Raw genomic sequence first — 72,089 nt, 5'->3', positions numbered from 1 at the left:
CGTGACGAAATTACCGAACCAGGAATAATGTATGCACTCCACAAGTGAACATTCTTCTATTTGGTTGTTACTTTTTTCGGCCTCTCTATCACCCGGCCCATTTTTCCGACCTTTTCCCCATCCACCGTTTGTCCCTCGCTGGGTGCATCGTTTTATTGCACAAAAATCGGATTTGTGATGTTGGGAAAAATGTTCACGCGCCTCACAACAGATTCGCACGCATCCCGTTATTTTTTCACACGCACTCACCCATCAACATTTTTGTGCATGTGGAATTTTGGGGTAATGTTAATTATTCCTCGGTCGAGTGACCCGATTTTCAACGTCGGCCGCACGGTTTGATGGATGGATTGTCGGATCGCACGTGCACGGAACCCCTTCCGAGGCGGGTTTTCCATCCCCTCCTCGGTGATTTCGTTAGTGAAAACAACATTTTCCGACCACGTCACTGCCATGTGACATGTTGTTGCGCTGAAAAATGGGTCCTCCGTTGGCAAAAAAGAAAAAAAACCGTTGCGTGTGCGTGCCTGTTCACGTGCTTGCCAATAGAATAGTGGACTTTATTTTCCCCTGTGAGGCTATCAAATTTATTAGCAATCCATTCACCGGCGTTCAGAAATTGGTTTTTAGAAAAATTGTGCGTTCAGTAAAAGCTAGACAAAGCATAGACGATACTCTGTTCTAAAACTATTATTATGTTCTCGTCCATCATAAATCATATTATCATTCGAATTGTTTAGAACACACGCGACTTAAAAGTTGACGAAACGTTCAATAACTTCACATTCCGCTCTGGACGAACGATGCAGCTAAAACGTTGACCTGCATTCTACGGCACTGTTGTGGCACAGCGAACCGGCCAATCATCCTGTCGTCCGTAATCTCTGCACCAAGCTGGCCACCGGAGACCTTCGCCTAGCAAACGTCATTATCGAACCGCAACGAACCGGCTCCCATTAGGTAACGAGGCACCACCCGAACTGCTTTATTGCTTCTCCACCCAGAAGGCATCATTGCACAACTTCGGCGCAGTGGAAGTCAAACGGTTCAGACACTTTCACCCGAGCAGCCGACGTTAAAAGCGATCGCTCGACCTCCCTGCAATGATGTGATCCTGATTACTGCCACTGCCGTCCGTTGCCTTTGGGTCATTCTTTCTATTTGCGGACAAGAAAGTCAGCTGAAAGTGCAGCTGGAAAAATGCGGCTGCCCTTTGGGAAGTAATCGAATATAGCGGCGAAATAAAAACGCGACTAGCGCACAATCACTAGGACGGTCGGAGGAAAAACCCCCCACGTTGCCCTGTCTCGGGAGGGTGCGGAAGAAAATCTCAGCAAATCGACATTTTGTTCGAAAGAACAACAAGCTGGGAAATATAAAGGAGGTAAAAACACTTGCAGCGCGCTGGTGTGCGATGGAAAAACTCATCCTGAAACGAGTCCTGCGGCAAAACCGCAGTCGATGTTGCGCCACGATTGCACCATGAGACTGGCATTTTCTTATCCGTTTTCCCTACCGTACGGCGAAGAGCAATTCCAATGAAAGCTAGTGATTGTTGTTGGTTATTTCTGCTCTTTTAATCTTCTGCCGGTGCGCTTAAATTTTCCACACCGCCGTAAAATACGGACATGGCTGATAATTGAAAATTTATTCCGCTACCAAGAATCGATTTCATTTAAGATTTAATCTCTCACATTTAAGACCTTTTTAATTTTTTCTCTCTTTATTAAAGAATTTGTTATTGTACTGTTTCAATCATGAAATGTTTCGAGAAATCGTGGTTATATTGTATTGGAATCTGAAGAGTGTAGCCTAACAAAGGAATTGTGTTCCGAAGGAAAAAGAAACATGGGCTTAAATGAATTACATAAGCAAGCATGTGATGCTACTCCGTTTAATACTTCGATAAAGCCCTCCGGAGCATAGTCCTTCAGCATCAAAAGGAAACCTTCGTTGAGATGTAAATATGGACAATGAGATGCAGACGTAACTAATCTTCCACATCAAAAACAACCTGAATACACCGACTGAATCTTAGGAAAATCTTCCAGTGTGCCAGGGGTCAATCAGAATAATCGAACTACTATGTCTACGTATGGCCATAGACATTGCTTTGATCAAGAGAATCACTTAACCCGTTCACAATAACAATATTGTTCCGTCCATTGGAACTACTTGCTTTGTTTACGAGGAACACATAGGCTACATTGTCGGATTTCTATGAAAGGCAACACTTGTTTAGCTAATACTATTCTCTAATAGTTTAATGATATGCTATGAGGTCAAAACAGTAGAACAAGAGACTTTCCTGTTTCGTGTCCGTTTTGGAAGTTCCAAGCCCTCTTCTTTTATGACAGATTTTTTTAAAGTATCTCTACATATCTTTGCTACATTTTCATATTGCGAACATTAGCCGAAATTGATTCCATGCTCTTTAATAACGAAAATCAATGCAAAGCTATACGGCTTTCATCAACAAGTTCAAAGTTGTCCACCACCAAAAACAATTTCTTCCTACCATTTATCCTATCCTAACTTGCTGCTTGTTTATCATTTAACTTCAATCGTGTTCCACGAATTTCGCAGTATAAATTCTTTAGCATTGTACCTGCAATACTGGGAAATTTATTATCTACGGCTGCATAATGAACTATAGTTTTTCCTTTTCTTGCTACGCTGCTACTATTTAGCTACACCTCAATGAACTTCATTGAGCGTTTTGATTGACTTTATAAGTTTGAACTTGTCTACCTTCACGAGCATTAATCGGTAGAAAAACTTTGCACTGATTAATTAAACAGTTCAATCGTTTTCTTTACAAGTTTTTAGTCGTTTTTTATTGCAATCCATAGAAAAAATTACGATACCAAATTATTTCAGAACATTGCTTGAGTAAGTTTGGTTTTATGATTGATTTTAGGTGAAATTTTGTCTTATAAATGAATTTTTTGTTTTACTTAAATATATCTGTTGAACACAACAGACAAGCACAGGAATACTGTAGTTGAATAGAACAGACAAATCACAGCATTCACACAAAGACTCACACTGTTACTTTGAGGACATTTCTAACAGAAAATAAAACAGCGCATGTAAGGAACGGGCCAGCATCATTCGAACATATGTTCGGTGGTTTTTGAGGCGGAAAATTGGCAGCCAGTTTTACCTTACTTTGGTCATTATGTTCGCTGCATTTATAGTCAGTGGAGACAGCGCCAAGTTGCCACGATTTGTAGCAATGAAAGTGCAATAAACTGTTTCGCATCAGTGGAGAAACATTTTTCTCATGGAATGAAAGCATTTCACGAACAGAAGCTGTGAAAATAAAATCCCCTTTTTGACTAGTTTTACCTTAAACAAACTTTAAAGAAATTAAATTCTTACAACAAAACCTTTCATTCTTTCAACTTTAAATTGTAGAGAGGTTGTTGATCACCGTACCTAGGCATCTGTTTTACCGCTCCAGACCAGATGCGGTTTCGCCTTTCATTATCGCAGAGCACACTCAGGCCAACGCATTTGTCACCAAACTTTCCGCCAAGAAAGTAAATTGCTAATTCCAGTGACTCTAGTGGCATAAAAGTCAGTGGAGTTTAAACTAACTTCCCATTGTGCAGCGGCTGAAGAGTGGGTGGTCCGCGAAAAAGTGTGCGAAAACGAACTCAACCGTGGTTCATCGCGGTCGATAAGGAAACTCGGTGCGGAGGAGAACAAATATCGCACCATCGCCCCAAAACGGCTCGTACGAAAAAAGGGAGAATGGCCATAAAAACCCCATTCGATAGATAAAACGTACGAACACCGGATTGCGAGTGTAATGTTTCACCGCCTCCGGGGTCTCGGGAAACCGGGATACCCACGGATGCGGTTTTGTTGCCACAAAAGCGCTCCCTGATCAAGTACGGACCGCCGGTAATGCGACAAACTCATATATTTCCACCTTTCGAATCCTTTTCGGGTGTTCGGTAGCAATTCTTCTCAGTTTTCACATTTGCTCACCTCCGGGGGCATTGGAAAAGAAAAGATAATGCAAAAAAAACAACGATTGAGCGAAAACCGAGAAGCTTAGCGCCAGTAGAAAAATAGTAAGGAAAATGCTCGTGTCGCCAACTGCAGGGGATTTTTCCTGAAAATGATATTGGATTAGAGCTGAGCCGTTCGAAATAATAGTTTTATTCCGGCGGAGGCACTATCGGTGGTGGACGGTGGACGGAGGGCGGCTGGGTATGAAATGGTCCGCCAGATAGTTTCACGTAATATCGGTGTCCCATTTCGAACGAGTCCTTTCGTCCCCAACTGGCAAGAATCCTTTGCCGCAGGGAAGCACCAGAGCGAGTACCGGTTTCGACAAAAACGATCCACATTACGATCTCGATATCACTCAAGGAAAAAAAAGTGCTAAACAGCACCAGAGAAAGAGAGAGAGACAGAAAACACAAGATGGTTCATGGAAACCATCTCGCTGAGAACGGAAAATAAGGAAGCGGTCATTCACCGGATGTGCAAGGAAAATAAAATGGACCAGCAAAAAGCAACACTCTCTTCTATGGCACACTTCTGCTTTGCGACTGGTGGGACGCCAGTAGAGATGAAAATTGAAATGAGGAAACTTTTGTAATGACAGACGAACCGGTGGCCGAAGCACTAGGTAAACAAGGTGTGATCATTGGCGGGTTTCGTAGGTCAACGCCGACCGGCAGCAACTTTCTTTCCGTCTGCAAAAAGAGACAATTGCAGGAACGCCATGAACTGGTAGGAAAGTTTCACACCGGACTTTTCCCACACTTCCAACGAAAGACGGTCGCAACCGTTCGTTGGAATGTGCCGGGCGTGTTGTGTTGGAAGTCGACGGTAGAAAATAAAGGAAAGTAGGTGAAAAGCGCTCAAATAAGTTGCCACTCGCAATGATCAGTTCATTAAACTGTCACATTATGGAAACTTTGAAGCTATTCCTAGCGGAAATAAAAGAATTTCACTCGGGAGGATGTTTTTACATGAGAAGGCAATTAATGCAGAATGTATATTTTAAAATTAATCACGATCAAAGATTCGTGGAAAAGGAGTATACAAAAGCAGAAAATAAATCCAAACCACTTTTATTGCGTAAAGAAAGGTGCAATTTCCAGACTTTGTTCCATTTGAATTCATTATATCCTACGGTATTAATTTTGTTGATTGACATAGTTCTTGAAATTGTTTATTTAAAGAAGAAACTTTAATCTTCTTAAAGAAGTTTTTGTTATGCTTTACAACTAATTGATAACATTTTAATAAACATTTCTTATGCTTTAAAACTAATTGATCGTTAATAGAATTGACTTTTCAGAATTAAATTTAAGTCTGAATTCTCCATAATCAAAATAAAATACAGACCACCGTAAGAGATACGTAACGTTTAAGAAAAAGAAGCTCACCAACACCCTTCCTAAATTATATTAGACTGCTCAATTGCTTTGCAAATAAAACATCGGCAAAACGGCATCAGACGATCGCTCCTAAGTGGGGCCCAAAGTGATACAATTATTTGCCTACGACACCCTAGCCTTTTCCTGCCGTCAATGGTGGAGCTCGCACAAGAACCATTTGGAACGTGTTTTCAAATGTGCGCTAAGGACCTTTTAGCTGCCATTTCAGTGGCTTTTCAATGTGAACTCTGCCAGTACAACTCCATCCGATGTAATTCTCCGTAGCCTACAGCCTCAACAGAGCGCACGTGGTGCAGTTTTCGGTGAATCGATAAATTAGGCACCGGCTGAAGGGAACGGAAACCGACTGCACTTGACCCCCTTGGGGCTTGGAAAACTTCCTCTCGGGGCCATGGGGGAAAAAGTGGGTTACGCGTCCGAAGGTCAGAGGTTCCGTTCGGTGAAGTGAAACGGCGCACAGGGAGATGGTTTCGGGCAAATGGCATTGCAATCGGTCGATGGCCATCAGCTATAACTTTTCCCTTACGATGGCGGCTCGAAGGGCTGATCGGTGGCGCTACTTCAAAGTTGTTTCGCTGCTCGATTGGAAGTCATTGAAAATGTAAATTAAATTCGTTCGAACTTCAACGATGCCGCCGAAGTCCGTTCGGGCGACAGACGTCGCTCTGGTGAGCAAATATTTCGCACCGTGCGCTGATGGGAAGGGTTGAGCAAATTGCAACACGTTCACGGTCCCCTGGGACGAAAATGGGGCGCAAGGTGCGAGACCGTTTTGTGTGCCCAAAATTTGATCAAAATTCCATCCCAGCAGTTTGACAAGTGCTTGATGGATGAAGAAAGCGACATCGACGAGCTGCCGACATGATGAACTGGTGGACTGTCGTTCCATTACGGGGAATGTCGCTGCGAGTCGCTCGTTTGGTGGCGACATTTTACCTCCGTTACATGCTCGAGCAGACCTGCCGAAGGCGATGCAGATGGCGGGCTTCTATCACCGTGCGACCGGCGAGAGGACGGGGAAAGTTTAGTTAATCAAACGTGGAAGCTTAGCATCCCGTAGCGATGCGAGCTCGGTTGAACCATGGCAAAATGTGTGCCATTTTATCAATCAATTATTTCACCCTCACCCTCATACCGTACGAGGTGAAGTGCGACGAATTGTAATGCCATCATAGTGCTGCCAACCAAGCGCTGTGCTGCGCTAAATAATCGAGACGGCTTCGGGTACGCCCTCGGGGGGACGATGATGAGTGCGAAAGTTTGCCTTCCAACGTGTACAGTGTCAACAAATATTTGACTACATAACTCGACCCTTCAACGGCATTCAAACATTCAGCTTTCAATGATGTAGTAGTGTACAAGTACACATCGACCTTAAGTGACGAGAATGGTAGTGAGATAATGGTAATTTTCGGCGTGGAGATATTCAATCAATTTAATTATCATCAATTATCAATTTGATTTTTTCCCTTTTTTGTTCTTTTCGTTACCATTTCAGCAGCTTCACATATATATGAGTTATAGTTTGAAAAACTAACGAGTTTCTTTTCTTTTTGATTGATTTATTTTTTCCCTTTTTGCTTAAAAGACGAATTATTCATTTCGTTTTTATATTTTATTTTTTCTCCTGTCGATAGAATTTATTTTTCATTCGTGATTAAATTAAGATTCATTTTATAAAATATTTTCTTTTTTGTATCTTATACGAGAAATTTGTCTTACTTCCACATGCAAAAAATTTTCTACTTTACAGAGATAACGAAGTTCCGTTTTTCTTTAACGTTTCCACTCCTTGCGCTAAAACTGCATCAAAAAAGAAATTGCATTATTCAAGGTGCTGTCCGAAATTTTGCGATGCAATGAATTCATTGCATTACAGATCACTCAATAACTGTCACGTGGGCGAGCTCTCCAGCGGCGAAGTAGAATTATTCAAAAGATTAAGGAAATTGATATCTCGCTGTTCCGTGTGCGGCCACCGGTGAAAAACGGAAAACTCCGCCCGAAAAGTTACATCAAATGAAGTTTAATAGTTTCCGCGCTCGGAATCCATCAATTTCGTTCACCACATCCGAACCGGAGCAAGGCGCAAGAAAGTCTTTCATTTTGCGCTAGCATTTCGCATCTTTTTGCGCCCGTTTTCCACCGCCGTTCCTTCCCCGTACCACTTCCAGGAAATTTATTCCCCCACCACCACGGTTCCACGCGTTCGCCAGTGGCCTTTATCTTTTCAGCTGGCGATGGCACGATGAGTGATTACACACCATCGCCCGTACCGGCCCGTCCCTTCCGACGCCCGGTCGAAGAAAAACGGGCCGATTGTGGCCGGATCAAAAGTGAAATGAAAAAAGTTTGCCTCCTTGGTGAACATTTTTTTGCGCTCGGTAATCCACGGGAATGTCTTTGGTAAGCGTAAGCAAAGAAGAGGAAAAAACGTTCGCCATGGACAAAAACCGAAGCTTTTCTCGGGAGAGTCCATTTTTTTGTGCATCCCTGTTTTATTTCCACTAACCTGCGCTTCGGTACGGGCGCTTCTTTCGCTGTAAGATAATTTTTATTTTCTCCAACCGAACAGGGAGTGGGTATGGGTAGAGGGGCACGGGAGCGTTGCTAAGGAATTTAACTTTTTCACACAAACGCTCGCCAAGTTCGGTATGCAAAGGAAGTAAGTGGCAAACTTTGTTGCAGAAAACACCACCTGGACGGGAGGGGCAAGGAGTACCCAGATGCCTGGCGCGGGGGAGCTATTTTCTCGGAAATGAATTGTTATTTTGCTGAAATTGATTATAATGTTTGGAGTTCTAGCAACATTTGCGGACCGCAGGTTTTATCTGGTTTCTCTTACACGAGAACCTCATCCCTTATTCGTAGCATCTATTATGATAATGTTCAGATCAAAAGCGCAACGACTTTCAAGGAAAAACATTTATAATTCATTCTTAAATAAAACAAGTTTTCGGTAAACAATCCTTTTCTCATATTAAAACATGCCAACAAGTATGATCAAGAGAATGTCAAACCGTCTCGATGAAATCCTAAATTGAGGTATCCTATATTCCACATCCAGAGTTTCTTTTTTCTCCCATGTTGTTAGGCAACCCACTAAATGTGTTGTCCTTGCACCCTTCTTTGCCTTCGTCGTTCGAAACTACAATGGAGCTGATTCGACGAGCAATAAGCAATTTGTCCCCGAAACCGGTGCCCGAGCAACAGTACGAACGATCGAACGAATAATTCGTTATTGTGCTGATGTTGGTCGACTTGTGCCGTCCCACATTTTACTATGATTTTTCTTCGCCGGATCTTCTGCCGGATAAGAAATGCTTCACCTTCACCGAAATCGACACACGGCACGGACGTGATGGGCATAATGCAGCGTCTCAGGAGTCAGAAGGAGGAAAACAAGGACACACGAGAGCACACGATGAATATAGCAGGGACACTAGGCTGGCAGAGTTTTCGCCTTCACCTTCCTTACGAAATCGTCCCGGTTACGTTGGCTGCTGACCGGAATGAAGCCTTTTTTCCCGGCACTCCACGTTTCCAGCGTTCTCCTTTTTTTCCAAACATTGACCTTTCATGAGAAGAATCCAGTTCATAAACCCTTTCCCCGAGCACGGCCCGTTCGTGTCCGCCTTTTCTGCACGGTACGCTCTAATGAAGCGTCTTCAATTTTATTCCTGTACTTTTTACTTTCCTGCTTTCCTCCGTTTGTTTTATCATCGTCTGACAATGGTTTAGCTTGTGATTGGGGAAAAAAACGAAATACGGAAACTTGTGGCTCTAAACCAAGCAAATGGATGTTGGGGGCGGCTGGATGGAAATCACGCCAACCCCCGGTAGCACGAGCCATTCTTTTTCCCCCTCTTATGTGGCGTGTTTCGATTTCCTATAGGATCCTCGAGCGTGAGCTTTCATAAAACTCGCATCAAGGGAAATGCCATGTGGCACCATAAAGCTCATGTGCTCTTACCCTACGCCGAACGGTGGGTGTTTGTGAGGTTGGTGTAAAATTCATTCCACTTACCCACCTTCCCGATGTCATCCCCCGCACGACAGGTTTCGCTGTCATTGTGCCGCTTTTGTATGCCGGAAGAGAGGAGATCGCTAGTGCCGATTGATGGAGTGTCGGCCGCACCGAGACGAGAAACTCATTTTCCAAACCCGTGTTGATTGCCACGTACGTAGGGGCAACACAACACGAGCGCGTGGTTGGGGATGAGGTTTTATTAGATGGAGTTTTTTTGTTCCGTCCTCTCAACGCTGCCGTTTATTTCCTTTGATGAGAAAGTGTGAATGGTGCAGGGTATTGCAGAAAATCACCAAACAGATTATTGCGTTGAGTTTGTTATCTGACAGTTCTTTAAAAATCAGGCGAGGGGTTCAGGCAATTCAGGGAAGAAGTACAAGCATACTCAAGGAATCAGCAAATTATAGTGGATAACAATACACTCCCATTTGCGCTGAAAAAGTGAACAATAGCGAAATAAGGAAAAGAAATGTAAGACCTTTATGCTCTCTTCGTGAAGAACTTGCTACAAGAAACCAAAAGAAGGTTCCAGATAAAACAACACGAAGCACTTGAATAGCTGTTTGTGCTCCGCCATGAAGTTAGGCCTCAAGATGAATGCTTCTTGCAGTGGGTGAGCGAAAAAATAAACTCCCGAACGACCGGTTCTTGAACATCCTTCAACCGACCGAACCATTTTCTTCAACAAGTTTTAATCCTTTACATCTCATTAAAAGTTTACAATCTGCCGTTCAATCTTCCGTCGAGATCGTGTTACATCGATAACGAACCCTTTGGCAGTCTTGCGGTTCCGGTAGCCGTGAAGGGTGGCCTAAGTTTTTCCGGTCCGCACCGAACTTGCGTTGAGCCCCATTAGCAGTGCGTTTCTGTTCCGGTGTGGCATGAAGGAAGTTCGATTTGGGGCTCGATAATACTTAAAATCGACCGTAATCCATTGAGGGAGCGCCCGGAACAGGTCGCCTCGGAAGTAGGAAGTTTACGAGTGTCAACCGTAATCCACACTATCGGGTTGGGTTCAGGGGCACGATCCTGTTTCGATGCTTCCTGCCGTTCGTCGTCGTCGTCGTCGTCATCAACGGCCTGTCGGTTGCCTTTCGTCGGGTACAACCGTTCGGAACGATACCACACCACGGTTTTTGCCTCTGGAATAGAAGCGGCTTGCTGAAGGCACACGATTGTGATTCCACTTCCGTCCCGGTCCAAAATCGGTACCGGGATACGTTTGGTGACAATTTTAAAAGCCACCATCGAAGCTCTCGCTCAAATCCTTCCCTCGTTTGGGTTCTGGTGTACCGAGAGGCCTCTGGTAAAATCCCACCCGGATCGTGGGCCCTGTAATCGCTCGTATAAATTCGACACGGCACAACACACGCGGCAGTCGGATAATACGACAGTTATAAATGTAAACTTTATTTTGTCCCCTTTCCCCGCTTTATCCTTTGGGTTTTGGAGTTGCCTGGCTGGAGTACGGCCAGGGACAAAGCGTTCGTTTGACGGTGGCTGCCGAAAGTGGTTCGAGCTTCAGATATAACCCGGGAACATGCCCGGAAGCTTTGCCAAGCGAGCAAGACGAGATGCCGAAATAAATCCAACGGTATTCTTTCCTCTGCTGCGAATCGCGATTATCTTAGGTGCATTCTCTTTCAGGCGAGCCTTCACAGGAGCCATCAGGTTCGGAAGACACCGGGAGGAATGTAAATACCATCAGGAAGCAGCTTTCAATTCCCAACTACTCTCGGCGGAAAACTCTTCTAAACAAAGGATCAATCGTTGGTTGTTGAAGGGTGCAACATTCAACTCTTGGAGTCTTTTTGCCCTTTTTAACAAACAACATTTAAGTTTCAAAATAAAATCTTCCTCAATTTTGTGCAAATAACTTATCAAAGTCAAAACAAAAATTTTTAACTGACGTATTCCATTGAAATATTTCTTAAATTAAAAGCATTTGTAATTAAAATTCCTCCTACCTGAAGGGTTAAATGTGGTTTCACCATAACGGAATGCCCGAAATGCTACGGTACGGAAACGCGGGTAAGTGGCACTGCTATTGCACCATAATTTCATATTATTCCTGACATGGCACTAAATCCATCGTGGTTTACATTTTGAAACCCGGGTGCTTTGCTGCAACACTGAAGCACGAGCTGCATGGTAGCTCGAAACAAGCACCCCTAGGCACCGTTTTGCATCGGGCAAGGGTTCATGGCAGGTCGGTGGCTTTATCATTCCCCTTATTGAGTTTTCCGAATGAAGAATTTGGGCTCGGGAGCGATCCACTTTCTAGCAGGCAAATTCCGACGGAAAACTCACTGTCGAAAAAGGGGAGAAGAATTGATTCAAAATTGTTCACCGTTCAACACCGAAATACGAATTGTTTTGGAACGAAATTTAAGGTTCAATGGTAACCGTTAACTATGGACGTGCAATCAGTAGAAATGCATGTTACCACAAATACTCATAATTACACCTTTTTAAATTCGTCTGTATTCGTTATTTTATTCTCAAAATGCTTTCCAATAATGGTAATGATATGATTTGAATCAACATTGGCAGGTGTTGGAAAGAAAAACAGGAAGTAATGACGTTTTTCCAATTATAGTGGTATGATAATCCTTTCCATGCAAGTATATCCCATACAATGTTGTGACTTGCGAGGCATAAAATGTTATAAGTAAGCAAGTAAATGCATTTTTGTTGCATGCTTAATTGATGGTAAACTTTCGCTTTGTATTTTTAATGTACATTTACAAACTGAACTAACAAAGTCTTTATTATCATTTGATTAAAAAAAAATCAAACTTAGTTCTACCTAACCTTAAAAAAACTTAAAGCCTATTACATTTTTTAGTTTAGTTTTGAACTTAAATACCGCTATTGAAAGCATTTAATTGAATGATAATACCCAAGTAACATTTCCAAGACCTAATAAACTTTAACAAGTTTTATCAATGTTTTAACATGGGTGTACCAAGTCCAATTGGTTTTATAGAGGTTTCTCAGCAGGCAAAATAGTTTTAATAATTTTGACGTCCTTGAAACCTTTTTAGGATAGCTATAAAACCGCTCATTAAGTCTTAAATCTTAGTAGACTTGAAGAGTCTGTAAATACGCTGTTAAGTCCTTCTTAAAACCTTCTCTTAAAACCAATCAGTGATTTTTGGTCTAGAAAAGGTTTTAAAGGATGGTTTTGACAACGTTCTGTAGAGTGGGCCCTCTTACACTTAAAACGGGTTTATGAAGGTTTTATCACAGCCTTTAAGATATTTTACTCTTAAGATGAGACTTATTGATGAGCATGAACAACATTGTTAGAACCATGATAAAACTTAAAATGTTACTTGGGTAACTACGTAATTACTGACTTGCTTCATGTGAAATACCAAAATTCATTATCGTTGTCGAACATGCAGACGACTTCGCGAGGCGAAGAGCAGAATTGTTCTATTCAGTACATCCTCCAACCGACCCGCGTCGAAATACCGCTTCATAGAACAAATGATTCATTACACAAAATTCTGGAATGTAACAGGGTCGGTTTTGGTATTTCAACTTATTTTACTTCGTATCTTTTTGTTTTCGGTTTTAAAAACATCCTCGCCTTTCATACGGTTGTAACTCAAACGTAGTTCCCAACGTGTACGACAACTAGCTGGCAGCTAGTTCATATCGTTACTTCCCGCCACATGGTTCCACATGGACATCCACACCATTACGTCGGCATCCATGCCCGGCTTGCAGTTGGCAAAACGCTAGCTGTCACGGTGCGCTGACTGATAAAAAGTCAGACAGAGCGCAGTAAAGTGAAAACATCGCCGTGGAAACAAAGTTGGGAAAATGGACGAAGCCCGATGGCTTTTAGCTTTAGCTTTCGAGACTAGACTTTTGACATCGGTGTCGTTGAGCCGGTTGGGGTTCAAGGGGTGGCTGGGAAACATGTCAAACACAGGCTGCCCACTGGTCGTTCTCGGTTTCCAAGGACCGTCAAACACAGCTACACGCGTGCACACATTTACTCGAATGTTTCATCCTGCCGAAAAGGGGTGAAAACTTTCGTCCGCCTGTTTTTTCCTAGTGGTTTACCACGAACGCTTTCCCTGGGTGGGACGTATCTTTATGCGTATCTTGCGTTCGGTTGTTTCCAGCTAGAACCTAAGACCAGAGCAAACGAAGAAAGGATGCAGGGATGGGGCAACCCTGCAAGGGGAGGGGAAAATTCTGTTAGAGCAAGTTATTTTCACAATCATAACTCTTACACCGCTCCACAACCCGTTGGCATCCGATTTTCTTTCCACCACAACTTCTTTCATCTGCTCCTCACTCGATTGTGATAACGTTTTGGGCCCTCTGGCAACGGTTAGTTTTTCCTTCCCCCCATCCACTGCTTTCCACTACAGGCAAAACCGGATGCCATCGCTTATGATCTGTACGGTAATTAAACTTATGGTTTCTCACAAACACCGCTACCCCATCCCGTGCCTTTGGAATCCGGTCCAGAGCGGACGTTCCTCTGCACGAGCTCATAGTTATAGACCTCTGTTCTCAGTCGGATGACATTTTTGCCCTGCTGATTATTTGTCAAACCCATCACAACCCAAACCTGCCGCAAGACACGCACCCCAAGCGTTCCAGCGTCCGTTATGGGAATGTTTCTGTTTGAAGAATTCCACAGTGGACTCGGGCAAGGTCTCGGTCGCTTCACCATCTTTTTTCCGGTGCTAGAATCTCCCCCCTATGTCTATCCTCCAACCGCATCGCCTCAGTTCGTCGGTCTCGAAGTCGGTGGTGAATTCTTCAACAACCATCCAATCCATCCCAGCGCCACGAAGAAACGCATGCAAATCGTTTCTTTCCTTCCTAGAACTGCCCACTTCCGCTTGGGTGCCATAATGAGTAGTTATTCGTTTCAATTAACTTGTGACTTGTGGCAGAAACACACCTTGGGCCCGGCGTGTTCTGTGCTCAGGTCAGGAGACACTTATGAACCGTCAGCTAGCATTTTACGTTCCTGTGCTTGATGGCTCGTTAGTGCACATCATTGACCACGTCCTTTTTGGACTTGTGGAACGAACCCGAGGGTTGTTATTTCTTATAGGTTTTTAGATGACCGGTTGTCTTTTTTTTTTCTTCGCACACGAGCATCGTTCATCACGAAACATAAAAGTTAAAAGATAATCAATAAGTTAAAAGATAATCAACAATTGGTTCAGTCTCAATAGATTATTTCTTCGAACCGGGAATTATCAACATTCATGAAATCCCTTAAAGTTTTTGGAATATTTCCAAAGCTTTTGCAAACAAGACAATCTCGTCGCTAACGTTTCTTAGCAGCCCAACCATAGACTGTAAATAAATTGTTTAACACTAAAGTAGGCTAATCGGTAAACCAGCTCAAATCCTATTCGGGCAAGAAACCCCGGCCTACTGCCAGCCGTTGGATTGCAGTGGAAACCGATGGTGTAATTTCTTCCGTACCACCATTGGTCATGGTATGGTTTTAACGATCGTACAACTCTCCGGTCCCGATCCCGATGGCTTATTTTGAATAGTCCGGCTTTTCCCAGGGCTTGCACTCAAGAGCACAGCTACTGCCAGTCCGGCATTTTATTGTACGCAGAGTAGCTCAAAGCTTTGCGGGACCAACGGTTTACCCATCGGGGAGGTTTGTATTTAGTCGTTTTTGGCAGCTTCTAGAAGGGGAGAACCCACCCCTAAACCCAGCGACCGCATGGGGTTGCGCACGCTGCCGGAAAGGTGGCCAACGATACGCTGCGGCAGCCAAACGCTAAAGGGCGTAGCTGGGAGCGCATCAGGAATCCCCTCCCAGTGGGGAAATTAGTTTGATAACTTATCTCATTAAAACACGCTCTACTTGGTCGTAACTGGGCCAAAGGTTGCCTCGGTCTCCAACGCTATGTCTAAGATACAAAGTTCTAACCGACGGGCGGTCTTTCAGTGGACAGCAAGTTTTACTCGGCTCGGCCTATGCCTGCGATCGGACTGAATTGGAGTTTGGTGCGTTAGTAAATGACGCTAGACGTGGTGAGGCATTCTTTTTAACGACTATGGACCATTTAAAGAGAAGTAAGATTTGTTCACCCTTGTTTTTGAGTAGTCTATTAATAACAAAACAAAACGTTCAATATACAAAAGATAGTTTTTAATGAGCAAATAACCTGATATCCATCTATTCTTCATGTGTTGAACCATATTTTTAATATTTTAATTCATGATATAGAAAATGGAAACAAGTTACGCTTTCTTACTTACCTACAACCTCTACAACCGCTGAACGGACTTGGCTTAACAATAACTTATAGCTTCAACAAAGAAGTAGAAGACATTAAAGACATAAGTATGTCACATAATTGATTCTAAACCTTTTTTAATGAATAGCAAATTGTACGAGTAAAATGTATACATGTACATTCCTTTTCTAGTTTAAGAAAATTTTTTTAAATTTGTATAAAAGACTCAGGACTGGAGGCTGCATACCTCACCAATAGAGTTATCTCCTTTTTCGTCCAGATTAAAACTGAGATCCGATCTTGTGACGGGAAGCCCAAAGTATAGGAACATCACATAATCTGGTTTTGTATAGAAAACTGTAAAAAAATAGACATTCAGTACCTGTAGTTACAAAAGGTTTTGCAAACGTGTTGTGTTCATTCAGAGCTTAAAACAAGGTATAGACCAACAACCGAGTCGCGATTGTTACAATCTTTCAATGTTCTGAAGGATCGTACTCGTATTCGTAACAAAATATTGGTCAAGAGAAAAGTGCCCTAGCTGCACTGGAAACGAACGCTGTCCACGTCATCGGAGATGCTGTGGCTATAAAGTAAGAGCGTCATAAAAATGTGTGCGCATCAAAATATCGATTTCGTTCAAGCGAACCATGATGGCAAAATGACGTACCTGAAATCCGGAAGAGGAACAGCAACATAAAAAAACGATTCGTTGTCAAAGGGATGATATCCATCACGCTCGAACAAAAAAACAATGTTCTACCGACACCGTTCCCATACGTTCGTAGTTCTTCGGTATGTTTTGTGTTTGAATTTCACTCGAGTACCCACACCAAGGGGTAAATCTTTTTTCCCATCATCCGCGCGGTCAGTAGGCAAGTTTTGCCACGCAGACCAGCGCAACATACTACCAAACTCATCAGAAACTTGCAATGTCCACGTTGCAGCATTCGGGAATCAGGGAGCAACAAATCGGGCCAGGTTTCCAGTGAAGCGGAATGTGGCTCAGACTGATATAAATAAATAAATAAATAAATGAACGGACAAATAAACGAAAGTAAATGCTTGCTCCGGACGTGCCGTTAGGGCAACCGAGGATCGGTCACGGCGAACAAAGACCAAGGGTTCCGACCCCAACGTCAGGCGCGCGTGCAGCATGGCGATTTTATGGCACGAGCACGTATCATAAGCTCGTCACAATGACAATGCAACCGATTTGTTGTGACGATCGAACTAAACTCACTATGGAGCGAGAGAAAGAGGGGCAGGAGAAGGGGCCACCGAAAAGATACTCAAAATGGGACAAACAATGAACGAGATTGCGAGCGGAGCGTACTTTGAATCAAAAAGCTTCACCACCACCGCACACTAATGCCCAAACAATATGAGCCCTTGTTTATTATGTATGGAAATGGAAGGATGACGGTGTAACAATGGCCGCTGTTACCGAGGATTATGCTTTTGGGCCATCGTTGCGTGCAATGAAGGGCCTTGCGTGTCCAGTGGATCAACTCAGTATGACAATAGTAAAGACACTCTGTTTTGCTCCGCAAAATTAACGAATTAAAAAGTTTTCTAACAAGAAATGGGCAAAACAAAATTCATTGAACTTCTTTACAAAACTCATGGAATTTCATTCTCTCCATACTCTTTTAAGCTGTCGGCTATAATATAAATAAACAACAGCATTGCTGATTTGAAAGTAAAACTGCGTTAGTTCAAACACCATGAGTTGACACCATCTTTAACATAATTAACATTAAAAATTCAATTCCAGATTTTAGCATACCTTTTACCTTTTTAACCAATAACCAAAAAGCCAAACCAAAAGCAAAACACAATACAAAACATGATCAAACAAAGAACAATCGCGTATCGGGAGCAAGTTCGAACCCAGTCCGATTTTACCGATCGGAACTTTTAAAAATCCTACGACATAAGCGAATTTTGATTTGAAATGATTATATTTATTAGTGGCGTGAAAATGAGCAACTCATGCTTGAAAACGATACACACATTTCAAGCATTTATTTCAATTAACGATTTAAACACTTAAAAAGTCGACTACAAATTACTTTTCATCCAATCGACATACGACTCAATGCGAGTAAGAATTGTATAATTCCTGAAGCTTTCGCTTGCGATGCCGACCAGATAAGTCACAACTGTCCCATCTTCATCGAGTAGCTCCTGCCAGAAGATTGGTGCACCGGATTCCGTTGTTGCACCCCAAAGACTATGATGGAGATCCGCACAGAAACGCGTTGGTCCGACTGGTTTCCCCAAGTCGTCACAATCCGAATTATACTTCGAAAAGCTAGGCACGGTCTTCAGGACTGAAATGACAATCAGAATAAGCGTTACTTATTCTTACTTTAATATTCTGTCAGCCCAATAGCTACTTTTCTCGGACAGCCTAACTTGCTGCAAATACAATGGAGTGTGTGTTTGATTCTGCCAGAGACACGCCGGTATCGTTGATTCAAGAATTTCACCAATCTTCACCAATCCAATGTCATTGCGCAACGTACTTGCGTTGTATCTAGGATGAATGATGATCTTTTCGATTCGCGGTATTTTCGTTTCCCAGTTCGATATGACCTTAGCCGATTCGTTGCCGATGCTCGAAAGGCAGCTTGCTGACGAAACCGCCACACTTTGACTGATTAACGTCCCAATGCACGATTTATTTAGTCCGCGGCCTGGGGTCCAATGAATTTCAACCTAAGTGAAACGAGAGCAATATAGCTAAAAAAGCAAGGTTTGGTTTAAAAGAGTTATAATACCACATGAGGGAACCGTTGATCGATATCACGCTCGGCATAGGATAAATGGTGTTGTCGATTGACAAATCTGAACTGGGATGAACACGTGTCCAATTCGCTGCCAGCCCCCTCCGTGGCATTGAGGACGTTATGAAACGGACAACATGTAATGGAACCAGTGCTGCAGAAGGTCACCTTTTTCTGGATGTTAAGATCGTACTGCACCTTAGGACATCTCCGTATATCAGTGCACATTCCAACCGTTCCATCGGGTAATCTGCAATGGTCTCCCAGCTCGAGGTCTGTATCGAAGAACAACGCCGATTCGTCGCCCCGTCGTTTATTCTTCAGGATGACTTGGCTCAACCATTGCGCATGACTGCTGATCTTCACTCCAAGAGCTGATTCTCCGAATCCACAATCCCTTCCGAGGAGATTGAGTGCGTAAACGGTATGTTTTGCACCGTTTGCTACAAATGTACTCTGAATTCCACCTCCAAAAGTTTGCTCACAAGCTTCCGGCACTAGGAAGACGTCACTGCCGAAGCACAGATGCTCCTCTGCGAGTCCCTTTGTCAAAAGTGGTTGATACTGCTTCGGTAGCGTACAATTCACGGCCGCATGTGGGGTTACCTTTGCCAGCAGGTCCGTGAAATTTCCGTCTAAAAAGTCAATAATACGAAAATACCCCATGTAATTCAGGGATTGCTCAATTAAGGATATTCGTTGTAATTTACAAACCGAGATCATTTTGTTCTAAAATATCTCCGTTTCTGTTTCCGCGAATATTAAGGTCAACTCTTCCTCTTCCAATCTCCAACAAGGCTTGTGAGGGAGCATCTGAAAACGTTAAACAGGCTGGTACGAATTTTTCTGCAAATGAATACGCGTCTGCAAGTTTCAGTACCGCAATGTTATTGTATACAGTTTTCTGTGCATAATTCGGGTGGATAAAGATATCAGCAATTTTATTTCCACCATGCCCGGATAAAACAATATGCGAAGGAGCGTTCCTGCGAATGGCATACAATACCAAAACGGTTGTGGTTATATTAGATAAAACAAATAGTCAACTTACCCTTTGTAAGAAGCGCATTGGGCTAACGTTAACACTGTATTATGATCTATGAGCACTCCGAAACAGTTAGTTGCAGCATCGCTTTCGTCATTCCAACCGATCTTTACGGTTGTAAGTACACCGTTGAATCGAAGTGAGAAGCGTTTCAGAGAAAAATCGAATCGATATTGACCATTTGCATCGTATAAGCCGTCTGTTATAACCGGATCGTATGGCCTGAACCTTTCATACCGCAATGCGCAACCGTACGGTTCGAATTTCCACTCTGAAACCAATTATTGTATGAATTAGAAGAATAATTCGCATATGGTGTGTGTGTTTATTGAGGAAGAGTAAGTTGTAATAGAGAGTCAAATCTACAAAATCAATTTGCTCAGTAAAATTAGTTTGGCACTGAGTGCTCCAAACTATTCTCCCTGAGTACATTGATTGACGGAGTTGAGATATTGTCACTGAGTTAAACCATTTTGAGTGCACCAAATAAGTTATGTTTGAATTAAATTAATTCGTTCATTGAAATGACTCACTCAATCACTCTGACTCACTTTGCATTTAATTAGTATGTTTTGTGACTCCACCGGCATCGCAGAAGGTGTTACGCCAAAGAACAAAAAACTATCGTTTCTCTTAAAATCTTTCTATAACTCACCTGGAGCGACCTCTCCGTGTTCTTCCAATACGGAGCGTATCCATGGGATATAAGGCGTTACTTTTGTGTACACCGCAAGAGCGGTCTTTCCACAGACCGATCCGAACGATGTAATCGCTACGATGAACGGTGTAATATATATGGAATGCAACAGCTTGATCTCTAGTGGACCTCCGGAATCACCCTGTATTGATAAACAATATTTGCTGAGGATCATGACAAACTAGTTTGAGACAAAGTTTCTCCTGCTTAACAAACCTGGCAAGTGTCCATCTTTGCATCGCCGGCACACAGTTGATATTCCTGGAGGCCTTGTTTGAGGCCACGATCTCCAACGCGGTAATGTCGATCGCACACACTTTTCTCAACTGGGTGCAATGCGACTTTCAATAATTTTGGTGTTTGCGATTCTCCTACAAATAAAGCAAAGTATATAACATACAGCATACGTTGTGAGAGTGATGTAGATTACCCATACTTACCATAACCTGTTGCACCCCACCCGGCTGACTCTAGAGTGGTAAAACGAACCTCCTCATCATCCCAAAGACACGCCGGAACAACGGTGCCATGTAATCTGTAAAAATGATGTACACAAATTATTCGTTTGCTATCGAGTATGAAAGTCGTACAGTTAATTCTCACTGCTTATCTTACTCAATGTTCTTCTCCAACATCAGCAGCGCAATATCATGATATTTTGCACTGAACCTATGCTCCGGATGACGAATGATCTTCACGATGTTGTACTGTTGGACAAATTGATCGTCCGTTTCATTATGAAGGTTCAGATCTCCAAAGCGCACCACCGTCGGCTGTGAATTATTGAACCTACGAATACACTGGTTAATTTCTTTTCCCAACAACATGGTGTCAATTCATGCTTAGGACAATTGACGATTTCTTACTCTGGATGGGAAACACAATGAGCGGCAGTAAGAACAAAATTTTCCCATATCAACGAACCACCGCAACCCCAATAGACGCTTCCATCGTCCCGCGTCCATCCGATCGCTCCGAGGTGCGGAAATTCCCGCCAGTACGCTTCAACTCCACCAACAGGAGCGACAAAATTTTTTGGGAATAGATATTCGTACCGCTGATCGCAGTCTAGAAAGACGAAGCATAATTTTTTTACAATATAACAGCAGCACTAATAGCACTGCTAGACTCACTCACCATCTAGCGATTCACGTTCATTCGGCATCAGTGTTGAATTAATCCCGTTGTTCAAAACGGCTGCCACTATAAAGAAGTACACTATGATGACAGCTATTACGATCGCTTTTAGTGTGATTTAAACCTACCTCCATCGGAGAGAAACAGCACAGCAACCAGCGCTACGAGGCACACCATTGCGCAGCTTCTCATAAACTGATTAAAGTTTGAAATGCAGACTGTTCAAAATGTTAAGTCTTCGAACATTGCGCGAGCTGAATTCCCGCGACCGGTTCATTTGCATTTGTAAGGGCTCTCTGGCTTTCAAGAAGCTGCCTACGTTCCTTGAGTGGAGTGTGCTCCAGTCTATATTTGGAAATGATGAAATATTATAAAAACGGTTTGAAATGTTGAAATATAATTGTTCTTTGCAGGTATAAAATAGGTGAACCCAAGGACAGGCACTCTCTAATGATTCACATTGCTTGGGTTCGGTTTGAACAAATGGTTTAAATGAAATTGCTTTAATTGTAAATGAACTTTGTCATGTTAGTGCTGCAACCCTTTCTTTTAATCCAATTAAAAATTACCTCAATTGGCGAGCAACTCACCCTGAACAGTTTCTCGATTCACAACAATGGGAGAAACACGGAGAACATTTGACGGGGAGAATGACAGTCCTCGGGCAAGAAGGCGAGGGTCAGATATTGGGTCAAAGAATATGGACGCAGAATGCTCGGCAAATAAAGTCTCTATACAAGTGTTACTTGTTCAGGGAGTGATTGAGCACCACGGTGAGTATTGACATAGCACCAGAATATAGAATCAGAAAAAATACAACACCATCATCAACATTATCACATTCGTATAGGACCGATCAGTCGTGGCGAGAGAGGTTAACCCTAAGCTTATCATAATGAAGGCCAAAAACAGGTGCTTGATTGAGCCAGAGGCGAAGAAAGGCAGTGCGGGAAAGTAGATGCACATTCTGGAGGAGAGGAGGATGCACGGCTCCAAGAAACCAAGGATTGGTTACAATAGCCAATAACCAACAGTAGGTCATTTGCCATCCTGCCAGCATTGGATTCACAAAAGAAGAAAAATATATTATAAGACTTTGTACAAAGGCCACGAACATTTTGATAGTATATGTTTAAGTAGGAAAAACGGCGAACCGATGAGGTTTGTGGCTATTCCAAGTCGCCGGGAGCCGCCAGTGTACCATTAGTAGAGGTCACTGCCGGAACGCAGGGAGCTGCTGCTGGAGCGGTGGAGGACTCAGCAGGAACGGCGGTGGTAGCGTAGACAGGAGAATCGTGTACCGGAAGCAAATTCGAAGCGTCCGTGTCACCGGGATCGGGTGAGTATTAGTGAAAAGCGAAAAACGAGGGTGAATGGCCAGGATGCTGGTGATAGCGCAGCAACACGTTTGACCGAAACCATTAAAAATTATATGACTAAATTATATGCAAGTCTTTATTTGAAATGATAAGTTTTATTAGTCTTATTGCAAGCAGCAAATAATAATCAAAAATGACACACTGTTTTCAAGCTAAAGTAGTCTTGAAAGAAGATTCGAACACCCAAGATGTTGACTACAAATGACTTTTAATCCAATCGACATACGACTCAATGCGAGTAAGAATTGTATAATTCCTGAAGCTTTCGCTTGCGATGCCGACCAGATAAGTCACAACTGTCCCGTCTTCATCAAGTAGCTCCTGCCAGAAGGCTGGTGCACCGGATTCCGTTGTTGCACCCCAAAGACTATGATGGAGATCCGCACAGAAACGCGTTGGTCCGACTGGTTTCCCCAAGTCGCCACAATCCGAATTATACTTCGAAAAGCTAGGCACGATCTTCAGGACTGAAATGAAATTCATAATAAGCGTTGGTTTTACTTTAATGTTCTGCCAGCTCGATAAATACCATTTTCCGATAGCCTAACTTGCTGCAAAACCAATGGAGTGTGTGTTTGATTCTGCCAGAGACACGCCGGTATCGTTGACTCAACGATTTCACTAATTTGGACCAATCCGATGTCATTGCGCAGCGTACTTGCGTCGTATTTGGGATGAATGATGATCTTTTCGATGAACATTTGCAGTGATTCTGTTTCAAAGTAGAATATGATCTCAGCCGATTCGTTGCCAATGCGCGAAAGACAGCTTGCTGACGAAACTGCCACACTTTGACTGATTAACGTCCCAATGCACGATTTATGTAGTCCATGGCTTAGGTTCCATTGAATTTCAACCTAAGGAAAAGGACACAAGTTACAACTACCCAGCAATATAGCGGAAAAAGAAGAGGATTAGTTGCATTATTATACCACTTGTGGGAATCGTAGATCGATATCGTGCTCGGCGTAGGGTAAGTCGTACTGTTCAGTGACAAATCTGAACTGGGATGAACACGTGTCCAATTCGCTGCCAGCTCCCTGCGTGGCATTGAGGACGTTATGAAACGGACAACATGCAATGGAACCGTTGCTGCAGAAGGTCACCCTTTTCTGGATGTTAAGATCGTACTGCACCTTAGGACATCTCCGTATATCAGTGCACATTCCAACCGTTCCATCGGGTAATCCGCAATGGTCTCCCAGCTCGAGGTCTGTATCGAAGAACAACGCCGACTCGTCACCCCGCCGTTTATTCTTCAGGATGACTTGGCTCAACCATTGCGCATGACTGCTGATCTTCACTCCAAGAGCTGATTCTCCGAATCCACAATCCCTTCCGAGGAGATTGAGTGCGTAAACAGTATGCTTTGCGCTGTCCGCAAAATATTTACTCTGAATTCCACCTCCAAACGTTTGCTCACAAGCTTCCGGCACTAGGTAGATGTCATTGCCAAAGCACAGATGCTCCTCTGCGAGTCCCTTTGTCAAAAGTGGTTGATACTGCTTCGGTAGCGTACAATTCACGGCCGCATGTGGGGTTACCTTTGCCAGCAGGTCCGTGAAATTTCCGTCTAAAAAGTCAAGAATACGAAAATACCCCATGTAATTCAGGGATTGCTCAATTAAGGATATTCGTTGTAATTTACAAACCGAGATCGTTTTGTTCTAAAATATCTCCGTTTGTGTTTCCGCGAATATTAAGGTCAACTCTTCCTCTTCCAATCTCCAACAACGCTTGTGAGGGAGCATCTGAAAACGTTAAACAGGCTGGTACGAACTTCTCTGCAAATGAATACGCGTCTGCAAGTTTCAGTACCGCAATATTATTGTATACAGTTTTCTGTGCATAATTCGGGTGGATAAAGATATCAGCAATTTTATTTACACCTTGCCCGGATAAAACAATATGCGAAGGAGCGTTCCTGCGAATGGCATACAATACCAAAACGGTTGTGGTTAAACATATATATAATAAACACAAATGGTCAGCTTACCCTTTGTAAGAAGCGCATTGTGCTAACGTTAACACGGTATTATGATCTATGAGCACGCCGAAACAGTTAGCTGCAGCATCCTTTGTATCATTCCAACCGATCTTCACGGTTGTAAGTACACCATTGAAATCCCGTGAGATTCGTTTCCGAGAAAAATCAAAGGTATAGTCACCATTTGCATGGTATAAACCGCCTGTTATAACCGGATCGTATGGCCTGAACCTTTCATACCGCAATGCGCAACCGTACGGTTTGAATTTCCACTCTGAAACCAATTATTGTATGAATTAGAAGATTAATTCGCATACGGTGTGTGTGTGTTTATTGAGGAAGAGTAAGTAAGTTGTAATAGAGAGTCGAATCTACAAAATCAATTTGCTCAATAAAATTAGTTTGGCACTGAGTGTTCCAAACTATTCTCCCTGAGTACATTGATTGACGGAGTTGAAATATTGTCACTGAGTTAAATCATTTTGAGTGCACCAAATAAGTCATGTTCATGAATTAAATTAATTCGTTCATTGAAATGACTCACTCATTCACTCCGATTCACTTTGCATTTAATTTGTATGTTTTGTGATTCAACCGGTATCGCAGAAGGTGTTGCGTCACAGAACAAAAAACTACCGTTCATTTAAAATAACTATAACTATAACTCACCTGGAGCGTCTTCTCCGTGTTCATCCAATACGGAGCGTATCCATGGGATATAAGGCGTTACTTTTGTGTACACCCCAGGAGCGGTCTTTCCACAGACCGATCCGAACGATGTAACCGCTACGATGAACGGGGTAATATATAAGGAATGCAACAGCTTGATCTCTAGTGGACCTCCAGAATCACCCTGTATTAATAAAGTACATTTCCTTAGGATCATGATTCAATAGTATGAGACAAAGCTTCTCCTGCTTAACTGACCTGGCATGTGTCCATCATGTCATCGCCGGCACACAGCTGATATTCCTGGAGGCCTTGTTTAAGGCCACGATCTCCAACACGGTAATGCCGATCGCACACACTTTTCTCAACTGGGTGCAATGCCACTTTCAATAATTTTGGTGTTTGTGATTCTCCTACAAAGTAAGTAAAGTATTTGACATACGTTGTGAGAGTGATGTAGATTACCTATACCTACCATAACCTGTTGCACCCCACCCGGCTGACTCTAGAGTGGTAAAACGAATCTCCTCATCATCCCAAAGACACGCCGGAACAACGGTGCCATGTAATCTGTGAAAATGATGTTCACAAATTATTCGCTTGCTATCGAGTATGAAAGTCGTACAGTTAACTCTCACTGCTTATCTTACTCAATGTTATTCTCCAACATCAGTAGCGCAATGTCATGATACTTTGCACTGAACCTATGCTCCGGATGACGAATGATCTTCACGATGTTATACTGTTGGACAAATTGATCGTCTGTTTCATTATGAAGGTTCAGATCTCCAAAGCGCACCACCGTCGGCTGTGAATTATTGAAGCTACGAATACACTGGTTAATTTCTCTTCTCCACAACAGGGTGTCGATTCCTGCTTAGGACACTTGATGGTTTCTTACTCTGAATGGAAAACACAATGAGCGGCAGTAAGAACAAAATTTTCCCATATCAACGACCCACCGCAACCCCAATAGACGCTTCCATCGTCCCGCGTCCATCCAATCGCTCCGAGGTGCGGAAATTCCCGCCAGTACGCTTCAACTCCACCAACAGGAGCGAGAAGACCTAATGGTGAAAGATATTCGTAGCGCCGATCGCAGTCTAGAAAGACGAAAAATACTACATTATGTTTAACAGTTGGAAAATATCACTGCTAAACTCACGCACCATCTAGCGATTCACGTTCATTCGGCATGAGTGTTGATTCAATCCCTTTATACAAAAGAGCTGCCACTGTAAAAGAAGTACTCTGTGATGACAGCTATTACGATCGCTTTCAGAGTGGTTTAAACCTACCTCCATCGGAGAGCAACAGCACAGCAACCAACGTTACGAGGTACAACATTGCGCAGCTTCTCATAAACTGATTAAAGGTGGAAATGCAGACCGTTTAAATATCTACAAACACTACATGAACTGAGTTCCTGCAACCGGTTCATTTACATTTATAATGCCTTTCTGACGTACAACCTGTTTGAGTATCTGTAAACTAGAAACTAGGGGAGTATTCACTAGCAGTCTGGTAGTCCCAGATGCGCAGAAACGCATCTTGTTGTTGTTAGAATAAAAACATGCTCGGCAGTCTACTCCGGGTTTTTTCAATGATAGTCAGTGTAAAACCTCCCCCCCTTCCTCCCCCACCTGCTTTATCGGCGCAATGATGGAAGTGTGTCGTGCTTGCACCTTACTAGCTACAGGCACTAGTACATACATATGTGCCGACCCCTCGCAAGCTGAATATCATTACAAGGCGGGATGCCTGGACGTTCCTGCAACGGTGCTTATGGAGCTAAAGCGGCATGTTACGGGTCTATCCTGGAGATACTCGGATTGCCTCGACAGTCTTCGCAGCAAGATGGTTGATCTCCGGGTCTTACTCGCCTCATCGATTGTTGATGTCCGGAACATCATGTCGCTTGAGCGGCGTCTTGCCTCCTTAGCCACTGGCACTAAAACTGATGCATCGCCGATCGACTCATCTGCGATCAATCATGCGTCCGATGCTACACACACCTTACCTACCATCGGTGGCACCAACCCTGATCTTAACTCCAACCGGCCTGAGGACGACTACACACGAGAGCAGAAGACATGGTCTGCCCTACAGTCAATGTCGTACGCATCATCCCAACTGACATCAACACTACGAAAGCTCCGCATCCCGTACACACCGTCACTGATAATGACACTAAGGGCACTAATAATGACACCATCCCGAGCGTAACTACTGCACTTACCACGTGTCTACCCCGCAACTCCTCCACGGTGCGATACCTAGCCTTTTTAAAACTGCGCCACAAAGACCCCCACGGGTTTGGCTATTTATAACCAGGATGGTCTAACAACGTATCGGCACTGATGATATCGTGACCATTAGACAACTACCCAAGGATCGCGAATCGAGCACAGCGTCCTTCGATTCATTCAAGCTCGGTGTGCCGCTCTCTCTTTGCGATAAGGTTCTAGCTCCGTCCATGTGTGCCCTTGGCACGGGGTTCAGGGAATTCGTATTGAAATTCCTGCTCAGGACACTGCATCGACTGCTGATAGTCGCCTTGCAAACTGCTCCGACACGCCACTTATCACATCTTGCATCACTACCACATGCCGCCAGAGCGATTATCGCAATGCGTCCGATCGCGATTCGTTGCAATCGCAAACTGATCCTACTATCGTTAGCCCGACGTTGAAGGCTGACATGAAACGAGCTCAACCATTCACATCCCGTTCTGCCGTGATGCGTTTAAGTATGCGTTTGCTTATCGGTCTTACAACCGCATCAGTTACGGGTTGCACCTTTGTCGGTTGCAGGCTTCTTTCACGACAAACTTCCGGCCGTTCCGACGCCACGTAAATTCCCGTCGAGGTAACTCTCAAATCCTCCATCCTTATCCTCTGGCACATCAGCTGCTCTCACTTTCAAGTGTTTCTTGATCCCGCTTGCTCTGCGGCGTCCCGCTCATTGGTCCTTGCTCGGACATCTTATTTCGACTTCTCCCTATATCATATTACCATTTCCGAGGAATCTGTGCTGACTGCCCTAACCAAACTGAAGGCCTTAAGCTGAATGTGTTAAAGAGCTGTGTTGGGTTAATTTTCGAATACCGGTGGCCACGACACGGTTCTGATACAAAGTTTATTACTTATAAATCTTTTTCATAATTAATCATCTATCACTCCACATGTATCGATCCTACTCACTCCTCACCCTCTCTGTCCTACTAATTCGGTATACGGCGTACTTATCTGTAACTATCACTTTTACTTGACACACTTTTTCAACTACTGACTCGATCGAGATTCTGCCTTTCCTATTTATAGCGTGCGAGTGCCAAATTCACAAGGGGCACTCATTCCCAGGGGTGTCGAACGATTGCCGTGATTTTGATTCGCCGCTTCTCGCGATCTTTGCGGGAATGGGTGTTTCCGGTGATGTGGAAGGCAGCTTGGTTAGATCCGACCGATAAGAAAAGATGTTGATCAACTCCTTCCAACTATCGAGCTACGTCCCTCCTATCCTCCGTTTCCAAAGTCCTCGAATCTGTTGTTAATAATCTTGATGCCCCTCTCCTCCTACCGTCCGTACCCTTCTACATCCCTTTGTATCATCTTCGTGACATACCTTCCTGCATCCTACTCTTTGGACAAGTTATGGCCAGAATGATTTGTTACTTCGGTCGTTTTTGGCCTTCAATGCAATGTCTGGTCTATTTGACCACAATATCTCCATCTCCCAATTCTGTTCTCGTATTCTCTCCCTTACCCCTTAATACTTTTTTAAACTAGTATTAAGACCTTTATTAAACAGCCCCAGAGATGAACAATTGTACCAAATAAATGTGAATGTAAACGATGAAACATTATGCTGTGAACTTAATCTTTTTGTCATAGAGGTGAGGTCATAGTGTGGCAGCATAATTTCGAGCATATCTTACCCAAACTTATATCGCCCACATGTGTTTCAAAACAAACAGGATAGTGCAAAGAAAAAACCCTAATTTTTGCTTTCCTTAATCACTGTTCGTGTCAAACCTTATGGCTTTTGTTTCTATTTTAGCCTGCTGTGAACAGACTTTATTGGTTAAGTGTATTTATGACGATTTAAAAATCATTTTCGTTACCTTCTCATGGCATTGCTTGCCCAGTTGTTGCGTAGTTCTAGGAAATTTAAACCTAGTCAAATTATACTGTTTGGACCCTGTAAAAATCATATGACTTATACAAATCTTGTTTTGAAATAATTATTTTTATTTGGCTTGTGAAAAATGGAACACTGTTTTCATACTTTCATCTCAACAGTAGATTCCAATACTCGCAATGTCGACTACAAATTACTTTTAATCCAATCGACATACGACTCAATGCGAGTAAGAATTGTATAATTCCTGAAGCTTTCGCTTGCGATGCCGACCAGATAAGTCACAACTGTCCCATCTTCATCGAGTAGCTCCTGCCAGAAGGCTGGTGCACCGGATGTCGTTGTTGCACCCCAAAGACTATGATGGAGATCCGCACAGAAACGTGTTGGTCCAATAGGTTTTCCCAAGTCGTCACAATCCGAATTATACTTCGACAAGCTCGGCACTGTCTTCGGGACTGAAATGACAATCAAAATAAGCTTTGGTATTACTTTATCTTCCTACCAGCCTACCTCTCTCGGATAGCCTAACTTGCTGCAAAAACAATGGAGTGTGTGTTTGATTCTGCCAGAGACACGCCGGTATCGTTGACTCAACGGTTTCACTAATCTTTACCAATCCGATGTCATTCTGCAGCGTACTTGCGTCGTATCCGGGATGAATAATGATCTTCTCGATCAAACTTTGCGTCGTTTTCTTTTCCCAGTTGAATATGATCTCAGCCGATTCGTCGCCGATGCTCGAAAGGCAGCTTGCTGACGAAACCGCCACGCTTTGACTGATTAACGTCCCAATACACGATTTATGTAGTCCATGGCTTAGGTTCCATTGAATTTCAACCTAAGGAAAAGGACACAAGTTACAACTACCCAGCAATATAGCGGAAAAAGAAGAGGATTAGTTGCATTATTATACCACTTGTGGGAATCGTAGATCGATATCGTGCTCGGCGTAGGGTAAGTCGTACTGTTCAGTGACAAATCTGAACTGGGATGAACACGTGTCCAATTCGCTGCCAGCTCCCTGCGTGGCATTGAGGACGTTATGAAACGGACAACATGCAATGGAACCGTTGCTGCAGAAGGTCACCCTTTTCTGGATGTTAAGATCGTACTGCACCTTAGGACATCTCCGTATATCAGTGCACATTCCAACCGTTCCATCGGGTAATCCGCAATGGTCTCCCAGCTCGAGGTCTGTATCGAAGAACAACGCCGACTCGTCACCCCGCCGTTTATTCTTCAGGATGACTTGGCTCAACCATTGCGCATGACTGCTGATCTTCACTCCAAGAGCTGATTCTCCGAATCCACAATCCCTTCCGAGGAGATTGAGTGCGTAAACGGTATGTTTTGCACCGTTTGCTACAAATGTACTCTGAATTCCACCTCCAAACGTTTGTTCACAAGCTTCCGGCACTAGGAAGATGTCACTGCCGAAGCAAAGATGCTCCTCTGCGAGTCCCTTTGTCAAAAGTGGTTGATACTGCTTCGTCAACGTACAATTCTCGGTTGCATGTGGGGTTACCTTTGCCAGCAGGTCCGTGAGATTTCCGTCTAAAAAGTCAAGAATACGAAAATATTCCATGTAATTTAGGGATTGCTCAATTAAGGATATTCGTTGCAATTTACAAACCGAGATCGTTTTCATCTAAAATATCTCCGTTTGTGTTTCCGCGGATGTTTAGGTCAACTCTTCCTTTCCCAATCATCGATAAAGGTTCAGAGGGAGTATCTGAAAACGTTAAACATGCTGGTACGAACTTTACTGCAAATGAATACGCGTCTGCAAGTTTCAGTACGGCAATATTGTTGTATACGGTTCCCGGAGCATAATTTGGATGGATAAAGATGTCTACAATTTCATTGACACCATATTCGGGTAAAACAATATGCGAAGGAGCGTTCCTACAAATGGCACACAATATAAAAACGGTTGTGATTAAATTCATTAAAACAAATGGTCAGCTTACCCTTTGTAAGAAGCGCATTGTGCTAACGTTAACACGGTATTATGATCAATGAGCACCCCGAAACAGTTAGTTGCAGCATCGCTTTCGTCATTCCAACCGATCTTTACGGTTGTAAGTACACCATTGAAACCAGTTGAAAAGCGTGCCTTAGAGAAATCGAAGATTTTCAACGTACCGTTTGCATCGTATAAGCCATCTGTTATGACCGGATCGTATGGCCTGAACCTTTCATACCGCAATGCGCAACCGTACGGTTTGAATTTCCACTCTGAAACCAGTTATTGTATGAATTAGAAGATTAATTCGCATACGGTGTGTAAGTTTATTGAGGACGAGTAAGTTGTAATAGAGAGTCAAATCTATAAAACCAATTTGCTCAGTATAATTAGTTTGGCACTGAGTGTTCCAAACTATTCTCGCTGGGCGCATTGATTCTTACGGAGTTGAAATATTGTCACTGAGTTAATCCTTCTTTAGGTCACCAAATCATTTCACAGATGGTCATCATTCTCACTGAGCTAAATCATACATGTGACGAAATAAGTTATCTGCATGAATTAAATCAATTAATTCATTGAAATGAATGACTCACTCATTCATTCTGACTCAGTTTGCATTTTCCTTGTATGTTTTTTGACTGCACCGGCAGCGCAAACGGTGTTGCTCCAAGGTATAAAACAACTATCGTTCTTTTAAAATTTTTCGATAACTCACCGGAAGCGACCTCTCCATGTTCTTCCAATACGGAGCGTATCCATGGGATGTAAGGCGCCACCTTTGTGTACACCCCAGGGATGGCCTTTCCACAGATGGTTCCGAAGGATGTAACAGCTACGATGAACGGTGTAATATATAAGGAATGCAACAGCTTGATCTCTAGTGGACCTCCGGAATCACCCTGTATTGATAAAGAACATTTCCTCAGGATCATGACTAACTAGTTTTAGGCAAAGTTTCGCCTGCATAACAAACCTGGCATGTGTCCATCTTCGCATCGCCTGCACACAGTTGATAGTCCTGGAGGCCTTGTTTAAGGCCACGATCTCCAACACGGTAATGCCGATCGCACACACTTTTCTCAACTGGGTGCAATGATACTTTCAATAATTTTGGTGTTTGAGATTCTCCTACAAATTAACGAAAGTACATAGCATACAGCATACGTTGTGAGAGTGATGTAGATTACCCATACTTACCATAACCTGTTGCACCCCACCCGGCTGACTCTAGAGTGGTAAAACGAACCTCCTCATCATCCCAAAGACACGCCGGAACAACGGTGCCATGTAATCTGTAAAAATGATGTACACAAATTATTCGTTTGCTATCGAGTATGAAAGTCGTACAGTTAATTCTCACTGCTTATCTTACTCAATGTTCTTCTCCAACATCAGCAGCGCAATATCATGATATTTTGCACTGAACCTATGCTCCGGATGACGAATGATCTTCACGATGTTGTACTGTTGGACAAATTGATCGTCTGTTTCATTATGAAGGTTCAGATCTCCAAAGCGCACCACCGTCGGCTGTGAATTATTGAAGCTACGAATACACTGGTTAATTTCTTTTCCCAACAACTGGGTGTCAATTTGTGCTTAGGACACTTGACGATTTCTTACTCTGAATGGAAAACACAATGAGCGGCAGTAAGAACAAAATTTTCCCATATCAACGAACCACCGCAACCCCAATGGATGCTTCCATTGTCCCGCGTCCATCCGATCGCTCCGAGGTGCGGAAATTCCCGCCAGTGCGCCTTAACTCCACCAACAGGAGATGAAAGAAAGGAGGAAAGATATTCGTACCGCTGATCGCAGTCTAGAAGAATGAAAAATACTACGTTATGTTTTACAGTTGGAAAGTATCACTGCTAAACTCACGCACCATCTAGCGATTCACGTTCATTCGGCATGAGTGTTGATTCAATCCCTTTATACAAAAGAGCTGCCACTGTAAAAGAAGTACTCTGTGAGGACAGCTATTACGATCGCTTTCAGTGTGATTTCAACCTACCTCCATCGGAGAGCAACAGCACAGCAACCAACGTTACGAGGAACACCATTGCGCAGCTTCACACAAACTGATGAAAGATTGCAGACCGTTCAAAATTTTATATGGTCGAACATTGCCCGAACTGGGTTCCCACAACCGGTTCTTGATGTTGTTAAGCATCATTAATTAAAACGTGCTCGGCAGTTAACTCGTTTTGTACCGTAGTTTTGACGTTTTCTGCTGACGAGATTGAATATTCATGATCTTTGAAATTCACTAGGGCTGTTTTTTATTTATATACACCATGACGGTATCAAAATTTTGAAGAATTTTAACACTTTCAAGGTTGTAGTGTTGCTTTCAACACTTCAGCTGTGGTAGATGGTTATATCAGTTGCAGGAAGTCAGCAATCCGGTCGTGGAGACGGCGTCTCAACATTTATCGGTTGGTTCAATTGGGTTAGTTGACATCATTTCGTCTTTTGAGTGGTTAATTTTGATTTGCCTTACTTGTATTTCGGGTGCGTTGGTCAATGTTCCCTAACTTTCGACTTGGTGTTTCGGTCCCTAAACTGTTTATCAATTTGATTATGGTTTTACTATCTTGTCCTTGAGAACGACTTTGTATCGCTTTGTCATGCGCTCGATTTCGGCTCAAGGTTCTTCCGCTTGAGATGTTTCTGTTATTGTTAGTTCTTCCGCTTGAAGAGTTCACGGTGGTCCACAAATTAGGTTCTTTCGTAGTTGTGTTTTTCTGAATGATTCCGCGCGCCTCGATTGCGGCTTTCGTTATTGCGGTAGGTCGCGTTATTGTTGTTGTTCTCACGTGGCTTAACCCGTCGCAGTATGTTTACCGCTAGCGCTTCTTTCGTTTCGAGTTTTTGATCGGACTTTGTTTGCATTGAGGTGTTTGGCTAAATTTAGTTGGATTAACACTGTGTGATACAAAGCGTGTAAGGTTTAGGTGGAACTGGTTTTTGCTTGTTCTGTGACATTTTCACCATTTTTGAGCTGTGTACTATAAGCATGCTACACAACCATCGCCCGATGGATGATGACGTAATTGCTTCTAATTATTTAGTATATATGAAATTCAACTTCACTTGGCACATTTCAACGTCTAGTTCAATATCGAACATTTCCTTTCGCACCCTGCATATCATAGCATCTAGCGTGTCCACTTTAACAGGTTTTGAATGAAGCCCGATTCTGTCGGAATTTTGAAAGGGCCAAACGAGTTGGGTTTTTTTTTCTTCCCTCAAACCTAATGATGATCAGGTTCGTTCAGTGAGGGAAGATGTTTAACATTGAGATTTTCTCAAAGTATCAGTTGTAATTATACGTTCTAATTGAATTTATTCTTCAAATCTTTATGAATCTTTTACCATTTTCACTTTGACAAATGTACACCTGGCTACGCTAACATGCAAATCCTTAAGGATGTCATTAGTTTTTGGGATTTTATTTCTTCAACGTCATCTTCACAGCACACACACTAAATGAGCAATTTCTTTCCCGAACGAAAGTGTTCTTTGTGGGTTATAGTGGCATAATTTGGACTACCTCCAAACCACTGCACTATAAAACCCGGTAATGGCCACCATTCGAAAGTTCTTCCAAGTTCCCACCTTCCAGCTGCCTTTCTCGCCAAACCCGGCTAATACAACCGGTTCCGCAACCTTTCATCGCAAAACTAAAAGTAAATCGAGGCGATCGTGCACGATGCTCGGGGTGGAAGCAACCACATCCAAAACCGACCGCTCGTTGCTCAATGTGCGATAAAATTTCATCGCTTCTAACCTAAAATTCAACCGCTCAATTTTCGCGTTTGCCCAATTCACCAAAACCCGACACCCATTTGAGGGACGTTTATTGCCCGACACACGCCATCCGCGTAGAAATCGGATGGTGCTGCGCCGTGGAGTTATAAAATTGATTGAATGACCTTTTTCGCGACCTACAGACAGGTAATTTGGGCGCAGTGAGGCGAAAATTATGTTTCTGCAACAACGGGCGCTCTGTAGGAAAGGTGAGGGCCTTCGTAGTCAAAGAATTGACAAATTTAAACTCTCAGTTTGTGACTTCATCATTATCGCGAATGTTCCGTGTGAATAACTTATTTAAGAGCCAAACTTCCATTTCACACGTAGAATGAGATCATTAAAACGAAAGGTGTTTCATTAGCCTCCACATGAAATGAAACTTAAAGAATTTGAGAGCATATGTATTATTGAGAGATGCTGTTAATTTTCGGCTTAAAGATGGTCTTTACGGTTCAAAGTAATTTGATTTTATTGTTATTTGTGTTGTCATCAAAAGTGAAGTTTCATCAAGGAAATAAAATTTCAAACATAAATAGATGTTGTATTTAAAAAAAAACCCATCGCCGTTTTTTCATGACCTCCTCAGATGAGCGTATTTCAAATTGACTTCTTTTATGTAACACACCATAAGTACACACGCAAGCGTCCCTAATGGAAATATTTAATTATCGTCCGGTATTTTGACTTTTCCATTTTTCACGGCCAAACGATGCGGATTAAAATGTTTGTGTGCATCGAATTAATATCCACAAATTGATAATTAACACCGACTCATTATGGGAAAGCGCCAAGCGGCACTTCAGCTGACCAACACCACTCGAACACCCGGGCCAACGACACGCACCAACGTTTAACGTACTAAATCAATCCGTTTCCGCGCACGCCGGGGAATGTTTTCCACCGGTTGGATGGAGTGTTTTATTGTTCGTTTGAAAAATTCAACCGCTTCAACTACCGGCGCGTTTGAAACGGGAGGACAAACAGGTAGCGACTCGCTTCAGCAAATAATTGTACAGATACACAAGCACACACACACACACACATACACACAAGCACATTGAAACGAGACAAAAAGGCAAAATCGCAGCCAAACATCGGGCCAAAAAAAAAATTGCCTCGTAATGACAGTAACAATTCACCAGGTCGCGCGCCATTCCGTATTTTTCCGACCCAAATAAAGCCATCAGCAAAAAAACATACACACATACTCACACAAGTACACACATGAAAGCGATACCACCAAACCGTCGCTATTGTCGAGCCGGAATAAAACGGGCATGTTTATGTGTAACCAAAGCATAAAATAAATATGTTGCTCCCCGCCACGCTGGTCGCGGTGGAAAGCCGCGCCGTCGGTATGCCCGTTTGATGAATGTATTCAACCTGTGGCACGGGGAAGGGGTTGGGTTTGGGCTGATGAATATGTCGAATAAATTGGTTTTGCTTGAAGTTATTCAATTTGAGATATTTGATCCTAAACGGCGGGCCTATTATTAATTTTCACATCATTCAACTGTTCGGTGTAGAAAACATAAATGAAAATGAAGCATCCCGTGGAGTTAAAAATAAAAATAATTGACATTAAAATATCCCATTTCGATTACAAATTGAAAAGGAATTTTCAGAAAACATTGTGGATTGAAATTAGAGCCATTTGCATAAGTGAGTCATGTAAATGGGGGCGCCGGGTGTTTCACAACCCTTTCCAAAATATGTTATTATCGTTGGCGCAATGCCCGAGCTGGACCGAAATGGTAAACACAAGATTCCCAGCGTTCCTGCCTATGGTTGCGTCCAATTCCCGTCTCAGCTGCAACGTGGATTCGATTCTTTCACGACGACAATAATGGCCTGCAAGCAATCGTTAACGCTGTGAGTGTTTTCAGTCACACCGGCATCGAGATTCCGTTTATGGCTGGCCGGAGATAGCACACTAGTCGTAAGCACCACTGCAGCACTAAACAATGGCTCATATTCTTATGCTGGCGTTAACTCGAATCTTCGAACATTTTCCCATACCCATGACTCGGTTCCTTCGTTTTCCCACGTCCGCTGGGTTGGGCCGTTGTTTGCCGACCGGTCGTCATCAAGTGCAAACAATCTCACCACCGGGGTTGGCTTTCTCCCAGTGCTTCTGCTCCCCCGTGGTCCGAGGTGCAGATCATTTCTATTCCATCCCTGGCTTCGAAATGATCCCGATAACACTTCACCGCCGATAATCTGCAACAGAGTGTGGTAAACCCGGAACGACTTGTTTCGCCCCGTCGGCCGCACCTGGGTTGGACCCATTTTTCCCATTTTCCATCCGTGCAAGCTGCTCGTTACGAAATGCAAAGCGAATCGCGCAGTGGCTGCTATTTACAATACGCGTTGTGGTTCTAAAGTCCCACCGCCCCGGTCGGGAACGGGTTGTTCGGAAGGGGTTTTGCTCAAACGAATGGTTTCGTGTTGGTTTCCTTATGCTCAAGCCGTTTCGGGGGAGACATTTTCGTGCAGGAAACCTCGGCGCTATCGATGGTAACGCTAATGCCGTGAACGTGTTGATGGGATGAGATGGGACAAAACATAGCAACTACAATACAAGTCATGACGCAAGAGGTTCTTAGACGAAGCTTGCAGGAAGGATTTGGAAGCTCCGGAAGTATCAACAATGCCTAAGAGAGAAGTATCACGTCTTTTCGGTCGCGATTGTGTGCTAAAATGACCAACATCTCTAGGTTCTTTAATAAATGGTAAGAAGGTCAGATTTGAACGAGGTTATAGAAAGTATTTGAATTGCACTTTAATGAATGTATGCTGCTTGATTTTACACAATGGTATCATGGAGTTTCACTAAAAACCATAAACATTACACGACTGATATAAATTACGGAGATTCGCTAAATAATTTTAAGTAATATAGATCGGTTTCGTATGATTTTATTAAAGGAAACAAAACAACCAAATCCAAAGCTTATATCATATAATTCCAAAACACGTTTGAAACCACAATCCAGTTCACACCATAATATCATCCATTCAAATTTCGTTATTGCATCGAATGAAAAAAGCCACGCCATCTCGGAGCAATGTTCTATTTGAAAAGCTTTGACTTTAATTGGCTTTTGATAAAATGAATGATCCCATCCCTGTTGTAAAATTCTACAAACACAAACTACAAACTTTATAAAAAGAAAATAATTTCACAGCTTTTCCACGTTACCTTGCTTTTATAGGAAAGCTTCACTTTTATAGGAAAGGATAAAATGTTCCTTGCAAGGTAAGTAATTTCCGGTTCTATTGCGCAAGTCTGGAGCTAGTCTCTTCCTTGCACGCAATGTTGCAAGCATGAAATACTTGTTTGCTTTTGAAAATGACTACAAGTAGTTATTCCTGATTTGTGTAAAGTTACAAGGAGTCAAATGTAGTAGATATAACATTACTTATCAGTAATGTTTTCTTTTATTTGGTTAAGAAAACAAATGAAATCGCTTCGAATTTCTTCACTAACTGCTGAACTATTATTGTTGCAACACTTTTGAAACATTAAATCCTCTAATAAAACATCAAATCAAAGAAAATGCTGCCCATCGAGCAAGCGATTGTTACAACTGAGTTACAATTTGCAGTCGTGTTTTATTCATTCACTAAATTTGCATCTTCAAATCCAACGGACCCGCTTTTGGCCGCCGGGAATCCGACTCCGGGCGTCAATGGTTGTCAACTCAGCACTTTTGCACGTCCAACAGATTACCCAATCTGGCAAACGGATCATGAAATTGCTCGATTCAAGCCCGAACTGACGCGCAAAAACAACGCTCCGCTGGAATGCTCTGCCGGAGCGTTCTTTCTTTCGTAACTTCAGAATGGGGCCATTATGCATATGAGGCGAAGCGCCCCGCTCTCCGATAATCAATCTGCACCTGGTGATGGTGCTGGTTCCGATTGTGTTTGTGTGTATGTGTCTGTGTGTGTCTTCAAGCGGGCAAGAGACCTTGCTATGATGTAGCGAAAAATTAGATACACGATTTGTCATCCTGCTCCGCATTTTCCGCCGCGTTTGCAAAATATTCAAAAAAAGACAACCAAACAGTATTCGATCATGCTAGCACCATTTTGGAATTGGAGGAAAATAAGTTAATGTTATTTTTCCTCACAAACGTTCCACTTAATTTCATCGAGTTCAGATGATACCAAGTATGTAACATCTGTACCGCAGTTGTTTCTCGGAATATCGTGAAAGAAAAAGTTAGAAACAGAACTAACCGCAGCCTTCCAACCGTGAGTTTCGCTGTTTATGAAACCTTAGCGGTGGATTTTTCCACCATCTAAAGGTATACGAATTACAACAAAACAATGGAAACCACATCTTATGGGTGCGCTCTCACCTCGAAACACCTTTTTTTCCGCGACGGATGATTCACATAACGACGCGGGTTCGAAAGCAAGATTGTTCTGTGCAGTGTTTCTCTCTTGTGTCTCCCTTTCAAACGCGGTCGTTTTTCCCCATTTCTGGCCATCTTAATTAAGCCGTGTTTCCGCGACCTGCACCTCGCGTGGGGCCCATCGCTCGTCGCCCAATATTGCCAGCGCTTTCGTTTTCGAGCGCCACCGAGACCACTTATCCGTGACGAAGGAGAAAGGAGCGAGATAGGGACGGAGAAAAACATCTGTCCTTCGAGCGACGTTCGCTCGGAGTTCTGGCACACATATCTTCCCGTATTTTTCCGCATGTTCAACCGCAAACCCACAAGCACGAGGGTGCTGAAGTGTCGCTTAGCGTGAAAGGTGTGGAGATGAAAGCATAACATATGATGCCAACCGGCCCTGCACCCAGTTTGGAGCGGACGGGTCGCGGCAACGGGTCGTGTGGGTCGTATTTTCAAGCCGACCGACCGGAAAACATCGAAATTACTTCCGAACCATTACAACGGCTAAGTGTTTGTTGGTGGGGTTTTCCACGCCCGTCGGAATAGTGGGCGGATGGAAACGAGAAGCCGTGAAGGGTGCGTATGCTTAGAAGCCGCTGCTAATCGCTTCGCTGTCCTTGCGAGGAGCTTCCATGAGCAATTAGACTCTACGTAGTTATTACAACACTTTTCAAGTGCGATCGATCGAAATACAAAGATGAAATGGATACGATTGATGTGAACTACTCTAGCTTTTCTTTTTTATAAGCGTCATTGTGATACTTAATTCACAATATGGCATTGTCATATTTCGCAATATGACCAAACTTATCTCTCCGAACAGAAAACCAAATGATGGGCCTGTCAAGCTTGGCACATTTGAAAAGTTTATATGAAGACCGCAAAACTTTTGCAAATCATTTTAGAACCTCACCGTAACGCTAGGCTGCAATGACATAAGTATCATTTATGGGCAAAACCCTAAATCCATCGCATGTTGATCTAGGATGAAAAGGCACACTTTGATCGCTAAAAGTTTTCCCTTTACAATCCCGTTTTGACCGCTTTTACATAAGCTTAGCGTTGGTTAATGATGATTCATTGCCGTCGGTTTTGGAGATTCCTTCTTTTATCCCGGAAATCGACGTACGATGTCCAAGAACACACACAATCTCATCCATTCGTCGGATCGAAGAAAGGATTTGAGATGCTTGGATGGGACGCTGTAGGGCTAATGCATGATTGTGTAATGTTTCGGCACAGCTTCGTTCCGAGGGTCGTTACTTACGTAACTTTTATGATGATACCTCCATAATTTTATCCACCAAACATCTATCAATTTGCTCTGTGATATTTCAACCGTGCATTAAAATAATGTAAACTAATCACTACTCTTGTTGTATGTTTTATTTTATTTCATCCATTTTATGTTACTGTTTTTTTCCCTTAAATCTCTCTTTCTCGCCACCATCAGCATCAGTTGCGTTATTTTTCTGAATTCAACTCGATCAGATAACGATCGTATTAATGTTACACGATCACTTTTGCACCCAACAACCATGTAAAATATCGAATCAGGCTGCTTGTGCTGGACTGTACCGCTGCCTTGGTGATTCTATTCTGCATAGAAAAATCTCTATTTCTCGTTTATAAAACCAAATACAACCATTATGATAGAAACGTTTTGTTTGTTTGCGGTCCCTCCCGGTTCGAGTAGTATGTACCCAATGTTTTGTGTGTGATTTGCGGGAAAAACAACAATCATAGGAATTTAATGGGACCCCCTCGGTGCCGTTCAATGAGTGTGTGTTTTTCCAATAAACTGCTTAACTCTTTGCCTTGCGTTCCAATCAAAACACCTACATTTTCAATCAGTCCACGAGAGCGAAAAAAAAGCACAAAACCTCGACACGAATTGCTTTCAATTAAATGCGTATTTATCTAGTCCCGCGACCTCATCCGTCCGTGGTTCCTGCTCCCACGGGATGGCGGGAAAATGAATGCCAATGAAAATTAAATCATTAGCCCTGTCCACTGATCGCGATCGTAAAAACGTGTTATTTAACTAAATGATTAGAGCACGTCCCTCCAATCGATCATCCCCATGATGAGTTATGTCACTCCATTTTTGACGCTTCATTTCCGCTCAATCGCCTGCATCTTCGCGCGTTTTTCCCTCCAATTTGTATTCGCCCATTCGAGTTGGCCGTAAATTAAATTATCCTAAGCCCCCCTCCCTTTCGTTTCCACCTTCCGGTACGGTCCGTGTCGTGTTTTGGTCAACTGCCGTTTAGTTTAATTAGCTCTAAATTGCTGTGATGCACTTTGATGTGTTCGAATTGTACCGCAGGGCAGCGAAGGCCGCAGTTTCTCCGAGTTCCCGCAGGTTCCAGCACTGCAAAACGGCAACACGCACACACACTCTCATCGGCGTCCCAGCAGGAAGCTCAGCAGCCAGAGCAGGAACACATGTACCGGGTCCGCTATCCGCAGCTGTCCGCCGTGCTGCATCGCTGCCGGATGTTCACCTGGAATGGAAACATTGCAGCAAATACAGATACACAAGAAAAATGCAACATTAGCGACAGGAATTTGCAGTTCGGTAGAGTTTTCCCGTTCGCTTACCGTTCAGAATGTGCACATTGACGGTGGAAGGATCCGCGTTCGACGGGGAGCAGACGTACTTGCCCGTGTCCGTCGGTTTGGCGCGCTGAATTAACAAATAGGACGTGGTCGTCTCGCCCTTTTCCGTTATGACGGACACTCCACCCCGGGGGGAATCATAGTTGATCTCCTGCAGTGAATCAAGAAGGAAAAGCTTGATTGAGTGATTGGAAAAACGGTGAACAATTGGCGTAACGATGTAACGATGTCTGATCCTGTTTACTTGATTATTCCTAAAAAAGTCATACTGAACATTAACATTTTGTTGACGCCATTAAATTCTTAGAAAAGGACCTATTAGAACATGTATTTCTTAGATAATGAGAGACGTTTGGGAGAAAAACAAAATATCTGGTGAAAATATTAGCAAAAGCATTATTCAATCCTTCGTAGCAACAACAATCCACAATAAAGTAAAACAATCCATCACGCTTATAGGAGATTCAATATTGGTTAGTTATTGAATCCCTAAAAGTACCCACTGTTTATTATTACTATTACACTGGTGTTGTGCTCTGTATTACTCTGTTTATTAATAAAACTAAACTTAGCTTGTTGATTCGTTTTGTAGTTTTTAGATTGTTTTTTTGTATCAAATAACATATTTAACGCGATTTAAAATTGAAAAAGTGTTTAGTCATATGTAAAAAAAAAAAGATTTTAAAACATAACTGTATACAACGAAATGAAAGGATGTTCAAAGTAGGAAACAAACCCAGATAAAGCATTCCGAAAGTAGCATTAGTTTTTGTTGCCTAAATCATAAAAATGCAATCTAGAACATCAATAAACAATCACATTAATGACAAAAACATAACAAAATTCCAAGGGATAAATTTCATCGTTAGTCTGCTAGAACGAAACAGAACAAATTATAAAAGAATGCAATAATCTCACATTCGTAGCCAAATTTTAAAATTGAGATCTACCACCTCGACTGGTTTCGTCATCTTTCAAATCGATACTGATTATCAACACTGCCACACTTTTCTCGTTTCTTTTTTCGAATCATCGCATCACACCAATAGTGATTACCAATTACCGTTCCCCAGGTTCACTTTCCCTCTACCTTTCTACTGAAAATATTCACACGCTTTCTTGGGGAAATGTCATCATCAACTTTGCGCCGGGTAAAAACTCATTCCTTACCTTCCGGCGAAGGTGCTTTTTATCTCTAATATCCCGAGCATATCTGCAAGCATCAAATTCCCATCCACTCCTTGCCATCGGCCCGTGATCACGTGATCTAGTTGCGCCCGAAACGATTCAGGAAAAACTTCTATTCAGCTTCAGTTGGTTTTCGAAGAACCGGCAACTCTCCGGTCTCGTTTCTACCGCTAGTTCCGTCAACCCCATCGAGCACCAACTTGTGGCTGTGTTAGGCGAGTTATATGTTTGAGTACATTTGGGCAACCCGGCTATCCGTTTTGGAAATGAAAAAAACAAACTTCGAAAGAAGTTTTACCCTTGTTGAGTTTCGTCTATTTTTCCACCGGACAGGCCTTCGAAATACAAGATCCGACCATTATTTTACCAGCCGCAACAACTTACGCAGCCCACGAGCGAATCGGGTCGAGAGGCTGAAAGATCGCCATTTCATCCTGCAGGCCACACTTTTCCACCCAACCACCCCCCCTTTAATCTATTCCTATTAACTGGCGTCGACGACTGTTGCTGTTGCTGTATGTCAATGTCAACGAAGAAATATCGTGTATAATTTATTGCCCGCATTTTCTCTTTCGGTTTCACGCTCTCGCACTCTGCATTTTATTTCTCTATCTCCGCGCAGCCAGACCATTCTGGGACGATGTTCGCTTGACGGTTTTCCCATTTGCACCCCCGAAACCGGCAGCATGTTGATGTAAATTGAACCGAGAGCAAACTATCCCCATAATCGTCATTGACATCCTCGACCAAACCATCAGCGTCAACAACAAAAATAACATCATCATCATCATCACCATCACCATCATCATCAGCCTCGTTAGAGTATGGAATATATTTTGCTTTCCCACGCTCCTTCCTACTCGTTCAACTGCAATCTCACTGCTTTGGCCCAAAAACTCCCTGCGTTCGTAGTCTATTGGATAAATCAAGAGGAGTGATAAAAGCATAACCTCAAAATTGCGTCCAGCTAGGGGAGGAAGGGACGAAGTGCATAGTGGCATCATTGGCCCAGGAAACTTCCGACCGAGAGGGTCATGGCCGCTGACCGAGCCACCAACCCTCCCGGTGGGAATGTTGCACTTTTCCGAGCACCGGAGGCAGGTATTTCAGTTCCGGACGACTTGTTTTTCCTGCACCCCGGGTTTGATTTTTTTTCTTGTCCCGTTTTAGTTCATGCTTTCATAGCAGCATACCCTGGATGTTTACTCCTGACATTTGGGATGCATTGCAGGTAGCATGGGGCGGGGAACCATCGGCCAACTGGCGTGAAAGCAAATTGATATTGAAATCACGTTGATATTGAAATTTTATTTCCACCCATGGCCGTAGCTTTGTGCTTTATGTTTTAAATCCTTTCGGAAACTCATTCCGGCATGGAGGCGAGCTGTGGAAACAAAAACAAAATAAAAGGGAGTGAACATAATATTCAACCAGCAAACACACCCACACCGGCAATCCCTGTCAATTCCGTGATGGACGGGGAATGAAAAACACAGAACCACGAAAAAAGTGTTAAAACAAAAGAGGGAAACCCATAAAAGAATGGCAAAAACGAGCTCCCGCACACTTCGGAATGTGCATTAAAGCATCCATTTTTCAACTGGCAATCCCAATATTGTCAATTTTGCTGAGTTATGGCCGAATGTCTGATGGGCCCGAGTGGCCCGGACGAAGGCGAAAAGTGCAGTGCGTTTGCACCTCTGGCCATTATTTCCATTATCCGAGACACCTTTCATCTCGTGTTGGCCATGGGATCCGGGTCGGGATCCGCTGGCGATGAGGTGCTACATGAATTGAATCATGGCTCACGATGGCTTACGTTTCGGCGTACTGACGAGAAAGAAGAAATTCGATAAAATGCAGCAAGCTTGCCTCGTGTGCCTTTTCTCTGATTTCCTTTTTTATCGCCCGGGGTAATTCTGATTTCTGGTAAGAGGATTTTGTTGTGAAATATTAACATCATCAAATCACATTTGCACATGCTTTTTACCGAGTTTTAAGATTTTTTTTTTACCGAGAATATTAAGCAGACCGCCCAAAGCAAGGCAAAAACAAAGCGTGTGATATAAAACATTAAAAAACGGTATCAAGAGGAAACAACACATTTCAATGATGAATTTAAATGAAATTAATAAAGTATAACCATAAGTGGGAAAATGAACGGGTGTATTACAGTAAACAATGATAATTGTTCTCGTTTTTTAAATGCTATCCAACGAATGCATTGTTACTTATTCTTTTGTCCTACAATCAATAAATTTTTTGACGGACTTAACGATGTTTATTATTATTTCCACTTTTGTCCAAGAATTGCAGAATAAACAAATAGCAATATTATGTAATTTTATTCCTCCTCTAAGAATCGTGTGAAATGCACCTGAAATGCGTTAGGGTGAAAAACGTTTTCATTTAATTGATTGAATTGATGAACACCGTGTTCTTATGTATGATAACATCTAACAAGAATGTTACGTAGACGAAAGAAAATGTTTGTTTTTTATTCTTTTAGTTCATCTTCACAAACGCATTGCTCGTTATCATAAAGATGAAAATGTTTAAGCTGTTTGTTTTCCTCTTGCTTTGCTGCATATTTTTGAAAACTTTGCTGTCAAAAACTGTTCTGACTATAAAACATTTTTCTCCGTTTCTAGCTTTTGGGCTCTTTCTTCGATTGAATTAAAAGATAGCAAACTGTATAAATACTGGAAAAACCAACTCATTTTCCGTTAATCTAAACAGAACCTTGATAAACATATTTATGTTCATAAATCTAAGAAGGAGGATTTTAATATAGCATTACACGATATGATCTTGGTCCTTGCCAGTGAATTTCCCTTTTCCTGTATTCATATTCCTCATATTCCTCAAGGTTGCAACTTATCGCGTTGCTCGCGGGGAAGAACAATTCGATTCCAAATCACATTGAAATGAACTAAGAAAAAAATAATAATAATAAAAAGAGCATTGATTGTTCATCTAGAAGTTTTAAGGTAGATTAGAAAAAACTCTCGAAAGAGAAACGTTGCAGAAACCAACTTGTTATAAGTAAATTGAGTCAAAAATACGGTATGGCTATTATGTTCAGCTATAATCAAGCCCCCTTGCGTTAAAACACCCCACCAAAAGCTACTTTACTGTACGACACACAAGTACGACTCTAAACATATGGAGTAAAGAGTATGGCCTCATAATCGTCCCGACCCGCAACCTCAATCAACTGACACCGGACACATGCTTTGCGCGACGCCTGGCACAACGACCCCACGGGGGCTAGGAACTGTTGTACCGTAATAAACAAACCTCATAAATCCTGCCTCATAAACCCTATTCTCGTGCCTTTCTCATATGTGCCAACTTTAACAACACAATATCAAAAGAGGATTGAAGCGAAAATGGAGTAAAAAATTGAAAACACTCCTAGAAAGCATATCGAATGTACGAAACCAATTGTCTGAGTGGAGAAAAAAGCTTCCCTGCCATCGTCGTCAACGGCCGTCACCATAGCGGAGTGGAGTGGCCGTTGTTACACTTACCTGATTGTTGTGCGTCCACATGATGGTGGACGGTGGCTCGGGCGAGTTGCGTACTATACAGGTTAAATTTACAGTCGAGCCGGTGTTGATGAACATTTCTGGCGCACCGACGATCGTGGTGATGGGTTCTGGAAGCAGCGCACATGAAAGGAAACAAAATTGAAACCATTGTAGGAGAAACACGTGCCAGAGTTCACGTTCTAAAACGATGGTTTTCACGGTGTCATAGTTCTTTAGCAAAAACAAAAAAAGGGGGCGTCATCCATACATGCACTAAATAAAGTCCGTTGGAAAAGGGACATGAAAATCTAATCTCGGGCAGCATACGTGTGTCGCTGTTTTTGCTGCACAAACAAGGTCAAACACTTCCGTAGGAGGAAAGCGTGTTCCATTAGAACGACGGTGAACGATTGCATCGCGACACGGTGGGATAAGAGGCGGGCATTTCAGAAAAATCAAAGAGTGTGTTTGTTAATGGAAGCAAGCATAAAAAGATATCTAAGGAAAGGTCGTAGTATCATTTCAATACATCGCTCAATGTTGTAGCTGTGCAATGCCAAATTTGTAAAAGTGAAAAACATGTTATTTTTAAAGTTTTTTTTTCACGATTTTGAAATACGAGTCGAATTTTTCTTTGAAGTTCAGTACGTTGAAGAGATACACCGTTTTTGAGCCCACCTAAACATCTGCCACTATCCTCCAAATATCCGCCTACCGTAAGCAAACATTTGACGTTCAACTAAATTCGTGAGACCGTACTAAATATATACCAAACGTAACTAAACATTTGCCTCCTGCAACTTGCTAAGTTTATACAAGCATGGTTGATTACGTGTTGATAATTTTGTTACGAGAAGTTTTCTTGCTTAGGGTTTAGTATTCACAGTAGAAAATTTCATTATTATCACATTGTTATCGATGAAATTTATGTAACACGAAAGTAATTGCACAATGAGCTCAAGGTCTTGTATTTGTTCAGGAATGAAGAAACGAAATTGGATATGGCTGCTGAAAACAATATACTTTGATATCTAATTATGTAGAAACTTACTTTACAAAAAAAAACTTACTGCAAAAGCTCTAAATAAGTACTTCGCACACTACAGCTACAATGCTCGTGTTATTCTCTTATATTTAGCTTTTCACCAGATGTCATCGTAATACACGAACCCGGTAGCATCAACATTCGTTTTAGTAGGAGGTGGCTAATTTTTAGTTACGTTTGGCATATATTTATTACAAACTCGTTATTTGAACGTCCAACCGTCTGTTTGGCGGTTGTTTAGAGGACAGTGGCAGTGGTGGGCTCCAAAACGGTGTATATTTCAAGAAAACATCTATATTACTGATAAAATTAACTTTTTCTCATGTTTTAGAACCAGTTTTCGCAAAAAGTAATCAAAATCGGTGAAAAATCCATCAACAAAATAGAAATGTCCACTTGATTGTTGAACCCCCATCCCACTGTGCGCAGGCGCGACATACTTACCAACTACGGAGAGAAACATCGAGTGTCCGACGGGTGGCGTGGTGGAGATCTGGCACTCGTACACACCGGTGTCCCGCTTCTGAGGGTATCGTATCTGAAAGTACGAACGAACGAACGAACGGCCATTGCGCCATTAGCTGCGTGCTCGTGTTGGCGAACAAGAGCGCAAGAAGAAACATAAACAGTCAACTTAGGGCAGGAACAAACAGAGGAAAAAAGAAACAGGACACCTTCTGGGTAGGTCCTCCAGAGGAAAAAAACAGCGGCGCTGAGCCTTCTGGACCGTCCAATGATCGATGGGACACTGGATTGGATGGGAATCGATACGGTGGGCTTTAGACGTCCCGGTTTCTTTTTTAACGGCACGCGCGTATTTGTGTGTGTTTGTCCAACGTTAACTTGCTCCAAAAGGGCGCACAAAAAAGGTGACGGTTTGACATCCCACGCACAAAAGGGAAAAAGAAAGCCGGGTCGAATGTTGGGACTTACTTGTAGCGACCAGTCGTCGGTCTGGGGATTATGTACAGCCTGGAATCGCTGATCGGAAGTATAGGTGAATCTACCTACGGTTAACAGATGAATGTCCCGGTGCCGGACCCAGGACACCTGAAGGAGAGTAGGAAAAAAAGAGATTGGTAGTACACTCTATTAGAATTCATCGTACCGCATCGGCAGGGCAAATATTGTCCGTAGAGCTTTGTCGTTGGATGCATGCAGAGTTTCTTTTTCTTTCGCTCATCCGGCAAAATCCGCACGGCAACGGACGGCGTTGTTGGGCCTGTTGGAGTGTACCTTGGAGGTTCTGATTCCGTTGTTTAAGACCTTTTCCCACCCGGGACCCGGTGTGGAATTTACAATAAACAACGACGTGGAAGAAAAAGGAAGGCTTTGGAAGCGAATTGGAGCCGAGAGATTTGCCGGAGGGATTTGTGGGACGCACTTGCACCGTGCGCCATTCGCTGTTCGTTGTTGCTGTTTGTTGTTGCAGTGCAGTAATTGAAATTTACCGTTTTATTGCCGAGGCTCTTCACCCGGCAGTTGAGATAGGCCGTCTTGCCGACCAGCGCGGTGATGTTCTTCGAGGCCGATAAATCAAAGTGCGGCCCACGGTCGAGCGGCGTCCGGAGCAGATTGCTTTCGTCCGAGTCGTAAATTTCGTTCTCGGCCGCTTCCGGCGCGTGGTGCTGGTGCTCGATGGCCGGATGTAGCTGCTGGTACTGGAGCGGCTGGTGCTGGTGGTGCTGGGGGCGGTGCGCCCCGTTCGGCTGGTAGAGCGCTGGCCGGCTGCGTACCGTCGGCCGCCCGCCGAGCGGGTTCCGGTCGTCACTCAGCTCGGACAGAAACTGCTCCTCCGAGAACGTCTGCAGCGACTTCGTGATGCCTTTGTGGGCGATGGTTGGCCACCGCAGCGATCGATCGGAACCGGAAATGGAAGCAACGGGCGCAATTGGGAAAAAGAGCGAAGATACAAATTAGAAATGGGTTCGCTGGCAGGGTATTTGTGTGTGTGTGTTTTGCGGAAGTCAACCCCGGGTTGATAAATGAGGTAGCTTTCTTCTTCGGAACGTTTCCGACCTGCAGAAAGTCGGCCTCCATGGCTAACTAACTAACTAAATCTGCCGCTCGTGTTGCCTCCCCAACCCCCGATTGTTCCGGTGCTACCCGAGTTGGAGGGAAAATATATTCTAGCTTCAGCTAAATTTAGGACCACAGCATCTCGACACTCCCGGGCGTTGGCGCTGAACTTCCGGATGCGTGCCAATTTCTCGCTGCTGGTCCGTAACGCCCCGGGAAGGTACCCAATCAATTGATGGTCGTCGACCGACACTCTGCTGTCAATTGAAAAATACACACAACACAAGCTCCGATCGGGTGAGTCTCTGAGCGAAGGATAAATTAGAAATCTGACTGGGTCGGCCAGAGCCCGGGTTTCGATAAAGCTGTGCTGTGCTAAATTTCAACACCCTGACATACTGGCGAAGGGATTCCGGAGCGGGTCCCACACTAATCCTATCGACACGCACATACACACTCAATCAGGGTGGCTCGTGTGGGGACAATAATTTCCCGTATCCCTTTTGACTTCCGGTCCCTTGTCCATTCCCAGCTCTGGTAGAAAGGAGGCCGGAGCTTGATCGAACCGATAATACCAAGGATACGGCGCAAACAAGTGAACGAACGCCAGGCAGGAACTACTCTCTCCGCAAAGCAACATACCGCACGCAGTACATCAACCTTTTTCAACATTAATTACTCCCAGCGATCCTCGAGCACAAAGACAAAGGAACGAAGGAAAAAACAAAGCGTCAACCAGCTTTTCCTTTCCCCACCAAGGACAACACGGATGGCCGCAAACGGTGGGACAACCTTATCTTGCCTTTAGGGGACAACGATCCATACACACACACACACACATACTGGACGAGACTTCAGAGCTCCGGAATGAAATGAGACACTTAATTTACTCCACGTTAAAGCAACTCGCCCGGAGCAACTTCCCTCTGGGAGTTTGTTCCTGCCGTTGCGGTCGTTGCGGTGTGTGCGAGAAGGATTTGCGACCCAATTGTGCGTGTGCGTGTGTGTTTGTGTTGGTGCTGAGTGCAAGAATTAATTTATCGCCGGTATCAATCTTATTTCCACTCCCACACCTCTCGGTTTCGGTCGCGGTTTGGAGTGAGGCGGGTGGAATGCTCGAAAAAGTCAATGAAAAGTGACACTAATGCCGTCATCCGGGTGCTCACCGCAGGCCGCCACACACGCACACACACACATGCTGTTGCCTTACGGGAGGTGCGAGATGTTATCACAGATGCGGAACATAAATCACCTGTCATATCGAGTGTGGACTTCCCTTCTCCACCCGACGCCAAACGCAAATGCACACACATCACCCTGCTTATGTCTGCCTTTTTGCAACCGATTCTTGCGTCACCCGATGCGGGTGTGGATACGGAAAAGGATTAGTGGTGGTTTAAATATTTATCAAACACTGGATCCGATGGACATTAATCGGAAGTGAATGGTGAAGCTGAAAGGTGAGTAAAGAAAACAAAACGGAAGTGGCAATCTCGTGCCAATTGGGATATCACGCTGGACCGGATAATTGCACAGGATATTTGATCAAATATTTATCCTACGCACTTGTAAAACTGTATAAGGCTGCCGATAACGGAAGGATTGTTGATTTAAATTGCATACACGCAAAGTAGTGGGCCTTTTCCAAATAGCCTAGACGATTCGAGCTTAATTTGAATGATTTTTCCGACAAAGCGTACTTTACGTTCTCAATATCACCTTTGTATAATACCATCAATTCCTTAAAATTTGCCTCAAACGCAGCGTTGCTTTTTCAATTAATCATTTTTAAATATATGCGTGTAAACCATAAGTTAATTGATGAAACATCTTTTACTTGCGAACAAATTTATTATCCCTGCTATTTGGATATTGTTAAAGAAGATGTTTCATACTTTCGTCTAAACAAATCAAGGTTAATGTTTAGTTTGCTTTTGATATGCAAAACCTTTTTTAAATTTTTATAGATCGTTTGTTTACACCTTTTCCAATGTTTGCCCAATTTCTTTTAAATTGTTTTCTTACCATTGCATACTTTATTTGTGCTCAATATGGTCAAATTTGAAATATGCTACCTAATATTTTTTTCTAAACCTCTCCCTGATAAGCTTTAAGTTGGTGTAAATAGAATATTTTGTTACATAATTTCATTTATTACTGAACTAATGCAATCAATCATATTTAGATGAATTTGAATGAATCAATCAATCACATTTAGACGAAACACTTTCCCCATTAATTGTTATTTTATTACACAATTAGTAACTGCACAAAAAACTAACTCGATTGTCACATTTAATCGTCGCTTTGAGCAATACGAAATTTTTTAAATTTTCTAAATCCCCCATTACCTGCCCCCGCCTTTCCCTTCCGCTCCTGACTAAAACGATTGAACCTCATGGATTACAAAACGACTCGTACGCCGTCAAACCGATTGGTAACGATTATATGGGACCATAATTAGGTTTCCCAGTTTCGCTCGAAGCCAAACATTTAAACCATTGAGGGCACACTTTCGCGTGCTGGGGTTTTCCACGCATTCCACGAATTTCCAATTTGAACCATCGTGGCGAACTGGGAACAGAGCTTATCAGGAACGAACACATTCGTCATTTGGGTGGTGCTGTTCTTTTTTTCCCTTTCCCGCTGCCACCCTCGGGGGAATGAATAGGATTTGTGGCTCGGACGACGAGTTGATTCGGAAAAGTGGAAAGTAAGCCCCTTAACAACGCCAAGGGCGACAAGGCGGGAGCAAATCGGATGATATAAAATTGGCCACCGCCGGGAAATTTGATGGGAAAAGCAGTTAATTAGCTGGCCACATTATCCATCCGAGGGAGCGAGAAGATCAAATTGTTTGCCTCAACAGTACCTATCACCAGCTGGGCAGAGCACGAGCGTGATACCAAAAATTGATTAAGCGAATTGAGTCGCCACGCGGGAACGGAATCTAAATTTCATGGGAATCGAATTCAATCTGGTACCGGCTGGCAAAATTCGGGCTTTGACCGAGCACGTTCAGATGCCGTGTCTGGGATGGGAATCATCAAATTCTGGTTGAAGCCCTTTCACCATTTTTCGATATTGGGTGTACGAGTGTTTGATGACTGATGAGTGATGAATTATGCATCGGACGCAGAAACGTTCACAGGGCCCTTGTCTGCCCGGTCCTCTATTAATATTTTTCGAACGGATCGGTACAGGGTCGTTTATCGAGATGACAGACGCATCATATGTTATATGACTCGATTGACCGAGCTACGGGTGGTAGAATTTCAATTTTGATCATTCATTTCTAGAGTTTGTCAATAGCGCAGGAATCAATACCAATTTTGGGTATTGTTCCTTCGGGCTCGAAAATCATGTTTATCAAAGATTTATTAATCACAGGCATTTATAAATTTTATATGATAAACATTTACTCTGACTTTCAAATTCAAAGAATATCAAAATAAAATACGATGCTTCAAAATACAGACTAGAACATGTTTAAAGTAAAAACATATATCCATTGAAAAGTTCGCGTGTTTCAAAAAAACTAATAAAAACACCGAAACGGTTCGAACATGAATCAACCATATTTTATTCACTCGAGCGTGCAAGTGCTGCAACAAAATTTCGCCTGTCATTATCTTTTCATAATCGCACATTTTTCCACCCGACAAACAGGTGGGACTCGAAAACAAAACGCCTCCCCCATGTGGCCTCGAAATGGTGCGCGGGATCAGTTTTCCACATCGATTGAATCATTCACAAATTCCACCGAAGCGCGTCGTGCTAAGGGGATTCGTTCAATCAATGCGTCGATATCACCCAGCGATACGGTTTGTGTCGAGGACCCCGGCATTTTCATACATTTTGTTCGGATATGTTTCTGCACCATACGCTTCCAGGCGGACTCAGCAATGGTTTCTTTTCGTTAGCAACATGCCACGCGCTTGGGAATTTTCTATCCCATTTCCAGCGACATTCTCCCGGGAAACCCCGCCGGTAATCGGAGGGAAACGTGTCCCCGAGCAAGAAACAGACTGCGGAAAACGAGCGAAACAAAACTGCGAACAGAAAACCATTCAAATAATGACAAGCCTAATCGCATCCGGCCCGGCTCATTTCCAATCCAGTTGCCGTCGAATTTAAATTGATATTTTATGTTCCGCGTGTTGGAAGCGAGAGTGAAAAGCAGTGCACGAACCAGGAGGTGTCGGGGAACTTTTTCCTGAGATTTCTTTCGTTTTCTCTTATCTTTTCCACGGTTGCTCCCGGGTACGTTAGGTTTTTGTGTAGATAAAAATAGGATCAATTTAGGGAAGCGGCGCAAATCCGGTTCTAGTGAAGTTTATTCCCGGCCTAAACGGTGCCAAGCCGTGCGACCAAGTTTCGGAAGTTTGCCCCAAGCCTAACGGTGGTCTTATCGCATGCAAATTATTGGGGTTGGCATCATTCCTTATCGCTAATGCATCATTATTGTGAATCACTCCATTATGGCTTTGGAAGGCTGTCGGATGAAGTTCGATTTTATCTGTCGATATTTTTATTTAGCCATTTTTTTCCGCTGCCGAACATCATTTTATCGCTTTAACGGTATGCACGGTAAAATTATAGATGGGTACAACCGATAGCTAAAAATACATTACGCTTTAATAAACCCTCACGAATATAACTAATATCACAATTAATTTCGAATTTCAGAGCCATTAGCTGGAGAGCAATGTTATCAATTCCAAGCTTCCAGTTAACTGCTTCCATAAAATCAATTCAATTGCGGATATTGAACATGCACATGATAATCATCACACATCAATGACACACAGCAATTCACGTTATTATAGGCGAGAAATTCATGATTAAAGACTAAACAGGAAATTACTGTGGGTTTTTTTAAACTTGTGTCCGGTTCAGGATAGTGTTTGGTCCGTTTCCAACACGGGATTCACCTTAAAGGCTTTAATAGTTGTTAGGAATCAATTGTTAACTCAATTAATATATTACAAATAAATTATCTGACTGCTCCAGCAAAAGTTAGTGAGTTATATGTACAACATTTCCATTTCAAAAGAAACCGAGTGATCTTGAAGCCTGAGTGAGTCAAATCAAGCATATTTTTTTTTTTTTTTAAATGTTCTCGGATAAGGGTTGGATGATTGAAGATTTCAAAGATATTTTCTTTTGAACCACTTTTAATCTAGCTTGTAATTTGATCAAAACATCTCCTCCTCCTCCAAAACATCCTTTTATAAAAAGGACAGATTTCGCCACATAAAAAAATATACATAAACGATTTTTCAAGGTTTCCTTATCCCGTGTGGCTGGGATTTTTTTTAACTCAATGCAGCGTATTTCATTCTTCCTTCCAAAATAGATAGAAGATAAATGGATTACAAAGAACACCGCCGTAAAGCACTGTTAGCTATGGGGTTCCTTCAACTCCGTAAAACCGTCTTCCAAGCCGGTCCCGGATAGCGTACCGGACCATTCCATCGCCGGAAGTATCTCTTGACCCTTTTTTACCAAGCAAGGGTCACGGTGTTTTGAGATTCCAACAACAGGATCGACGGCTCATGAATATTCCCGGCGCCGTAGGAGCGGGGAGTTCCTTTGCTCTCGCTCCCTAATTTAACTCGTTTTTTGCATTTTTGCACGGATAAATTGTATTTATTTGATCGAAAATAAAGAAATATGGTTTTCTGCTTGATTGTATTCCGCGTAATTGGATCTTTCGAACATTATTGCGTTAAGAATGATTTTTTTCTAAAACGAGCTCTTTGGATACAGGCCAAAATGATCTCCAATGAAGTGTTCTGTGTGTTTGCATAGGAAAAATATGTATTTTTATCGTAAGTGACAATAAAGTTCGTTGGTATTTAATGTTCCGTGCAAAAATAAAATGCACTGAAATGTAACTGCTTGCTCAGCTATCCCGTAGGTACACCCGGGAAAAACTCTTTTGATCGAAATATTCCCATACGTACCATCAAACGCAAATTATTTACCCTCACCGGGCGAACAAACAAACGACCACATTTCAATCGGGCCCTCGGTGGTCAAACATTGATTTAAAAATTAATTACAAATTGTATTGTTTGACCTTCCAAATGCCCGCGGATAGCAATTCGGAAAGTGTACTTAAAATTAACCACCTGCATCAGTGTGAGTATGTGCGGAAGAAAAAAATAGGAAAGAAAATATGCTCATACACAAATGGATATGGAGAACAAACAAACCCGAACAAGTCCGTCATATAAATGAAACCATTTCAACAAAGATTCGCAACGGCGCGATGGAATTTTAACATTTTCCCACGTCGTATCGAGCAGGGCTGAAAATTGCTCCCGGTTGCTGTATTCAAACGTTTGACTCACTCGTTCAGCCCGAGGCTGCGGAAGCAAATGTAGCGTTTTTATTTAAATTACACCATTACACGTAATTTATACTTCTCGCACGGTGCACGAGACGCGCTCGGATGCGAAGGCGGTATGGTATTCGTTTTCGAAACGGCTCAATCGAGCGTCGCTGTTTTATGATATTCCCAACCCTCCCGCTTTGCGCACCCAATTGTCTCGCGAGCAAGCGGCAATAAAAATGGAAGTAAATTTACCACCTGCAGTATGATGGCGAACATGATGAAACCGAAAGGAAAAAAACGAACACCGAAACACATAACATCGCCAGTGTTAATTTATCATTTTCGTGCCTCATACGAACGATGGCGCTTTGGTGATAAAAGCGAAGGTTTGTGGAAAATGTTTCAGGAAGGAAAGTAAAAAAATACACCGAACCGATTGTGCGAGCGACAATGAAATACACTGTGACAGCATTGAACGACATCGAGTGTCGTGAAACAAAGAGTGGTGGTTAAAACTTCGCTGAAGAAGAACGAAACGATGCGAACGGTTTTTGTTCCACGAAACGTTAAAACCTTCGACCGAATGGTTGCATCCCGTGAAGAAGCGAAACCATTCGAACGTGCACGGAACTGGTTGAACCAATCTGGAATGAATTTTTGCTCACTTCTACAACTCGTGACGCGGAGAACGGAACTGCGTCAAAGCAAGCGCCACGCAACATATTCTCCCAAAATATGATTCCCCCCCATCAGACGAGCGCGCTATGATGGCGCAATAAAAGCATTCCTAAACTTGCCTCCGAGGGTAAAAAGGAGGAAATTCAATTTCAAGCCTATCGCCAATTTTTACCAACAGAACGAAAAACCTCATCTTTTCTCCCACGTGGTGCGAAAATATGCTTCCAGAATGTGCGAAGCAAACAAACGAGAAAAAATCAACCACATCAAAACAGCTCTCGATAAGCGAAAGCGCGAGATATCATGATCATGTTAGCGGAAATGAACGTGAACCCCGTTTTTTCCGTCTGTTAGTTTTGCTCCCATTTTTTCACCCTCACACCGTGTGCGTAAAAAAGGCAACAACTGTTGGCGGCCGTAAGCCGTCGTTTTGTGGCTGGGTGCGTCTCATTGCGGGCGAAAGCTTCTTCCGATGCTCGCAAAGAAGCGAAGCTGCAAAAACTTTAACCACCTCGAACAGTTTCCATCGTTGATACGATCGAACTCTGAAAGGGTTACTGAAGGCAGCTGTTTGCTGGTGGGATTTTTCGGCCAACTTTGTGGTGTTTACTTTTTTGTAGGATGGAGTGGAGGTGGGGGGGGGACCAGAATTCACTGGTCAACGTTGGACAGACAACATACGACTCGCTGATCAAAGAGGCGAACGATCATACGAGGAATACAGGCCAGAAAAACAAACAAAAACAGTGTGCAGCATTTGCACGCGCCTTTTAATGTCCGTTGCGGAGGAAACAAAACATCATCAACAACAGAACATCGTATGATAACAACGCAAAAAAATAAAAATGTTCCTGACTATCTGGCGTTATCGATTCCAGTCGCATACCGGTTGCCCTTAACTGGTCCATCCACAGCTTCTCCGGTGGTCAATCGAAAAGAATCCCCCACAACCGTTTGTCGTTCGGAAAGTGTGTATGAGTTGAACTCGGTGGCTTTTGTTTCGCGTTGTGGTTTTTTTCTTTTACTTTTTTTTTCGGCCCGTTTATGGTAAATATGATTTCTTTTGAACTGTTTTTGGGATATCTGTTTCAGCGAGACGCTAAGTTTCTTTGCGTGGTGCTACGTATGTGGATCAGTTTTCCTTTGCGTTAGTTTTTCCAACACATTCGATACGATGTTGCCTTTGTTGCCGGTTCAGTCCGATGTCAAGAAAGCAGATCACATCCTGTGTTGCTTTTGTTATAATTCGTCCTTTTTCCAGCGTTTGGTGGATGACTTCTACGTGACAAGAAATTAGACAAAACCGAGGGTTGGATGAAAAAGATTTGCTAATGTGACATTCTCGGCAAGGTTTGTGGCTTAATCGATGTTTAAGCGATTTATTTCCCGATTATGCTTTTCGTCACGAAAAACACCGTAAAATAAGCTTAATACCTACTGTTAGAGTTTTGCTTTGCTTAATGGATTCACCAGACAACTTTCAATACTAAACAAAAATTCACCATTAACAGATAAACGCATCCAAAATAAATTAAATCAATCTAAGTTCTGATGGACAGTTGAATGAAATTAAATGTTTTGCCTTTCGCTTACAGATTCTCCCAAAGTCGTTCATTACGAGTCGTCGACTTCTTCAACCGCAAATATATTTCGCTCGCACATTTACCAGAGTGCAGCAAAAAGACTTTTTTTCTTCAACAAATCTTCGTCTGAAGACGCAAATTGAATGCAATCAAATATTAATCAAGATGGAAGACCAAACGATTCGAAAATGGAACCGCGCACCGGGACTTGCTTTCAATTGTACGCTTCGGCCAGACTGTTCACCGCTAGCGAAATTAGAATTCACGCCATCGCAAGGCACGAGCCGTCGGTGTTGGATTCAAAATCAAATTGTAGCACATTTCGCACCACCACACCATGGACCTAATGTAGCAATTAGAAACGCTTTCGCTTCGTTACACAGCCCCACCGTTACTCGCTCGTCTCCGGCTCCCAACCGTCGGCGAAAAGTTGTGCTATGGTTCCCATCATCGTTACCGTCTACCACCCTTCCCCCCCCCCCTCCCCGGGGGGTAGGGTAATGATTTCTCTTTGTTCGATGCTCGAGAACCAAAAATTAACCACTTGAATTTTCCGAGAAATTTTGCATCCCAATGAAAGATGAATCAAAAATTATTCAAATGTAAGTAATGGTTCGGCTACGTTCCGTTGTCCGGGTCGTTCGCTCGCTGCGGGCCTATGACCTCTGCCACTGAAGTCCGCTTGCGAGGTTTGCGGCAACGAAAGCCACTTCCGGAGTCACCGGAACATGGTTCACGTTCCCGAACCCGCACCGGTTTTCGCTAATGACTTACGGGGGGAGGGTTTTATTTTGCGGGCCGGAAGCAATAGGAATCCGAGATGGGCCTATTTTCTTCCCTTTTATATTCCCTTCAACCCCGTGCGAACCGTTTGTCAAAGTGCCTCACTCACTTTCACGGATTTCCCGGGAAGCGAGGCTCAAGAAAAGGGAAAGTCCGGCTCCGGTCCCCGTTGGGGACGTTGATTGACGTTGACGAATAGCCGGAATGATTTACTTACCGACCTTCACCGTCGTTGGCCTGCCCCGTGCAAACGATATGGAAACGGAAACGTATTTAATATAATTACGCACCGCGCAACCCGGACAGCTCTCCCACCCCGTGCCAATCGGGAGGGTTTCGAATTTCGGGGCCCGAGTCATTCATTATGCTTAGAAAATGCTAAACGGACGAAATGAAGAATGAAAGAAGCTGGCTTCCGATGCGCTCCCAACCGACGTCAACAGTCGGGAGCACTTGAGTGATGAATAAATTTACCAGCGATACGGACGGACTCCGGTTCGGGGGGGGGGGGGGGGGGGGGGGGGGGAGGGTGGAATGAATCCCACCGGGAACCCGTTGTCCGATGGAGGCGCCTGGTCGGTCAGCCGAGCTTTTGTTTTCTGCCACGCTGCCCGTGACGGTGACCTCGGTGAGATGAGTGAAATGTATTTCACTGATTACGGCATCGCTTTATCTGCGACGGTTGCTTAGTTCCGCTTCTTTCCATTGCAGTTATTAGGAAAAACAATTTTTTCCTGCTCTCAGGTTCGCTTTCGGACGAACAAACACTCTCTTGTGCACACGAACACGCAATTGTAATGCTCCATTATTGTCCGTTCCACTCTCTCACAGCCGTTTCGCTTCAAGTTCAAGACCATCGCTCGACTGCAAAGGCAAAGTACCGGCGGGCCTACGGTGGCCATCAGAGCTAATAAATCAAAACGCGGTACATTTTGCCGCGAGCCGTGAGACACCCTCCCCGGAGGGAAAACACCCAAAGGAAAAGCGACCCGCGTAGCATGAATGGTGGTTTAGTCTATGTTGGCTTTAGATTTATGTATGAAATGTTTTCTGCGCTTTGAAGCAATACAACAATAGTTAACTTTGTACCACTAGAGGAAGAACATATTCTGACAAGTTATGCCGAACGATAAAGAATATTTTCTAATTATAATGAAAACCTAACCTGCGCTAAAAACGAAATATGTACTGTACCAGAGATATGGAAAGAAAAATAGTCAAACATCAAGCTCGAGCTCATACACTCTCGAACCGACCCGTATTCCCCGGCGGAGACTCCGACGGACCCGAAGGCTATTATATCATTTCGTTTCAGAAAACATTCCTTATGTCTCGCCTCGATCCACGCCGAGGCACAGAGAAAGCTGTTGGCTTTTCATTACTCTGCGCAATGGAACAAGAAATCCCCGAACGGGCGAACAAGCTTCTAAAATTTCGTTGTCGTTCCTTCTTTCCCCCCCACATGTCCTCCATGCGGGTTTTAAAAGCAACGCAGCGCAAGAATGAACCGCAGATCGGAGATTGTTCACGCACGGTTTTTTCGACACAATGAAGCTTGTGGAAGAGAGTTACTCATTCGTTCCCGGTGGGGTTAGATGGATGGAAAAGCATTGCTTGACAGCGTGGAAAACACACAAAACAAAACCGTCGATTTGCGGTTCGTTGTGATTTAACAACGACAACCGAGGAGGTCATTAGAAACGGAAGAAGGGTATTTTTCCGTTGCGTAACAGGTATGGTTACATCTTTTATTTTGTTGTGTGTGTGTTTTAACAACCATCATTGGGTGACGTAACCCATATCGAATTGGGTTAACATATGAAGGTTTTCATTCCTTAGCTGGTATTTTCCAAATTGTTTTCAATCTTGCTTTAGGCTTTCATGTGTGGCTTTAAAGATTTGTAAAGTGCTTAAAACTAGTTGAAATTATTGACTCATCTTTCAAGCGAGATTAAAGATTTTATAAACGTGTTTCCGACTCATCCTTCCCGGCACGTCCGCTTGAAACGTGAAAAATAAAAATATAAAACGAGCTTCTTCGCCTTCCGGACATTTTTTCAAGCAGTCGAACAAAATTTAACCGGCCACAAAACGTCGAATAGCAGGCCAATGTAGAGATAGTGAATATGATAGTGACATAAAATATGCAAAACTGAACGAGCAATTTCAAAACGAGATCTATTTGGAGTGGGCTTTCTGTTTCCCTGGCTTGCATAACAATGATATCACATTTTTAATCTAAAATTAAAACCCTTTCCAATCGAATTGCATTTCCTATCGGATGAGTGGTGTGACAATCAACTGCAAAACTTGTTATCCTCTGTCAGCTTCGTTTTTGCCCAATGATTTTTAATTATACCTTTCGTTGTACTTACCTCGACTTAAGTAGACGGTGAAAATAAACAATAGTTTCATGCCTGGCTGTGTCCAGTGAAGTGCCATTGCTGTGGAGGAGAGAAAACGGTACAAGAATGAAATGCGGCTCCAAAAATACACGATCGGTTTGATTTCACAGCGGGAAAATAAAACTATTACTGAAACTAATAACACTTGCGGGCAATCTTGTTTCCAGTCATCCTGGTCACCCGGCGTGTGTCAAAGTGTGCTGGAGTGGATTTCAAGGTTTTGTTTTATTGCGGGAAAACATAGCAAACACTGCGAAAGCATACTTCAACACGCGCTGAGCTCACCGGAGAGAGCCCAATAACCAATTAACAGCGGAAACCTGTCAGAGCGCAACGTGGAAACAAATTGAAAACGCAAAATAATAATAAAACGCACCGAGTGCAATCGATCCTCTCGACAAACACTGTGATGGGTACATCTTTTTCCAACCTTTTATTTTTGGTTTTTGCTGAAAATTTGCTACACTAGAAGGCTTCTCTTTTTTTAGACATCCAATTTTTTCTAGCCACCCGCGTCACAAGCGTCGCGTTGAATCCTTTCAATCGTCATCACTCGAGGCTGTCACGCGAGTCGTCGGTGCAGCGACTGTTGAATGATTTATTGGAGCACAGTTTCTGTCAACAGCCAGCGGGGCGGGTGGAGCTCGTCAAAGCCCGAGGAGGGGATGGCAAACCGACCCAGGGGAAACAGGCTGGCCGGGATATAGTTTTCCCGATTGTGCAACTGGCAAAAGTCACACGCGAAACGAGCTGCCTTCAGCAACTGTCCAGAGCTGACAGGTGGCGTTCTCGAACGTGCCCGAAGCCTGCAGGAATGAGTGAGTTGCGAACGGATAGTTTGATCTCCGAACCCGAAACGGTGAAAGGAATTTAGCGAGCGAATGGCAAACTTTCCGCGAAGGGTGTTGGCCAAACCGATGCCTCAAGCCAATCTTCGAGCTTTCGAGCTCGACTGTCCCGGTAGCGATGGACTGATTTTAATTCACTACCTCGCCATCAGGCCCGCCGGGTAAAACCGAGCTTTTGCCACCGTTTGTCAAATTTCACTCCATCCGGTGGTGTCGGTCGTTCCGGAATCCTTGCAACGAAAACCGAAAACGCACGCCGTGTCGCGATGCGGCTACCGTTTTGTCGTTGAATTTTACATTCGGCCCGAAAACTCATTAGCGGCCGTTGGCTGGTGAGTTTGGTTCGAGCGATGAGGCCGCAAATGTGCACGGCGTGGTCACGATCACATGTCACGTGCCTGGCACGCTATCGAACAGCACATTTCTCCGCCGGCCGGAAGGCAATCGAGCGACCTGGTGGAGCCCGATCTGCTCTCGCACAAGAGCGCTACCAATTCCGGTACGCCACTCTTTGCGGTGGCCTGTGATGCGTTGCCATGGTGAGCTTGGCGTTTGATGCCAACAGCGATTGTTTCTAGCTGGTGACTTCGCTACGGCCGAACCGAAAAACCGGGTGAAGATGGATTGGAGGTTTTCCCGGGAACGTTCCCGCCAGCCGCAGATCCCGGAAGTGAGAATGGGAATAATCTAGCGAGCTACGAATGTGCTTCGATTCGGGCGAACATAGTGGCATTTTGCAAATATCAATTAACTGCGACACGTTCGAGATAAAACAAGTTGTTCTACGAATGACACTCGTTTTTGAGATTTAATTAAAGATTTCGTATGCCTAATGAACGTTCCCATTCATTAAACGTTTTGCAAGCTAAATACTTCTTCTAACTAAACAGCTAATGAGAATTTTATCGACCAAAGAGTGTGGATGGATTTGAATTTCCCCAATAGCAGAATGATTCAATACCTCGATATCTTCAACCATCTCGTTTGGTTTGACTATTTCAATCGCTTCAACTGTTTTTACGATTACTTAAACCTTTCACGACCAAGGGAAATATTTTTCCGATCTACAAAACTCGTTACTGTTTGTTCAACTGTTATCAAAATGATACTTTTGATACGAAACATCAAAGAAAACATTATGTCAAAGGCGGCAAATGTCTTTCTGAACGAATAAATAAAAAAAAAGTATCAAAATTAATTGCTCCAAAACCAAAACATTCGTGCGTTCAACCAACAACAGCAACTTAATATTTGGGAAGTTTATTAGACTTGATTAATTTATTATGTTTTTGTTGAAATGGCTAAGATCTGTTTTAAGAACTTTTAATATGTAATTTGTTTTGGAAAGCTAATAAAAAAACTTCCGATATCATCACTTTACTTTTCATTTTATACTTTTATGGTTTATAGAGAAAAATATTTCTCATGAAATTATAAAAAAAACCTACGCAGACTGCTAGGTTTTTCTGGTGATATTCTTTTATTTTACACCCCAAATAGCCAAAATAATATACTTGAATAGCTTCTGGTCCTGAAAGGGTTAACTTATGTCGTGTTTAATATAAATGTCAACATTCTGAGCAAAAAAACTGATCTTAAACATCAAGCATCCATTGGAGTAAAAGTTTTCGAAAATTTGTTTTCATAGCAATTTTTCTAATAGTTACCGTTTACATTGGCATGGTTGAAAAAATAGCTTTAACTTATTTCACCGATCTATTTTCCGTTGACATAATGTTACTTTCCTGATGTATTTCATTTTCTACCGTGTATTTTGTCAATAAGTCTCCCACTTCCCTTCCTCATTCCACCTTGAAAAAAAAAAGAAACCCCAATCAAACATTTTTTCGGCCACATTCCGTGCCGCAAAAGAATGCCTGCACGAGTGCGCGTGAGGCAAGCGAACTGCAGCTAAAAGGGATGCAGTCCAGATAGCAACCGGCTTAAGAAGCAACTTTTACTGCGAATAAATCGATGTGCATCCGCCCGGGCCGTATAACCGTGGGCAAACTGCGATGGAATTGAGGAAAACTTTTGCGGTTGAAAAATTTAACTTCTCCTCAAACTGGGTTGTGAGAATTTTCCGTTTTTTTTGAGTAGTTTCCCCATTCCGACGGTGATCGGTCAGTGCAAATCGCAACGCAAAACCGAGATTGGAATGGTTTCTTTCACATCTTGTAGGGGTTAGCAAGGTTAGGAAAACAAACCACGCTTTGCTCGGGAACCCCGAAACTTGTTTATACCCGTCAGGATAAAGTTAAGCTTTCTTGTTGTTGCCCTCATCTGGTTGGTTTCATTTTTCGCTCTTCTTTATTGCACAACGGTTGGTTGGATGGGGATAATGCCGCTTTACAAAAATCTCTTTGATCAGTTAAAAGCGCAAGCTGCTGCCGGTTGACTTGTTCGCGAGTTACCAACATTACTCCTCTCTTGGGAGGGTGGGACAAAAAAATCATCCTTCTCCTTCGACAGAGATCAACAAATGTACAAGACGCTTGCAAAGAAAGCACGACAGCGTGCGGAAAATTCTTTGAAATTTTACTCCCTTCCGTCCGAGAACAATGCACGCTACTGCAAGACATAAACCCGTTTACGGAGCACCATCGAAGCCGGCGACCTCCGGGATCAAGCTGTGCCATAAACACATCCCGTCCACGCTGCAACCCCAGTGGAAACGCTAAGGGCGTATCGTGGCTAATTAAATGAGACACAGTGCTTCGTAATCGGCTCGATTATCCTCGCACGGTTTGCTGTATGGCTCGAAATTATGCTCCAGCTTGACGTGTGCCTGTGTGTGCGTGGGTTTCAAAAAGGCTGCCACTCATATTGGCCTGATCGTACGCCTGATAGCGCCTGCCGGCTCCGCCCCTAAGAAGTCTAAGTAGCAAACGGAAGAGAAAGGAAGTACAAAATTACGCTACTTGACATGAAAGGATCCGCTTTGGCAAATTATGGCCGTTATTGAAGACAACATCGACAAGGAAAGCTTGCCTTGGTATGGGTGAGGAATATTAATTATTTTCCCTCCTGTTCCTTCGAACATAAAATACCATTCCGTATTGCCGAAAGCTGCGCTCACGCGAAGCTTTTAGGACACCGATTTTGTATTTTGTTTTTCGATGTTGCTAGGAAACGAACAGAGTACATGTTTTTCAAGTGTTCGAGAGGAAAACAAAACGAATTTTCATAGAAAAGAAAACACGTTCACTAGTTAAAAACAGGATTAAGCTTAGGGCCTCATAAATCTGTTTTATAATCTCCTCTTCCTACGGAATCACAACATTCAAGAAACATCTTCATGCCCGAGGCATAAATCAATATGTTCATCCTTCCTATCTCCATTATCTTATCACCCAGATGGTTTATGGCGAAACATATGGTGTGCGTGTTTGTGTACTTAGTGTAACGGCATAGTGCAAAAGATTATGTAAATTGACACTCTAGATAACACACCTGTTCAACGGGAAACGCTCCATTGTGAACGAGGCGGCATAAATTGTGTAATGAATAAATTGAATCACAACTTTTAGCCACTAGCAGCTTTATTCAGACACGCACACACATAAACCTCTTTATCGGCCTCCCATGTGGCCATGGGAAAATAATTTAATAAAACTTTGTTGATTTTATCAACCGCTTCGCATCACGGGCAGCCAAGCCAGACTGCTTCGCACTTTAAACAGACGAAATTATGCATGCTCTAAGATGCTCGAAAGTTGTTATTATTGAATTTAGTTGCTCGTAGAAAGTACGGACCGCAAAAATTCAACAGTTTGGCCTGGAGGAGGTGGAGGAAAATTCTGTTGGTGAACAAGAAAAAAAACAACCTATAATTTAAACATCGAATTTGCTCTCGCCCGCGTAAAAGCATTTTCTCGTCAGGTTGGACTTACGGTCGAAGTAAACTCACCTCACGCAAAAGATGGGTGTTTTCTTTTCATACCTTCGTGCCTACACACACAGCACTGCAGGTTGTTTTGGAATAAAAAAAACTCCACCTGGTGCAAACAGGTTGTTGACGCGTTCGAGCAGCCACAATGAAGGTTCCGCCATCACCTCGAGGAATTGGAAGGCAAATTAAAGAGAGGTCGAAAAAAGTGCTATTTGCAGTGAGATGTATCAGTTTGGATCAGGTAAGCCGTGCCTTCTTAGAAGTGTTGACCCAGCCCTGAAGGTTGAGGCCCTTTTTCCAATAGTAAGCGTATTTTCTTGCTTACAAATGCCGCCAACAGAATGGTCCTTTTGTGTGAGTGGCTCCGGCAGCCCTGATTTACAAGTGCTTGAAAGCAGAATAAATACACATTCAATTGCCCGGAATGTGGATGTGAAGTCGATCCGAATTGAGTGTATGGTAAACATGCACGTGTATCATGGCGTATGATGAAGACGAATGTACTTTCGCTGACAAATCACCAATCATTGGCGGTACAAATATTTTCCTTTTTAAATCACTGCTTGTTATTCAATGTTTAGTTCAACCTCAGCAAGTCAACAAGTTATACAAAAATGTATAACTTTGGAGAAATGGTACAAAGAAATCATTAGGTTAATGAATAAAGTGTATTCACAACCAAAAAAACAAACAACAAAACGAATTCATTTAGCCTCCACCAACCGTTATGTTCTTATGCTTACTACTGCTAGTTCGGCACTGCTTTCCTTTATTGCAAGCATAATTACCTTCAATCACTAATGCTGGTGATCTCTAATGTAAGCGCGCCCCTAACAGTCCATTCCATGCGCAATACGAATCTGCGTGTGTGTTGCTGGGTAATAATCTGATTTTATGATTCAGCTGATGTTGCAAATATGATTCCCTTTTATGACTTTCCCCCCATTCATCGCGACCGGAGGATGGCTGACCTTTCGTATTTTTTTTGTCGCCCCATTTGCCTTCGGTAACACGCAGCACGGAACGGAGATGGTAAGCAAAGGCGAAGAAGCGCCACGCCGATGATGGCTGTCTGAAGAAACTTTGATTGGTTTCATTGCGTGATGATTATCTCGCAATGATGCAAGGAAAGTGACCATGCGGGAGCCATCATGGAACGAGCGAAGAATAAAATATGTGCGCTCGTTTCGTTTTTTGCGCTTCATGTAGCACAATGTATTGTTCTGTTTATTCTTTTGAAGCTTTCCCTCAAGGACAGGCTGATGGGCGAAGAAAATCGATATCTGTCAGCATCTATTGACGGTATTATATTTATGATTTTTCATTTATTGCTACTCGTTTTGCGAATTGGATTTGCTGGGAGCAAACGAAGCATTGATTTAATTTCTCTCATGTTATATTTCAATAAAAATAATTTTATATTTGAGAAAAAAGTGTATCAATATAGTTGTATAGTTATATAGTTCCGACCCAATCGGTTGAGACGGTTATGATTGGTTGTATAACTTAACGAAACGTATGCGACGGGTTCTTATGCTCACACTTTCCAATCGTCCAGCTGGAAAGCGCGCCCCGACAAAAGTGCTGCCAAATCGTGTTGGAACATTCTTCGTGCACGAGACAGCAAAGTTATGTCAACTATCGATTGGACCAGACATTTTCCACTCGGCAGCTGCCAGAGCATTCCGGCCGAGAGAATGAAGCTGTGAAGATTCTCATGCCCCGTACCGGCAGCTGTGGTTTTTGCCGTACTACAAACCCTCTCACACCATGCAGCGGGCTTCAATCGCAAGCTGCATCTGCCAACCAGAGCCAACGGTAACCGCGCCCGGGAGCGGCGAGTGAAGGGAAGAATTCCCGTGATAAACGAAAAGCGGAAGTCCCTATCGACGAAGGGGTTGTGCGCTCGTGAAGGGCCGTGCCGTTGTGAATGTGCCAGCGGTGCAGATTCAACACATATTTGCATAAGCATAAAGCAACATCTTCTTCGCCGAGATGGCTCAAAAACATGAAAGAACTCGGGTACCAGAGGGAGAAGCACCCGTTTTTAACGGAACGGACTCCAAAACCTACCAGGCAGAGAAGATTGAGCAGCGGAAACGAAGAATCAGCCGCAGAGCAAACATTTCGTTAGGCTTCCCATTGCATTCGTGTGGGTTTACCATTATTGTTGGGGCACACTCGCATTCGGAAAACGACGCGGAGACGGTGACGGTTCCCACTAGCGTCGGGCGCCTAATGAAAGAGGAAATTGAAAATTCTATTGCCACGACCGCAGACTGAACATGGCCCGGGCGAGCTTGTGTGAGTGGCAAAGGGTTGGCGGGTAAAAGCTGGCCACCATTCAGCCGTAAACGAACAAACATCGAATTTCTCCAGCCAATCTGTTTACTGGGCAACTTGAAGATTTCGAACGAAAATAGGAAGACGACGTTGTGCAATTGCATTAGTCAAATAATTATCCTTGAATTTGTGCTTTGTTAGGCTAAATCTTTCATACAGTTTGCATATTTAAACCGCATACCGCCATATGAAAGCGAATAATGCAATTTCCAAGAATAAATTACAAACTTCAACAAAATCATAGACCAATCTGATCAAACCAAGTGTTCGTTCATCAACATTCGATTTGATTTGCTTTTGATGTGCATTATGTGTAATCAAGACACATGGTTGTTGAACTCGATCAACGCCATGCTTTGATGGTATGCACAATATTCGTGCTTGTTATAAAATTACACCAATTTGACATCGACGGAAAAGGTGAATATTTCTTTTCACTATCAGAACTTCCGAACATAAATTTAGAGGAAGGAAGAAAAGGTAATACGATGTGCTGACACTTGCCATTGGAATTGCTTCTCTTTCGTGCGCTCCTCAACTCGCAGCTGCTCTTTACTGACAGCTCGGTTTGTGCCAGCGTCCGATCGATTGAATTGCGTATGGTGTAGAATCCTGATAAGATCCCTCCCGCTCCCAAAACCAAGTCCCATTTCGTTCATGTGAATCGAGGGAGAAGAGAACGCTTACAGTCGACGGCGAATGGCTGCCCTTTGAATTGGGTTTCTTGAAAGATCAGCAAGCGGGTGATCGTAATCGAACGGAGCGAAGAAAATAAAACCGAAACCACTTCGAAGGCTTTCGGGACTTCGGGCTCGGCGGAGATAAGGAAAATTGAATTCGCCCGTACTCGATGTGACGTACGCGTTGGGTTCGATTGACAAGGCTACGGGAAGGGAAGTGAAATAGGAAAAAGTAAGGATATTCCATTGCCATATGCGCCTTTCTTGAACGGAAGTCCCACGACGGACCTTACGTGACATTCCCGTCCATGCTGACAAATGCACATGCACAAGCCTAGACGGTTGAAAGTTGTTTCTTCACCATCTTCCTTCTTCGCTCTCGATTCTATAGCGCGTTGCAAACGTTTCATATTTCTCTGGAACCTCATGCTACGTCACCACCTGCAAGGGTTGGAAGACGCTGAGTGCATATGTTCGAACGAGTGCATCCCATGCAACGCTCAGCAATGTAAAATTGATAGAAAAAGTTATCGAACCGACAGACGCTCGAGTCACTTGCCGCATCGACCTGGTTGGTTTCGAGTTCGAGAAAATAAACGTGGGATAGAAAAACCGGTACAGCTGGAAATGCACAACGATCGAGCAAAACGGTGGTGGTAAACACATTTTGTACTGCAATGCCATATGCCGGCGTTGGGTCGCACGGGTCAAAGGGAGTGCAGAGGGAGCGAAAAGTTTTTAAAAGCCATAACCTCTACGTACTCCGTGCGCTTCTGCTTGGCTATTGGAGGGCGATGGCAACGATTGGCTGGAGGAAAAGATAGTTGAAGAAGTCGGATGTTTATTTCCCTTTGGCAAGTTATATATTTCACACATCCTAAGTGGTGACTGTGTAGGTTTATCCACAAACCATGTTGAAAATCATGAAATTTCAAACCCGAAATAGATAAACAACACCAAGATCAAATGGTTCCGGAAATATTTGCTGACAGTATTTGCATACTCCGTAATAACGGTCCGATGGTCGTTTACTCGGGTGTTGGCTAGTGTTGTTTATTTTAAAATCAAACAATTTTTTTCCATCGATGGGAAAAGATGTCAATCGTATCGATTATGTGGCGGGTCGATTTTATTTCGTTCACTAAACTAAAGAGTATACCAACCCGCACATAATTCAAAGTGATGTGCGTTGAAAGCCGCAAAGCCTCAAACAGGCTGTGGTATCTAAGAAATTGTCTGCATCGTTCAATCGAGGCCTTCCACTGTGACCTCCTTCTATTTTATAACGGTGCGGAAAATCGAACGCAAACTGTGAAGACACAAGATCCGGTAGACGCAACCCGTCGTCGGGTGTCGTGAAAAGAGCGCACTTCGTTTGGCGTGGAATGATTGGCAAATCGGGGTGCTAAGAGCCGCGCGCCCATGGTGTCGGTGAAGGTTTACATAAATCTTTCGCTGTTGTCAATTTTCTCCATGAATAAATTTCAAAAGTAACCACCCCGGACTTAAAACCCCCTTCCCACCGCTAACAAGGTAGGTGTGGCGCGTAACAATCGAGGTCTCGTACTCCTCCAGCAGGTTGCCGACCCCCATGATTATCGTTCCGTGTGCTTGCGTATTCGTGCGTGGCGTGAGTATCTTTATGTATGATCTGTTTTATTTTCTTCGAAAATTGGATGAGGTTCGAAATGGTGTCCCATCGCCAGACGGATCTGCGGATGGGCCACCAGGCGCCTCCATCAGACGTTCGTATCTCCACCAAACACCAGGCGCCTCCATCAGGCGTGCGTGTCGTCACCAAGCACCAGGCGCCTCCATCAAGCGTTTGTAGCTGCACCAAGTACCGGGCGCCTCCATCGAAACGGTGGATCTCGGAACGCAATCAGCGCATGATACCGTGGGATTGGATCTCGTACAGCCGGAAGGAATGGGAGAACATCGAAAAGAAAAGGCAAAAGAGTACCAATTGCCAAAGGAGCAGCATCATGCAAAGTCGCAGAAAGCTTATCCTCATCGTCGCATCGGACGCGACCTCCTACCTTGCGAAGCGGAAAGGATTGAACCGGGTCGAAGTGTGCGAACTGTGTGTAGTCGGGATAATAAATCTACCCTCTCTGCTAGTGCGGCACTTAGATAAATGACCATCAGCTGGCGGCAATCCCCCCCTCGGGGCGGCCGTTCCGCCGATAAGCCGCTCCGAGATGGGAATTCCGGCGAGGTGGCTGTCAAAACGTTTACACCCGGCTCGATCAGCATCAGCCGATGCCTTCCGGCAGGCTGTTGGTTGGAATTGGGTGGGCCGCCTTGGTCGCCAAAGTGCCAACCGGGGCGACCATAAGTGCACGTGACCTTTGGGGGTGGCCTCGAAAATGATTTATGC

At 43.3% G+C, this 72,089-nt stretch overlaps 3 protein-coding genes across 3 annotated transcripts; all 3 read right to left on the bottom strand.

The window, feature by feature from the left end:
* Window positions 1–22,925: 22,925 nt before the first annotated feature.
* Window positions 22,926–26,754, bottom strand: LOC131264006 (uncharacterized). The gene is made up of 11 exons (XM_058266297.1): window positions 26,706–26,754; window positions 26,309–26,510; window positions 26,058–26,231; window positions 25,883–25,977; window positions 25,666–25,820; window positions 25,408–25,591; window positions 24,748–25,012; window positions 24,404–24,675; window positions 23,684–24,324; window positions 23,281–23,608; window positions 22,926–23,218 (listed from the first exon to the last, which is right to left on the bottom strand). The coding sequence occupies exons 1-11, from the start codon at window positions 26,752–26,754 to the stop codon at window positions 22,947–22,949; spliced, it is 2,637 nt and encodes an 878-aa protein (XP_058122280.1). The 3' UTR covers window positions 22,926–22,946.
* A 2,979-nt stretch (window positions 26,755–29,733) lies between these two features.
* LOC131264005 (uncharacterized) lies at window positions 29,734–33,585 on the bottom strand. The gene is made up of 10 exons (XM_058266296.1): window positions 33,537–33,585; window positions 33,143–33,341; window positions 32,892–33,065; window positions 32,717–32,811; window positions 32,493–32,647; window positions 32,235–32,418; window positions 31,696–31,788; window positions 30,464–31,104; window positions 30,061–30,388; window positions 29,734–30,005 (listed from the first exon to the last, which is right to left on the bottom strand). Exons 1-10 carry the CDS (start codon window positions 33,583–33,585, stop codon window positions 29,734–29,736), a joined length of 2,190 nt encoding a protein of 729 aa, XP_058122279.1.
* Window positions 33,586–41,242: 7,657 nt separating this feature from the next.
* Window positions 41,243–71,302, bottom strand: LOC131264004 (zwei Ig domain protein zig-8-like). The gene is made up of 8 exons (XM_058266295.1): window positions 71,233–71,302; window positions 49,811–49,960; window positions 49,587–49,756; window positions 49,069–49,185; window positions 48,580–48,673; window positions 47,091–47,218; window positions 42,352–42,520; window positions 41,243–42,254 (listed from the first exon to the last, which is right to left on the bottom strand). Exons 1-8 carry the CDS (start codon window positions 71,300–71,302, stop codon window positions 42,151–42,153), a joined length of 1,002 nt encoding a protein of 333 aa, XP_058122278.1. The 3' UTR covers window positions 41,243–42,150.
* Between the last annotated feature and the right edge of the window lie 787 nt (window positions 71,303–72,089).

Source organism: Anopheles coustani, chromosome 2 (genome assembly GCF_943734705.1).
Source record: "Anopheles coustani chromosome 2, idAnoCousDA_361_x.2, whole genome shotgun sequence".
Lineage (NCBI taxonomy): Eukaryota > Metazoa > Arthropoda > Insecta > Diptera > Culicidae > Anopheles > Anopheles coustani.
This window is presented reverse-complemented; position numbering and strand designations above follow the sequence as displayed.

Excerpts from the sequence above, each read along its gene's own strand:
- LOC131264006 (XM_058266297.1), bottom strand. The coding sequence starts at position 26,754 with ATGTTGTACCTCGTAACGTTGGTTGCTGTGCTGTTGCTCTCCGATGGA. Across the intron at positions 26,511-26,705 it reads GCTGTTGCTCTCCGATGGAG|ACTGCGATCGGCGCTACGAA; the intron begins GTAGGTTTAAAC and ends TCGTCTTTCTAG. Across the intron at positions 26,232-26,308 it reads CATTGTGTTTTCCATTCAGA|CTTCAATAATTCACAGCCGA; the intron begins GTAAGAAACCAT and ends GTGTATTCGTAG.
- LOC131264005 (XM_058266296.1), bottom strand. The coding sequence starts at position 33,585 with ATGGTGTTCCTCGTAACGTTGGTTGCTGTGCTGTTGCTCTCCGATGGA. Across the intron at positions 33,066-33,142 it reads CATTGTGTTTTCCATTCAGA|CTTCAATAATTCACAGCCGA; the intron begins GTAAGAAATCGT and ends GTGTATTCGTAG. Across the intron at positions 32,648-32,716 it reads GTGGGGTGCAACAGGTTATG|GAGAATCTCAAACACCAAAA; the intron begins GTAAGTATGGGT and ends GTTAATTTGTAG.
- LOC131264004 (XM_058266295.1), bottom strand. The coding sequence starts at position 71,302 with ATGGGGGTCGGCAACCTGCTGGAGGAGTACGAGACCTCGATTGTTACG. Across the intron at positions 49,757-49,810 it reads CCGCCCCCAGCACCACCAGC|CGCCGGAAGCGGCCGAGAAC; the intron begins ACCAGCCGCTCC and ends ACCAGCACCACG. Across the intron at positions 42,521-47,090 it reads TGTGGACGCACAACAATCAG|GAGATCAACTATGATTCCCC; the intron begins GTAAGTGTAACA and ends GATTCACTGCAG.